Consider the following 72,089-nt stretch of genomic DNA (forward strand, 5'->3'; position numbering starts at 1 on the left):
AAAGATGCTATAGAACCATATCATCCAAACAGAGCTCTTCGCTCTCAGAATGCTGGCCTTCTGGTGGTGCCAAGAGTCTCTAAAAGTACTGTAGGAGGTAGAGCGTTTAGCTACCAAGCTCCTGTGTTATGGAATCAGCTCCCGACCCATGTTAAATATGCTGACACAGTCTCTTCATTTAAGTCCAGGCTTAAAACGTTCCTCTTCGAAATCGCTTATGGTCAGAGTAGTTAGGAACAGAAAGATAAACCCACAGCTTCAGCTACGCTGCCCTAGGAGTAACTATGCTGGGGGAAGTATGGCAGCTTGAGCACTATCCTCTTCTTCTTCTGACTACTTATGCTATCAAACAATATTTATTTTTTGATTCCACTTGCAAACTGTTCACCGCCTTCTTTTCTCTCTCTCACTCCTGAGGACCTGTGGACCCAGATGCCCCTCCCCTGGTGAAGTGGTCCCTGCCCTGTGTGGACGGTCCCTCATCTGCCTGAAGAGTGGCTCCAGTTCGCCTCAGTCGGTCCCTCATCTGCCTGAAGAGTGGGTCCAGCTCGCCTCCGACGGTCCCTCGTCTGCCTGAAGAGTGGGTCCAGCTCGCCTCCGACGGTCCCTCTTCTGCCTGAAGAGTGGGTCCAGCTCGACTCAGACGGTCCCTCTTCTGCCTGAAGAGTGGGTCCAGCTCGACTCAGACGGTCCCTCATCTGCCTGAAGAGTGGGTCCAGTTCGCCTCAGTCGGTCCCTCATCTGCCTGAAGAGTGGGTCCAGTTCGCCTCAGTCGGTCCCTCATCTGCCTGAAGAGTGGGTCCAGCTCCAGTCTCCTTGTGTCCGTCTGTCCGTCTGTGAGAGTCGGATCTCTCCTTCACTGGAACTCCTCCAGGTTTCTACGTTTTTTTCCCAAAGAGGTTTTTTTTTTGTAGTTTTTCCTGGCCGAGAAGGAGAGTCTAAGGACAGAGGACCCTGGGACATCGTCCCTCGCCACCACAGACATTGTTGATTCATTTCTCCCTGTGGCCCTCAGAGGCAACTGTTGTTGTGATTTTGGGCCTTACAAAAATAAATTGATTTGATTTGATTTTGATTTGATGTGAAGGGGGATTCTTGGGATCATATGATTTCCAGTATCAAAACCTGTTGGAACTGGCTGGTCAGGCGATTGAATTTGAGAGTGTTAAACCACTAAGTACAAAGTAGACCTGCTAAATATTTCCCGTTTGTTAGTAAAAAGAACAGTGCAGCTGCAGCACAAATAGTTTATTGTGTCATTCGATCCAAATTGCCTGGTCAGGCTGGGGCCCCTCGGAGCACTTGATGCCCTACGCACCTCTCCAAATTAAATTGACACAGGATAGGCTCATTAGCACTGGGTTGGATTCTCAGAGAGTCTCCCGGCACATATGTGCTATAGGCTAAATACAAAGGGGAGTCTGTGTTGTAAACCACGGGGCACTTCTTGTAGAATTCAAAGTAAGCTCAGAGCAGAATATTAATCTCTGGGTTGCGCATTGTCTAATGGGAGTTTGAATGTGAATCATAATCACAAAAATAATTATTCATGTTTAAAGATGTGGGCATTTTGTGATTGCCTAATTATTTCTAGTAATGGATAAATTAGGCTGGGGCTGGGAGTCAATTCCGAAACATTCTACAACATTTGCGCTGTAAATTATGTAGAATCTCATTCATCTCGTCACAAAGCACACAATAAAAAAACCTCTACTTTCTGGAAAACCACAAGCAGCATAAGCAGCAAGTAGACACAGGCAAATGCTCTTGTGAAGTCAACAAGCCAAGACACAAGCTCACACTGGTTCAAATAGATCAGAATCTATGCTTCTATATGTTGTGTAAAACAAACTGTCTAACATGTATCATATTTTGTAAGAAAGGAAGTTTTAGTTTAGTTTATTTATTTAATAAGACAGGGACAGCGCACAATAAACATTAAGCTTAGCAGGAGAAATGGATTGTACCAGGTTGTAGCTCAAGTGCTAATTTTCACCTGTAGTCCCTGGGCAGACTGTTGTTATAGTTTATTTATTTTTAAAAATCCAGGAAATGGTACTAAAATGACCAGACATCAAAGTGTTCTATCATTCACATCAGTCCTTTGGAGCATTCCCTGTTCAGCAGATCATTCAGTCGTCCTTCAGAGCTCACACATGTCCACAGGAGGGAGCAAGTTTGGTTTGAAATTAGTCATTTTTTTGGCACAAACATGTGTGATAGTTTGTACATGTGATCTGCTCCGGTGGAAACATATTCTATTGATGGATGGCCTCACAAGAAAAAAATGATTTTCCAAATATCTGGCGTTCAGGGATCCTGCACTCACCACACACTGATGACCGAGTGGCTCAAGATATTGTTGAACATTGGATATTTTACATGAATACATTTATTTTTTGCATGTTTTGGCAGTGACACTTTTCCCACATTCTCTATTTAAACCAAAGGAGTTCCCGCTGGACTGGAAGTGTGATTACAATGAAAGTGGCGATATGTGGGAAAAAGAAGAAAACGTGGACGGGGCAGAATAAAAGTAATACATAATCAGGTTTTCAAAACTTACTTAAAATGTCATGTTTTATAATGTACAATTTACTTTTTACAATTCACATGTGACAGTGATGATATAGAGGACGTTTCCTCAAGTACTGTACACCAGTGACACAGTGGCTGAATGGCTAGCACTCTTGCCTCACAGCGAGAAGGTTGCATGTTCAGGATGGAAGGATGGGTCAAAATGATACATTTAATGGGGACGATGAACGCAACTCTAATCTAACCAATTTTCCAAACCATGTTTTCAATTCCAATGAAACAACATGGTAGATTTTATTTTCTCATGAACATTTTGTCTTCTACCTCTGTCCTATTCTTGAATGTTCCTTTCTAGATATGTAGAATGTTGTTCTGTAAAAGCGACCTACTGTAGTTGATCTTGTTTAACTTAGACTTTCCTCAGTGTCAGTTAAATCCCTTGTGAATCTGTTCATTGGAAGGTGGCGATGTAACTGTGTTCTGGCTGCCCGGCATGATACTCCAGGGCCTACCACAGAACCACTGCTCCACTGCTCATTTCCACTTACTTTACCTCTAATGAATTAGAGTGAACACTATATTTTCATCACCTGAGCCACTGCAGGTTCCAGTTCACAACTCATCACCTTATCCTCGCTCTGCCCTTCTCTTATAATCTCCTCTCCCACTGCTCAATCTCCCAGCTAAAGCAATCTAGTCTTCAGATGTGGCAAATGGAATCAGATTGCAGGCTTTTCTGATTGAGATTTTATGGATGGAGTCATGATTTACCACTGGTGCATCTGTTTCATTTATTATAGTGTTCCTTTCGTTCAAGACCCCTAAAATATATTGTAGATCATATAATTTTTAAGACATAAAGGTGAACAGCGAGTGTGTAGCGGTTTGCCTACGTGGCACAGCTTTTGTTCTATAGCTGACTGAGCTTCATTTGCATAATTGTAATTACCTGTGTGGGCAGAAGCCAGGCAGCTGCCCCAGGTAACTGTGGGATGGGATATTTCTTTCTTCTTTGAATCACTTAAAGTCTGCGGTCTAAACAGCTTAGAATCTGGGTTGGTTACGGATTCACTGGCCTGCTTTTTTAATGACACGTTTCACCATAGGCTGTCAGAGGAGAAACTCAAGAATATGGAAAATATGGAGGCCAGAAAGCACTTCACTGCTGACCACACACTTTTCATGCCAAGTGACATACAGTGTAAATTGCATATATTTCATGACAAATGTACACCAAAACTGAAACAGAATGAAAGACATTTATCATCTAATTAAATTCTTCGTCTGAATTGAATTGAATCATCAACCCTTAGATATCAATTGTAGCCACACTGCTGACTAAACAGGTTTTTTTGGATTGATGCAAAATCTCCTAGTTTTAGGCTACGGTCAGGAAAGTTCTTTATTCTCCTAATTTGAATCCCAGGTCAGGCCATGACAGCAAATAAGCCCTATATTCCTAAATGATGCCGTATTAGTAAAAAACAAAAATTCAATACTTTGCTTGAATTATTCTTTTAATCCATACGGCCACATTTGACCCCGCCCACTTTTGGATGACAACGTTCCACTTCATTCAGATTGACGGATATTCTCTCATTTTTGACTTGAGCTATTGAGAATTTGCATCGGAAACACGGACAAACAGCCGCTCATGTTCACAGATTTATAAAATCACTTCCAATGGATGATAAGAGTATTTTGGAACTCATTCGTCCATTTTGTATCTTTTTGAAAATAAATTGTGAATATATTCAACCAGGCTCCACATGTTTGATTAAGGGATCCAAAATGTATTCTGCTATTTATGTATGTTTGCCTGCTAACTGTTGGTTGTGATAAATGAACCCACAGCCATGCAGTTATAGTTCTATACTGAACCAATAAACTGTACAAAGTAGACTGCAAACAAGTCCTTGAACTATAAATCAAACAAAGGATTTCATTGAACACAGTTCGCAAACATAGGAACTTTTTTCGGTGTTAAGGTGCAACATAAAACAATGAATAATAAAATAATAATAGCAACGTCTAAAGAATCAAATATGGCATGTATAAATTAAGAAAATTAAAATAAGGTATTTACACAGAAATGTACAGATGGTCAGAAATAGTGCAGAAAGTGAACAATGCGTCAACAGTATTGGTTGAGTATTGTTAAATTGTCAGGTGTTAAGTGTTCATATGCTCAACGGCAGAGGAAAAGAAACTGTTCTTGTGGCGGGAGGTTCTGGTCTGGATAGATCGTAGCCTCCTGCCTGAGGGGAGCACAATGCGCTGTAGTCTCTGTTTGTCCCTGGCTGTGGCTCCAGCGTACCACACGGTGATGGAGGAGGTGAAGATGGACTCAATGATGGCCGTGTAGAACTGCACCATCATCTGCACTGTCAGCTTTGCTTTCCTCAGCTGCCGCAGGAAGTACATCCTCTGCTGGGCCTTCTTGATGAGGGAGCTGATGGTGGGCTCCAGCTTGAGGTCCTGGGTGATGGTGGTGCAGAAGATGGGGAAAGATTCCACAGTGGTGATGGGGTAGTCTGTCATGGTAAGGGGGGGCTGTGACTTTCCTGAAGTCCACTATCATCTTCCTCAAGTCCACGCTCATCTTTGTAGCGCTCTCAGCAGAAGGAGGCAGCTCTGTGCACTGCCTCCTTCTGCTGCCTTAACTGCCTCAGTTTGTGAACCAGGCTTTGTCATTATTGAGAGTGACTTTGGTGTGTGATGGTGTAATGCTGTCCTCACAGAATCGAATGTATGACGTCACAGTGTCCGTGTACTCATCGAAACTATCTGTTGCAGCTCTGAAATATGTCAATTAATATTTTATTTGGATTTTACTAATTTACATAAAACATGAACATTAACAGGTGTTTTATATGCAGGCATCTGATACACGCATATATGATTAGCTTTGAGTAAGGTCGGTGGTTTAAAAACTTTTACAATTGTTTCTGTGAATTGTCTGAAGCCAAAATGCTGTTAGATAAAATGGCAAAATATAGTTTTTAGATGTTTACTTGAAGTTTACCACTGATCGTATGCTACTCATTTCAATGGATGTGGCATTTGATTTCACCCAAAAGGGTTAGGGGGCGTTCTGCTGGCACAGGAATGTATGGCCGAAGACAGCAATGGGTTTCAGTCAAATGACTTTTTTTTTTCTTTTTTAAATAAAATTGTCTTGATGCGGTTGTTCACGTTACAAAAAATGCTATTTGTGTCTAGTGTGAACAGAATGCAGCTTGATGTGTGCGCTCAAAAGAACACAACGTCACACGTAGCACAGCAGGGGCTCGCTGGGACCCCTAGTTCAGCCCAGGAAATATAGGTTGAGTTCTGGCCCACTTTCAGAAAGTCCATGGCTTGTTTTTATCAATGATCCCTTTACCTCCATTTACTGTACATTTTCACTCATTGTGAATCCAAGTAAAAAGCAGTCCCACCTTTAGCAGACACACATACCTCAGAATGAGCTGCTGTTAGTTCTGTAGCTTTAGTTGTTCTGCTTTAGATCTTAGAGATGAATAAAAACGTTTTTCTGAGCTACTGCTACACTGTCAACCACAAAATACAATATTTAGCTTTTGATTCATGTTAACATTTAGATGGGGCTGTTGGTATTGTAACATCTCTCTTTCAAGTAATGAATGTAGGGCTACAGTTATTAATTATTTCAGTAACCAGGTAATCTATCGATTATTTTCTCGAATTAATCGGTAAATTCTTGTAAACAATTTAAAAGGACATTAAATCATTGTTTTAAATAAATGTTATGGTAATAAACAAATAAGAATTTTCCGCTTAAAATAACACATTTAAATTTTTTGATTTAACTAGCGCACTCTAAATTTCCGATAATGCACTTTGAAAAGTAGTGTCCAGCGATGGTCGCTAGACCGGTCAATATATACTACTCTCTGCATTGTGAGAGTCGGAAAAACGACAGTGACAGGTCTTTATGACTGAACACGATTGAATCAAGCAGAAGAGCTGTTAAAATGCACTATTGATTTTAGACTGGAAATGAAAACACTCATAAATAAACCATTGCTAGCGTTAGTCGTTTACCTTTGCTTTGGTCACCATCACAGGCAAAAAGTTGAATAATCCAGTCGGTTTGTTGTTAATGCCAGACGGATAACACTGTTACTTTTTTTTAGACGCAAGAGTCATGTGACCAGTGTAGTGAGTGGAGTGTCTGAATGTGATTGAGTGCACTATAAATAGTGCAGGACTATGGAGTAAATGAGGGGTTGGGAACAAATGTGGACATTTGGACACAGCAACATTTGAGCTGTAACTCTAGTCATTTTGCAGCATTAGCTCCGTGTGCCATTCCCTTTATTATTACCTCTGTGTCTTTGCCCCATCATTGCGGACTTTCTGTTTCCTAATCGCAGTCCTCTGTGCTCTTTCACACAACAAAACTACGTTTCCAGTCACACTCTTAAGTCTAAAACATGCTGCTCTTTCCTCTGTTGTGCGTTTTAGTTGCCGCAGGTCCATGCGGAACAAGCTCTGTGTGAAACAAAAGTGCCACAAGAGTTTTCGTGCACTCTGCACACAACAGATTCACATGTTTTTAATTAAATAAGTAAATTTAACAAATCATTGAGACAATACAATAATAATTAAATATTTTTTTAAAGTCAAATTACTCAATTTATCAATTCAGCCCTAAATAATTTAGTTTAGTGTTCACAAGTTGTCGCTTTATTTCCAGAATTCCGCTAATTGAACTCACAGAAAAGCAAAAGTCAAGTTCTCCACAGCCCACTCAACCCAAGTCACTCCCATCTCACTCAAGAGCACGGAATTTGTGTGCGGGTAAGTGACCGTCTGATAGGCTAACGTTTATTAGCATTGCCACACAATAAACGAGCATTAGCCGGGTGCTAACTACTTGAAACAAACAGTTCAGCCACAGTCTAGTCTAAGTCAAGTGGTCCTTCCTGACAACACTAATACATTTCTGGTGACAAACAAGTCTTTGAGAATGTTACAGAATAGAAACGTTTTGTTGAAACAGCCCACAGTGCAAGTGCAGCTTTCGTCCCCAAGATGGTACTAGCAACGAGTGCGTGATGTCACTTTGGACCATGAACATTTATAAACAATTAGTTATTAACTAGGATGCCCATTACAACATAATATATGTTAAAAATCAGTGCAGCACCATCTTAGCAATTTAAACCCCATGCCATGAATAAAAAAACAGTGAGAGAGGTTTAAAAAGATTATTGAAAAGGACATCAAGAAGTAAGTGCATATCAATAATATGAGACACTACACTCCAGGGGTTCAATTTCCTTTATACCTGGACTTGACACATTTTTTGGGACACAAATTACCCCAGGCAATAAAAATGCAATAAAACCCAATGGCAAGTCTTTATTTCAATTGATCCAGAACTGCGATTGTCAGCATGCTTGTGTTTGTCTGAAGGGAACATTGCCTTTAGAGCAACCCAAACTAATAAGATATGTGTGAAAAACTACATTTGGCTCAAAAGCCTTTATTTAGGTTGTGTGTGTACAATCTTCTGGCACTCTCCAGCCAAGAGAGCAAACTTGTGTTTGGTGGCACCTTCACGAGGAGATTGTCATCACCATTGTTGCTAAATTTAGCCCGACAAGAACACCCTGTATATCCACACTCCCCACGTCTGCTGCATATGTCGCCTTTCTGTGGGGATAGAGCGCTCCACTCCCAAGCAATCAATATTGGATGCACCAACAGGGACTAACCAAGCAAATGTCTCTAGGCAAGCCCAGTCCCTTCCCACCCATTTTCTATAAATAAAATTGTCCTGGCATATAATGAAAAACATTACCTGCCGTCGGAGGAGTTATGGAGTATGGACAGAAGAATGATCCAATTGCACAAATAGTATTTTTACACCAGAACGCCATTCATCTTTGTACTGTATAAAGATAAATCTTGACTGCACTTTGGTTTGAAATTAAATTCACAGAAATCACTTGATAATGGGAAAGAAAGAGCCCTTCATTGGAGACTTAGTGTACCTCCAACAGGCAGCGTATGTTTAACCTGTGGTGTAACTGATACATCCACACATGTGTAATTCAATTGAGCCCCTCCTGTCAGAGCTGCTGATGTATCAGTGTGTGGAAAGGAGCTGTCCCTCTCCTACGGTGCTGATTTATTTATGATAAACAAACCATATGACAGGTGTCAACATAATGTAACCCAATAAATTATCATACTCATTTATTATTTAACCAAACAACATTATCTCCCACATTCCCAGAACGTAACTACTTTAGGAGTCCAATCTAGCTGCAGACACTTGTGCGGACCTCAATTTAATTGCACAAATCAGAGTGCAACCAAACTCGGCAACAAATGTCTGAATGTTTTTTATCTCCGACCACAAAATATTACAGAGGGGCAATTAAAAATACTCACCAAATAACAAACAGTTTTCAATATTAAAGGTGCACTATGTACATTTTCTGGTTGAGGGTCCATCCACCTTCTTGTCGCAAAAGAACATATAACTTGATGTGAAAATGAGCCAAACATTTATCTTTAAGATATGAGGAAGATGGTAATCTGTGGTTTTAGGAGTTTTAGGAGGTTGGAAGATTGTATTTTGTCCGTATGTACACTTAGGGATTTAAGGATTTCATGCAGTTTTATAAATGAGACCCCGGATGACTACCTCATTTAAGATCAACATACTATTTATTCTAAAGCAGAAGTGCAGATATTTCATGTGCTTCATGATATCACTCTTTTGTTCACACACAAAGGATTTTACAAGTTTTGCTTCATCAAGGGTAATTTGGCATAAAAAAAAAAATCACGTGAATGACATTTTCTCCTGGTGTTGTTTTAGTGACATATGGGCAGTCTTTACAGTCTGGACAGTCCAAATATTGAAGCAAAAATGTGTAAAACCACAAGTCAAGTAATCTGATCAAAATAAAGTATCTACTTTGTGAATCCAGGCGTTGTTTGCGTTCTCTTTTCTTTCCCGTTTGCTGCATTCTGATCCGTGGAGCTTGATCCGGCCGGCTGACTCAGGTGCAGAAGAAAAGAGACTTGATCCGCAATTTGGTTGTACGCCAACAGTGGCAGAGCTGTGGCGCAGACCTGCACAGCGCACACCTGGGATGTGGCACTGTCCTCATTCACTATAATATCTGCCAAATATCATTACGTTCACATGACATCAACATTAATACAGATGGTGGGCAACTATAATTTTTGTTGCAATATCATAAGTTCTTAGGTCTAGTCACTAAGAGAAATCATCAGGTTCAACATTGGATGGGATGACATTGGCAGTATTTATAGTCTGCACGCAGTTCATGCATCTGCAGACAGTAGCTGCAAGGAAATCCCGCTCATTTTCTGTCTATGTATTTCAGATATTTTTCTGACGCAGACGTGGAAAAACCCTTGCGGATGTTTTAAGCATAAATTAAGCTTTAATCAGCCCTCCTGCACTTTTCCTTTGGTGTCTGACATTGTCATCTGTTTGGACACAGCTCCAAATGTCTAAATCACCTCTGTCGACATGTTTATTTGAGAGATTCCTGAGTGAGTTAGCATCACAGCTAGCCTAGCGGCACAACTCTCTGTTTTGGTCGGGGAGAGATCACATAAAAAAAACGGACCCAGCCACAAGTGTTTTCTTTTGTCAACAGTCATACAGGGGCAGACAAGTAGTGACAGGTGAGACTACCTATTTTTGATTCAATCCAATACCATGTAATACTATGGCGATATTTTATTCTAAAATCCATTAAAACTCCTCAACTATGAAATGTTTTTCGGCCATTATTATTTTCTTTCATTCTCTGCTTGAACTAATGCAAATAGTAAATATATGTCAGACAACTTAAAACATAAACAATGTATCACAAAAATACAAACACAATATATTAAAAAACAGCATTTTTGGAAGAATTTTTAAGTATTTATATATTTGTACCGGTATCGATACTTTTCAATCAGTGCGTAAGGTTGAATGAATGCCACTGAAGATTATGATTGGACTGATCCTGCACGGGTCTACACGGGTTATCAGTCCATTCATCTAATTTAACATATTTCCAGTATCCTTCTGTTTTTGTGAGTCATCTGATAGATTTTCCATTTAGAGTCCAGTTGATCACTTGTGACATTTGCAAATGACTGTGGCAGAGTCTTGAAGCTGAGAATGAGGCGACACGGTAGGAGGTGATAATTGCAAGTGCATTAGCCCAGTCTAATGGCATTTGGGTCATGTTCATGGTTCTAATTCACCGGAGGCTAATCCGCCAACCTTAGACCAACAGATGCATACGTAATAAAGCTGTTCTGGAGCACAATCAATACAGGCTGAATACATTGAGAGGTGTACTTCTTCTACTACTTTATACTTTTGATTATAAAACATGTTTATTAGATACTTTTATAGGGTCTTATTCAGATTGTTCTACTTAGTATAGTTTTATTTTGTAATTATGACATGATTTGATAATGATTGTGGCTTATATACATTTTTTACAAATGTATTTAACTTTATGCACTGTATACATATTGTTTTAATTAAAGGTGAAAACTTAATTTAATCTTCTTTAGAGATTAATGAAGCAGGACTAAGCACATCTCTGCCTATTAACAGCCACCGCTCCTGGGTGAAAAATGAGCCATATCGCAGAGGCCGTATAGCAGCCCCTTAAGAGGAAAGTGTGGAATTCCTCTCCTTCACCAAACAGCCTGAATGCCCATCTACTATACACGTCCCTCCATCTCCTGCAGTGATTTCAGCACGAATGATTGATTAAACTGAAAATGGCCCCTCCCTCTACCCCCTTCCAATCCTCTCCACTGCTGCTCTCGCTAATTTTGTTTTACACAGTGTACAGCTTGCAAATTTCACCAACAATCACTTCCATTGGTGCAGCAGTTCTGACACGACCAGCCGAGTTGAAAAAGCAAATGTGTCAAGATGTGAATAAAATATTTTACAGAAAAAAATTAATTTTGAACACTAAACTGCCTATAATTGGTGGCTGTGATGCAGTTGTCCTCAACCACTGGGCCGGGGCCCAAAACCTGGGCCCCAGAGGAAGAAAATTATATATTAAAATTTACGTTTTTTGTTTTATTGTATGTTGCTATGTCCTTTACTAAGATAATATAGAACTAAATACAATATCAGTAATAAGACAATTACTAAATATTTAGAACAAGGGGTTGTCCACATTTTACACTGTTGTAAATGGCCTTCAACTGGTCCCTGGGGAAAACAATCTGAGTCTACTGGTCCTTAGTGTTGTGGAAAAAAGGTTAGGTTACTGATTTTGTAAAGCACATAGGGCCTGATTTATCAATCCAGATGCTTAACTATGAGGGCATTTTGTGGGTGCATTTTTTATTTTGCAAAACTCATATAAATGAGAGTAAAGCGGGTGCAAACATGTGTGTGCCCCTGCATTTTATAACAATCTAATAATAATAATAATAATAATAATAATAACTTTTATTTATATAGCGCTTTTCAGTGACCCAAAGACGCTGAACATAATAAAAAAAAGGGGGGGTATTTACAGACAGGGGGGGACAACACGTACAGAACACATTAATATACAGATAAAATGAACAAGACAGAAGAAGTAGAGAGAAAAAGATGGGGATGTAACAGGGGGTAGAAGTGTAGGCAATGGGGTAGAGGAGGCTAGGGGTAGGGGAGGTCATAGGCTTGGGTGAAGAGGTATGTTTTTAGGCGGGATTTGAATGTTGTGAGTGAGGGAGAGTGGCGGACAGGTTGGGGGAGGGAGTTCCAGAGTCGGGGTGCTGTTCGGGAGAATGCTCTGTCGCCAAAAGTTTTGAGTCGGGATGTTGGTGCAGTCAGGGTGAGAGAGGAGGAGGATCGGAGAGCTCGGGTGGGGCGGTGGGGGATGAGGAGGTCAGACAGGTAGGGGGGGGCAAGGTGGTGAAGAGCTTTGAAGGTGAGGAGGAGTATTTTAAAGTTTATGCGCTGCTTGATGGGGAGCCAGTGGAGAGAGCGGAGAACGGGAGTGATGTGATCACGGGACCGGGTGTGGGTGAGGAGGCGGGCAGCGGAGTTTTGGACCATTTGGAGTCTGTGGAGGGAATGGGAGGAGATGCCAGTGAGGAGGGAGTTGCAGTAGTCAAGGCGGGAGGAGATGAAGGCATGGATGAGGGATTCAGCAGCGGGGAGGGTGAGGCAGTGTCGGATTTTGGCGATGCGGCGGAGGTGGAAGTATGAGGTCTTGACAATGTGGCTGACATGGGGAGTGAAGGAGAGGGTGGGGTCCATGATGACACCGAGATTGCGTACCAGGGTAGAGGGGGTGATGGTCGAGGTGTCGATGCTGAGTGAAAAGGGACCAGTTTTATTGAGAGTGGATTTGGTGCCAGTGAGGAGGAGCTCTGTTTTGTCACTGTTCAGTTTGAGGAAGTTGAGAGTGAGCCATGATTTTATTGTAGAGATGCAGGTTTCGATGTGGCTGAGGGGAGGGTTTTGGGTGGATTTGGTGGTGAGGTATATCTGGGTGTCGTCAGCGTAGCAGTGAAAGTCCAGGTTGAGTTGGCGGAGGATGTGACCAAGGGGGAAGATGTAGCAGATGAAGAGGAGGGGGCCGAGGACTGAGCCCTGGGGGACCCCCTGCGTTACTGGGGAGAGGGTGGATGAGTGACCGGAGAGGGAAATGAACTCTTGCCTGTTGGTGAGGTAGGATGTGAGCCAGTCAAGTGCAGAGCCCTCAACACCCAGTTGGCGCAGCCTTTGTAGGAGGATGGAATGGTTTATAGTGTCAAAGGCTGCGCTGAGGTCTAGTAGTAACAGGATGTTGAGGGCCCCGGAGTCTGCAGAGGTGAGGAGATCGTTGAGATCGTTGAATCTCCACCCCTGGCCAGCCAAAATGAATTTCTCATTGTATTCCATAAAGAAAATATGGAATACATGGATAAAGTCAGTTGCTGTAAGCACATTCAGAGCCAAATCAGCACAGCATTTGGAGCAATCTGATGCTTTTGGGCAGATGGACTTGGAAAAACTTTTAATGGTAACCACTGCTGCTGAGTCTGGGACAGGAGCCAACACCACCTGTTAGATGGTTCATCCACCACTGTGCAAATATATGATGCTAAATAGTTATTAATAGGTTCATTTAAAAAGAACTATGATAAATATTACCATTATATTACCTGTCATTGACCTGATGGATTGATTTATTTTGAACTTTTTTTTCTTGCAAGCAAATCAAAATAAGAGACCATGTCCCAAAGTCAATGAATGCCTCTTTCTTGTCCCTGCATTCTCGCACAATCCACACTTAGGGGAGATACAGTGTCCTTCTTCTATCTAGTGTCAGTCTCCAGCTGCTGTTTTGGGTCGAACACACACTCTCTACGGAAAATACTGCAGTCTACACACAATGCACACATACAAGTCCCTGACCAGTCGAGCTGAAAAAAGTCTTTAACTCCGGTTTAAAGCCTTGTCACCCGCAGTTCAGGTGAGCTCACCTCCAGCCACATTGGTCTCCTGCCTCTGATTGTCGTCATTGGATTGCAATGACATTGAGGTGCGTATGTTGGATGAAACAGTGATAACCCAACTCAAGGTTTGGTTGAATACACAGAACATTGATGACAGAGATTTATAGAGTGCATTTACTCTTGGTTTAGTCCTGGTCTTGTCCAGGTTTAGTTCAGGGTTTAGCCCCAATTTTGATTTGCTGTGTGGGCGGGTATTAATCACACTGTGGGGACTGAAAACTGTACACAATAACTTCCTCAACCCTCTGAAGGTCAGATCAACGACATGGTTTAAAGATGAAATATAGGTTAATTTAGGTTCAGGTTAGGGATGAGAGGGATTAAGATGAGATAAATAGTAAAAGTATTCATAGATAAGGTTAGGCAATGTCCCCATGACGCATGCAGTGTGCGTGCAAGTATTAACGTTCCTTCTATTGTAATATCAAGCAAAAGTGAGTTGCGGTTTTATTAAAAAGTGAAACAACAGCTTATTAATTCATGAAATGATAGTAGCAGATTGCAATGGCTAGAAAAATTGGAAAAGAAGAAAAGTTTGACTGATAAAAATAATCTCAACTGTAACTTATTCCAATTTAAATGCCGAATCCAAAAACAATTATAGCCGCAAGCGGCGATGATAGCCCTTGCCACCTGCGCGACCGCCTTCCCGTGCGTCTGTGTTTTGATTGTGACCATCCTGGTACGCCATTCTCCCATTCTGACCACCATCCAGGCTCCGGGCTCCCCCGCCTTCCCCCTATTTACACAGCACAGCATGCCATTCCAACACATTGCCGGGGACCATGGCTTTGAACAGGTACATAATACAGATACAATCGACTTTATCAATCAATTTCACCTAACTAATGTGTGGCAATTTTAAGTTTATTAATTTCATTTTCTACTGCTTGTTCCCGTTCGCGGGTGACTGGAGCCTAGAAACAGGAAATGAAGGCATATTTTGCTGCGAGTGCTACACAAAAACTATAAAGAATATGAAAAGAAAAATTGGATGATTATTAAATGTTAATGTCTCTTGTTGCGGAAAGTGTTGTTTTGAGCTCAATCAGTGGAAAAATCTCCACAGTCCAACACGGCCGACTTCCTGTGCATCATACAGCAATGTTGCCAGGTGTGTTTTAGTTGTGACAGGATGTATTGCATTGTTCCAAGGTTGACGCGTCTCATTTCCTATCTTTTTTGCTATAGTTTTCTGATTCTGATCTCATAAAGCTGTATAGATAAAACATTGAGACAGCTGTAGAGGACATTTATTTGACTTATTAGAAGAAATCAGAAGTTAAGCCTCAACTTTACAGAGACATTGCTGCTGCTCCTCATCTTCCCCAAGATTACAAAGTGTGTGCTTGATGTGGACATGTGGACAACCACATCTGTTTCTTTGAAGAAGTCAGGTCAGCACTGCTCCAGCGGTCAGCACTGCTCCAGCGGTCAGCACTGCTCCAGCGGTCAGCACTGCACAGCGGAGAGTTAGGTGGGCATTAGGTTATTGTCTTCTTTATTTGTCTCATTTTATGTTCATGTTCCCATCAGTGAACAGTTCCGCGAACTCAGCAGTGACTGTCCTCAGACAATTACCTGCAGATGAATGAAGAAAAATATGAATAATTGTTAATACAAATAATACTATTCATACTGTTTAAAAATACTTATCTAACCAGGCAGTCTATAGGCAAATCAGATACAGGAGGTATCCACAATAATGTCAGCACAAATGTTTTTCGTCATCGTAAACATTCAGTGAATACAAAAGGTGCCAATTATTCCATTTCATCATCCCTGAATTAATTTTTTTAGTTTTAGGCTTGAATTGAATTCTCAGGTCTCTGCACTGGCTCCTGTGGCTCAGAGAATAGACTTCAAAACAGCTCTAATTGTGTATAAGTCTCTCCATGGCCTAACACCAAAATACATCTCTGACTTGTGTGTGCCATATGAACCATCTCGGACTCTGAGGACCTCAGGGACCGGCCTCCTGCTGGTGCCAGAGTCAGGACTAAACATGGACCGGCCTCCTGCTGGTGCCAGAGTCAGGACTAAACATGGACCGGCCTCCTGCTGGTGCCAGAGTCAGGACTAAACATGGACCGGCCTCCTGCTGGTGCCAGAGTCAGGACTAAACATGGACCGGCCTCCTGCTGGTGCCAGAGTCAGGACTAAACATGGACCGGCCTCCTGCTGGTGCCCAGAGTCAGGACTAAACATGGACCGGCCTCCTGCTGGTGCCCAGAGTCAGGACTAAACATGGACCGGCCTCCTGCTGGTGCCAGAGTCAGGACTAAACATGGACCGGCCTCCTGCTGGTGCCAGAGTCAGGACTAAACATGGACCGGCCTCCTGCTGGTGCCAGAGTCAGGACTAAACATGGACCGGCCTCCTGCTGGTGCCAGAGTCAGGACTAAACATGGACCGGCCTCCTGCTGGTGCCAGAGTCAGGACTAAACATGGACCGGCCTCCTGCTGGTGCCCAGAGCCAAGACCAGACACGGAGAATCTGCGTTCCAGTGTTATGGGGCAAAGGTCTGGAATAGCCTCCCCGAAGTTGTGAGACAGGCCCCCACCCCGGCTGTGTTTAAATCCAAACTAAAAACTGTTTTGTTTACCCGTGCCTATGACTGATTTTACCTGCTTTTTAATATTTTAAAATACTACATTATTTTTATTCTTTACTTTACTCTAATGTACATTGTTTTACATTTTTATAAACTGCATTGTGTTTTTACCTCATTACTTGTTTTAAATTGTGTTTTAAACACTGTAAAGCACTTTGAATTGCAGTTGTATGAATTGTGCTTTATAAATAAATTTGATTTGATTTGAATTACTTGATTTGCAAGTAAATATACAATTAAAGATTTTTAAATGTAAAATTTGTGTTCCCTTAACTCCAGCCAAATGTTTACTCCCCATGGCTACTGAAAACGTAATTTCTTGCATCCTCGCAGTTTTATTCATCTATGGACAACTTTTTTCCTAAAAGTAAAAATGATATTAGTGTTTGTTGGCTAGCTGTCAAAATATGAAAGTTTGAATGGACTTTTCATTGCGTTAGCTGCAGTTTTACTAGCAAAACTTCACACTCAAAGCTCAAATCACATTGGCTCACGCAGTTAAAACCAAACTTCTTTTACAGTTTTGGGAGAGTTATGCCCTTATTTTAAGACAACACTCGTGCATTAATAAACTTGTTAAGTTTAAAGCGTGTACTTTCCTCCTGCTGGGACGAGCGGCTTCGCTCCGTCTGTTTCAAAACATCTGACGCAGTGCATCGTAGGATATATGTGGTCAGGCCCCTCCTTCCATGGAGAATATAACCACTACATTTCAGACAATATTGATTTTTTACCTAATAGGTAGGGGGCGCTATAGAGTAATTTGTTCCATTTTTCCATTAATTATTTACAATCAGACCATAAAAACGCATAAGTGAATAAAATTTGAGCTCAGTAGGTCAATACCTTTGGCCGTGACATGTCATCGAAAAAACGAAATGAAAGCGTTTTTGACAGTGTGCCACGCAGAGACCCTGAGGAGTTAAGACAAAAATTGCCTGATTATTAAATTTGAAAAATGTTGTTTTGAGCTCAATTGGACGACAACCTAGGACAAGTATTTTTTGTTGCGGCGCCAGTTTGATGACATGGCCGGCTTCCTGTGCTTCACACAGAGATGCTGCCAAGTGTGTTTTGGTGGTCACAGCTCTATCATTGGTCAAAACTTCATATGCCAAGGCCAAAGTTGGCGCGTCTCATTTTTGCTCTAGGGGGCGCTATTGAGTCAGGTCACCGAGCCGATTGCGTCTATACCCCTATGTGGGACTTTCCTTCAACGTTCAGGGGGTCGAAAATGCGATTACAAAACGACAATAAATAAATTAAAATAGGTCTCATATATTTAGCTTGATGCGTATGGCTCAAGCTAAATATATGAACGATGTCAAATTTAACTGAATGATGTTTTGAAATAATTCTTTGCAGCAATATCATACAAATAAATTATTAAAAAATCATACAATATGATTTCCAGATGTTTCTGTCTCACAGTGGAACTGTACCTACGATATACCAGACCCCCATAATTAAGTGGGAGAACTTTCCAAATCGCAGGGTCTTCACATACTTACTTTCCTCATAGTATATATAATGCATTTGTACATTCAAGGGGACATTCTGGTGGCAAATAATCAATATCTGAATACTGTCTCTATTCTACGTTTCTCCAGACTGTGGATAATGCATTCATATGACAGCCGTGTCGTTCAAGGCACACTCATACAGATTGTGTAAGGTTCCTGAGTTCAGTGTCCATGAGAGGATGCACGCTCTTATCTGTAGCCTGCCAGCCTTTCTCCCCTACACAATCACGGTAAAATACCCCCTGAATTACTTTGAACAAAACAAATGGCATTTACCACTGGAGGAGATAAGCAAAGGGGGCATGTGTGAAATAGACAAACAAACAAAGGCAGAGTTGGAGGCGGCAGTAGAGTTAATATTGGCCTGGATTAACAGCCACAGTTTCTCAAGAATAATGGAAGGCGTCCTTGCCATATGAATAACTTTATCCAAAAAGGAGGCACTTCTGGCAACGAAAGCTGCCGAGAGTCAATGAAGAGAGAAATAAGGGGGAATAAAGAGGATAGGCTTTGACGGCTCACACCACATTTTCATTTCATGGCCTGTGGGGGCAGCTGCGGATGTCGAACTCTTCAGAATATATGCCTACAACACAATGTACACACTGCGACTCATTCGGCTGGGCCTGCCGTTGCTGTTTTTACTGAACTTTTTGTGGATGGAACTTTGAAAAGTAAAAGGAGAATTTGGTGGGTTTTATAATTACAGTGTCTATCTTAAAGAAGGACACTCAAGCTGATTCATGGGGCAGTGGATGATCATTTTTCTTCATGCAGACTGATTTTAGTGCAGACACAGCAGGGCCTCTGATTGAAGACAGGACAGCGGCTTTTAAACCTTAACCTTCTACTTGCAATCTGGATGTCTCCATGGAGATTTATAAAACAGTATGTGGAACAAAAGAGTATGTTGGGACGAAACCCAATCTTAGTAGAAAAATATTCACAATTCCCCTCCACTACTCCATTTCACCATTTAATAAGGGCAATGCAAAGTTTGTTATGAATGAGATTTACCTAGACATGAGCCGATAATGAGTGAGGCACAAGGAAAGCACAAGGAAAGAAGGAAGAGAGAGAGAGAGAGAGACGCTGCAGCAGCAGACACAGGCATGAGGAGTTTTAGGGAAAATGCTAACTCTGCTTCTCTGACAAAAAATATTGCCCCGTCATTAAACATTTGAACAGAGCAGTTTGGTAAAGAGGTACTCAAATGCAATGTTTTACCTGCCCTTAACTATGGCTTAACGCTCTCAAAACCAAAGCTATTTCATTTTGCATGCATGAATTGTGGTCCGAGGGCCAGCTCCAGCTCGAGGGGCCTAGTCTCAAAACACGGGGGGAAAACCACCTCATGTTGTAATCCGACTGCCCTTTCTTTACCACTGTTAAGCACAGGTCGGATCACAGCTTACACTTCTCACCCTGGACACAGACCATTTGAGCCACTCCCCTCAGGCGGGAGGCCACTCCCCTCAAGCAGGAGCCCACTCCCCTCAGGCACGAGGCTAAGGTCAATCCGAACCAGAACCGTTTCTTTCCCTCCGTCGTTGGACGTGTGAACACTTCCTAAACACTGCACTTTAACCATAATGTAATCACTTACTGCACTGTTCACGTAAATCTGTAAATTTAACAGTAAATTGCGTACATAATAAGTCTATTTTTATCTTATTGTAAATTTAAATTGTTGTTCTTTAATGCATGCCTTATTTGATTTATTTTGCTTTATTATTGTTCATCGTTGTATGTTGCACCGAATCACCAAAGCAAGTTCCAAGCCTGTGACTTTTGTTCACCGACAAAGGCAATAAACTTTTTTTTAATTCTCATTCTGAAACAAATGTAGAGTTAATTTCAGGTGAAACAAATGCAGGGGAAACAAATACAGGGTTCGTTTGAGGGGAAACTCCTCCCTAACGCTCAGAGTATCATATTGTAGAGTTTCTCAGACTAGCTCCGCAGATTGAAAATGATCTTCGGATGGAAGTTGAAACATTTAGAATTTAAAACATTGTCCAGATGACTAACTTTGAAACTTTTCCCACAATGCTTGAAAAGATAAAAATAAATAATAGAATGCAGACAATCAAAGACACAGCCACTTAAGTAGGAAATGTTTCTATATCTATTTCGTCTTATAAAGTTGACAACGACTTTGCACAACAGTCTTCTTCATTAGTGAGAACCTGGAGATATCAATCAAGCTATGTACTATTTTCAGCTTTAATTTCTATAAAAATGATGGGGAAATTGCCTGTCTTCTCCAGTGTGAGGTAATTAATACACACTTCTTACTTACTGTGTGGACACTTGACATTTTCAAAATGAAATGACATTTAATAAAACAACTGTCGAACCAATGAAAGGGAACAATGTTTCTCAAGACAGAACTGAAAAATGCCATCATTTTAACAGTGGTTGAATAATACATGCAATTGTTTTATTTATTTATACTATCTTTTTCAGGAAGGGTTAGCCTGAGGAATACAAAACACAATATCTAGATAAAATGTCAATAAAACATTAAACGCACACAACAATTTAATCTAAAAGCAAAGTTCTTGAAAGCCTTTTCGTCTGGCTCCGTATTGATTCGGTGAGATTCTAAAATAAGAATTTTCTGTGATCTTAATCGATGAATACCTGATCTGATGTTCAGCAAACATGTAAACTAATCAAGTAAAATACCCAAAATACCCAAAAATAACCAAAGGCAGTGCAGTTCTCTTCTGGCATCCAATGATTGGCATCCTACTTTAGAGTATAATTGACAGTGCAGAGTTCTGTGTCCTTCTCCTGTAATGATCCTTAGTGCTGAATGAAAAACTGAATTCAGAGGTTTTAAGACTTTTGCTGTTGTAGCATTTACCTCTTAATGTGCAACTAAGGTCATTTCAAACCTTGGCAGAATAGAGTATGAATGAATAAAATTATTGACAGCTAGAATCAGAAGTTATCGAGGTTAGACCAGCAAAATAAACAAAGGAAACAATTACAGGTGGCTCTGTATTTTGTATAAGTGAGTATTTACATATTTACAGTTTTAGTTGCCTTAGATATCAATAACTATGTATAAATAGCACTTTCAGATATTAGTGAGTGACAATCGAACAACAAACAGTTTGGAATAACAAGTTCATATATCAAACTACTGGATACTCAAAACCCCAAACCCCATCCCTCCCCAAAGTCAATCAGTTCTTCACTGGTTAAGAGAGATGTTTGAGTGGAGTGGATACGGTCTTTTTAAACGATGAACAGAAGTGCAAGAGTCCAATGGTCCAGCAGATGGAGTAGTATAGACCCCATGAGCCAAACAGGCAAGGCAAGTTTAATTGTAGAGCACAATTTGAACACAGGGCAATTCAAAGTGCTTCACACAACAGGGAAAAAATGCATTCAAATCCCAAAGACATGACAGAAATCACAAAACAGTTTAAGACATAAAAGAGAAAAGTGCAAAGAAAATCATTTCAGTCATATGCACAGCTAAGCAGGAGACAATGGGCATGTGTAACTCCTACTGGCGGAGCAGTTGATTGTTGATAAGTTGTTCAGAGTCCTGGTTGGGTAAGCTCGCCATCAAGAGTTCATAATGGTTTCAATCAAGACCAAAAAAGAAAGCCCGGCCTGTATGGGCAACAGGACCAGTGTGGGCAACAGAACCAGTGTGGGCGACAGGACCAGTGTGGGCGACAGGACCAGTGTGGGCGACAGGACCAGTGTGGGCGACAGGACCAGTGTGGGCGACAGGACCAGTGTGGGCAACAGGACCAGTGTGGGCGACAGGACCAGTGTGGGTGACAGGACCAGTGTGGGTGACAGGACCAGTGTGGGTGACAGGACCAGTGTGGGCGACAGGACCAGTGTGGGCAACAGGACCAGTGAATTAGCTGCACTGCTCCTCCCGCCGCGCGCCATAAGAACAGTTTCTTTCCTTCTGCCGTTGGACTCATGAACACTTCCTAAACACTGTAACTTTAATCATAATTGAATCACTCACTGCAATGTTCACTTTCTACACTACACATGTATACCTGTACAACTGTAAATTTGTGTACATATTAAGCCTATTTTTACACTTTATTTTTACTTTATTTTTTTTATGTCTGATATCTTATTGTTATGACTTATTCATTGTTCATTGTTTTATTGTTTTGTGTAGCACCGAATCACCAGGACAAGTTCCTATGTTTGGGAATTTTGTTCATTGACAATGGCAATAAAACAATTCTGATTTTGATTCTGATTCTTAAATACTGTCACTTTAACCATAATTTAATCCCTCACTGCACTGTTCACTTTCAGCACTATACATATAAATCATCTGTACATTTGTGTACATGTCTTGGTCTGCACCTTGCTGTGGTGAGTGGGCTTTCAAACAAGGCCATTAATTTGTATGCAGACTCATCTAAGTTATTATATAAGTATAACTCTATTTATGTTTCATTAATTACATGTTTTTCTGTGGACCCCAGAGCGAGGGTTGCGAGATGACTTTGAAGATATAATTTGGAAGTTCTGATTTAATATTATACTGGTTGATAATAGTATAATAAAGGGATATCTTATCTTATCTTATCCAGTGGTCCTGACATCATCTACACAAAACACAATAAACAATCTGCAAAATTCCAATAACTCTGCAACATGTCAAATGTATTCAGTTTATCTATCTACATTCAAAACATGTTGAAAGTCATCAAAAGTATTTAGGCTACTTGGATGGGTAATACAGGTAACAACACTGATGGATTAATCGTAAACATCAGTTTTTTTTATCCCTGGCAATCCATTCCAATTCCTCGCTTTTCTTCAGTAGCATTTATTACATTATGTTTTTCAGGCATAAACATTTCAAGAAAACACTTCTGAGTCGTAGATCCATGGCCCTCAGGTCCATGGTGGTCATTAGTTTCATGATTTGTAGTTATTAAACCTATAAATCCATAGGTTTACGCCTGCGGCTTGTTCACATCACCTACACGCTGGGCTAGAGTGGCGCGCTAGAGCATAGCCAAAGCTAAAGGCTTGAAATGTGTTTTAAAGACAATTGAAGAATTTAAACTGAGAAAAAGTGAATGACCTGAAAATAGATTAAAAAAATGCTGCTATTTACACTATTTCTGCCGGTCCATCTCAGCCGAACATGAACAGTTTTTCATTACATTGTGCTCTATGGAAAAAAAGCTTTCTGGGTCACTTGATTCTTTTTTGCTGCAGTACCAATGGACTGGCCACTAGGGCCGTTAGCAATATGTTTAGTCTAGCAATACCCTATCCAGATAATAAAATAGATCCATGCCCAAGACTGAATGAACCGCCATGTTTAAATTTACTAGTTCACGTGACTCAAGTGCATCACATCCCTAATGAAATATTGCGAGAACCCGGAGCAGTCCATATACAACAGTGCAGAGTAAAAGTAACAATAGATCAGATAAGTTTAAAATATTATTCTGCTATTTACAGGAGTTACACTGTTCAAACAAACACAAAAGCTTTGCCACTGGCAAAGGTATGTATGATGCAAAGTTACCCTAACTGCGCATGTGCAAGGAGAAGCGAAGCAACAGCAGCGCCAAATTTCAACAAACAGACTTAAAAACTATATTGGATCTATTATATTATCTGGATAAGACACTCCCCCTCTGTCCGCATGTGTGATTAAGTAGTGGCCGTTCTGCGGTACTGCAGCACCCGGGCCCATAAAGAATGATCCCATAGAGAGAGTCATTGCATTTTTGAGTAAACAAACTGCTCGTGTTCAGCGAACAGAACACCTATAGCCTTCACGGTGAAGGTGCTAGCCCACATGTAATGAGTACAGGCCAAGGAGACCAATGCACCGCCATCTTGGATTCATCTTCCAGATCATATCAGATCATATTATAGTTCCATGGTTTATGTGTACGTTCAGACGTGAATGGGCCCTGGGGCAGCCTAAAGGTATGTTTGGATACAAAGTGTCACAATACCCCAGACAACAGGTGTTGAATTGCGTGAATTTTCAGGCATTGGACGCGTCTTTGGCGTGACTGCATGTACTACCTGCACACAGGTCTGTGGCACACTCTCTGGTCGCTACATTATTCATGCTCCTGAAGCTGATTCCGTTTTTTCTGCAAGAAAGGTATCAGCAATGTCGACAAAATGTCCCAATGGTATTCAGTAATTTTATATGTGCTGTAATGTATATACATATCTCATGATAATATATAATACATGATTTACTAATAGTTGAACCAGCATTTCTACAGCCATTCCCTCATTTATCAGGATTTGTGTGAAACATCTGTGCTCGCCATCAACATGCCATGTAATAATCGCCTTATTGCTTCTAATTATGAATACTGTCAGCTAATGGGTAGATGAAATGAGAAAATTACAGTTTTTAACTAATGAGCTCATCTAATTAGGCCATTAATTAAGTCCAAAAAATAGAATATCTGGAGAACATTGCTGCATTTGCACTTAGACAATTAGATAAAAGGTGACAGGACAGGATTGAAAATTAGTTGTACTGTGTGGTTTCCACACAGTGCAAATGGAGCTGTAGAAGTGTTCTGTCATCTGCCACCGCTCTTTATTAACCAGATTTATTCCTGTAGATTAGGGTAATATCAACCTTGTTCAAAAAGGTTGATCATCTGTTGTGTTAATTCAACCAACTCAGTAAATTGAATTAAGTGCATTTGAAAATGTTGATTTTATATACCTTCGTATATTTGGGTTGCAACACCTTTTTTCTGTCCTGCGATGTGACACATAGTAAAATATACATTTTGATAGTTTACCTGTTACATCACAGCACAATCACAAATACATGCCATGTTAAAAATATATAATAAATGACCTATACAGTGATCCCTCGTTTATCGCGGGGGTTACGTTCCAAGAAGAACCCGCGGGAGTCGAAATCCGCGAAGTAGAAACCTTTATTTTTTTTACAGTTATTATACAATGAAATACTCCATAAAACCTTGAAAGCAAGGAACAAAACCTTTTTACAGGCCCTAGCATTTGTTTAACAAATAAAAGTAGTGTATAAACGTTTGTACTGTACTCTCACCGCTCTCTCCCGCAGCTCACATGCGCGCTCTCACCGGCCTCTCACACGCGCGCTCTCACCGGCCTCTCACATGCGCGCTCTCACCGGCCTCTCACACGCGCGCTCTCACCGGCCTCTCACATGCGCGCTCTCACCGGCCTCTCACACGCGCGCTCTCACCGGCCTCTCACATGCGCGCTCTCACCGGCCTCTCACATGCGCGCTCTCACCGGCCTCTCACACGCGCGCTCTCACCGGCCTCTCACATGCGCGCTCTCACCGGCCTCTCACATGCGCGCTCTCACCGGCCTCTCACACGCGCGCTCTCACCGGCCTCTCACATGCGCGCTCTCACCGGCCTTGCAAACTTCAATTTGGCAAGCGGTTTTACGTACGTGTACATATTAATCCATAACGTTATTGACACACAGGTAGAGAAGACGCGGAGAGACTGTGTAGCCAATCAGAATGCAGAACACAATGCATGATGCAAATCCGTGAAGCAGCGAGACCGCGAAAAGTGAACTGCGTTATAGCGAGGGATCACTGGAAACATGGATTTTTTATGTGATTTCTGATATGAAATGTTCATATCACAGACATGTTTCTGCTCAAACTCAATATGAGCTCACTATTTTCATAGTTTAAGCTGACCTTAGTGACAAATGATTCATGTTGTGACTCAAATGAGGTAATTGTGCTTGAGTTCAGTCACATTAATGGTTTAATTTTAGTAAATAATGTAGTAGAAAAAGATACATTTACAATCATCTAGACACTGTTTTTAGAAAAAAACTGATATTTTGACTCTAATCCAAGAGTCATTCTCAATCTGCAGATCTACACAAATTATTATGCAAATTGTGTGTCATAAAGGTCATTTTTGTTTGTTTTCCAGTGAAACGCATGAAAGGATTTGTGTCTCAGCGCTCTTTGGGTCAGTGAAATAAATCTCATACACTTGTGCCAATTAGCTTGTCGGGTAGGTCAAATTACAGGAAAATCACCATTTTAAAGCAATATGGGAAAGAAAGTGCCAAAAAGCGTGAAATATTTGAATGCCTTGGACAAGGTTTGAAAATCTTAAATATTTCATGTAAACTTTAAATGCCATTAGAAAAAAGCAAACCGGTATTTGAATCTGCTGGTGCCTCTAGATTCCCACAAACATCGAGGTGTAGGATCCTCCACAGCTTGCAGTTCTGCTTAAACCTTCTCTTCGGCCACTTTTGACCAATATTCACAAGCAGAAATGGCTGCACGGTGGGCAGGGCCTACTCAGAGTAGGATAAATATCTGAGTTCCCAGAATCGATTCACAGATTGAGAATGACTCTTGGATGAGAGTCGAAACGTTTTGTTTTTATAAAAACAACTCAATATTTTTCTACAGTCACACATTTTTCATCAAAGCATATCAAAGTGCTCTTTATGTATTTTTACAAAGCGAAAATCATTATTATGACCTCTATTTATAGAGTGAGGGCCCTTGAGAGCGCCCTGTTAACAGGACATTAAAAAGTTAAACTAACAGATAAATACATTCAATGAAACAATTAATACAATTTTACAAATACAGAAAAACACACACATACAAAAGTAGGCATGGCGGGTAATTTCAAACCAGTGATATGAATTCATAAAATGACAGAAAATGATTTAATTTAAAATTTAAAAAGTGGGTTGTATTCTGGGTGGTGTTGACCCTTTGTGATTGTAGTTTAAAAATGTCTGAGATCTCAATTGATGAATACTTGATCTGGTACTCAGCAAACTTGCTAAATAATTAGGCAAAATGCCAATGAGAGCCTTATAAACAGACAGCAGTGTTGACATCCAGTCAACATATGTAGCAGGCTACTTTTGATACATACTGTTACACACTGTTTAATTACACTCGCCTCCCAATAAGGAGATTCTCAGGCCAGACCAACATCACATGATCTCTCTGGTTGGAGTCTAAATGTCCTTCCTGTTTCCTGGTTCTTTCTGAGTTCTCTGGCTTCCTCCCATCATCCAAAGACATGCATGTGTTAGGTAAATTGACAACTCTTGTGAATTAATGAGAGAGTGAATGGTTGTTAACCCTGCAATGAGCTGGCCCCTGTCCTGTCCTGTCTTAGGCCCAAAGTCACTGGGAGAGGCTCCAGTCACCCACGACCCCTAATGGGAACAAGCGTGAGAAGAAGATTATTTACCAAGCAAGTGCTCAACTGTGTAGGGTATTCTTAGGGATCATCTCAAAATAGGTTGAAGCTTAAAAGACAAAAAAAATTCCGTCTCTCTCTGGACCCCCTCCCTCCCTCAAAAGACCCCAAAAAAAATGTCTGGCATCACATAAAATTTGACGCGTTGATAAAACGATAGTAGCTTGATAGACCCTGTTCACCTCTAGTGAACATCCCTGAACATCCTTTGGTAAGTTTATATTTAGAAGTTATGAACTCTACAAATGTCACCTGTTGCGCAGGTTTGTTTACTCAATCCACATGGTCCATGGGCCCTACAACCATCCCATTCAACCAAAATTGTGAGATGACCACATTGAGATAGTCTCAAGAGGATGCTCTAGTGCAGTGGTTCTTAACCTGGGTTCGACCGAACCCTGGGGTTCGGTGAGTCAACCCCAGGGGTTCAAGACACACATCCGAATCATATTATTTGTGACACGCCCGTTTGGCTGCAGGGAATTTGGTGCGCTCAGTAGTCGACTTGTGACTGTCGTGATGTACGTCCTGTGATTTCTTTCTTAATATTTAAAACTGAATCAAAGACCACCTTTCAGGGCAAAATATTTGTGTGTGCTGAGGTCTTGTTTTTGCCAATGGTATTACTCGTGTACTTTAATTGATGAGAAATAACCCCACGGGACTCCGATGTAAAAAATAGTTAACACAGTTGAATCCACAGTTTTTGACACTTCTTACAGAAGTAATCAAATACAGCTACTCTCAAAAAATAGAATACTATGGTAATAAAACCATTTGGCTCTTGAATTCTGCGCTGTCTCCTGCGCCCCTTCTTTGCGTGTTCCTTGTACGGCCCCTGAGCGCTATCTCTCTTAAAGTGACAGTAACATAACAGTAGGCAAAAGACTACAAATAAATTCTACAAATAAAACAAATGTAATCAAATTAATTTAGCTTATTTAAACAACCAAATTATTTATCAGTGAAACATAAAATTACACATTTATAACAAAATATCAACACTAGATTTCCATACGAACGTATACATAAACTAAACTTGGCTCTCACAGTCTTGGTACCAGCTTGCACCTAAAAGGGTCAAAAGGACAAAGCCAGAGTACCAAGAGACTAACCTATATCAAAGCCCTCCTTTCTGGGCTAAGTCTTGGCACCAGCCTGGCCCCAAAAGGGCCAAAAGATCAGCCTCTGGGCCATTTCCCTTGTCCTTTTCTATAACTACTACAGTATACTATAATATAATATATTTGCGAGCAATCCTTTTCGAGGATGCTGGACATAAAAATTAAGAAAAGGAACAGACTTTGTTGTGAAAATGACATGAGAGTGGCACTTGCCAAGGTGAAGGTGTATTTCTGAACTGGTCTCTGAAAGGCAACTGCAGAAGTCACACTGATTTGCAGTAAATATTCATGATTATGTTTTTGTCTTTGTGTGAAAATGTTGTTCTTTGAACACAGTGATGTTGATGCACGGTTCATTTTGTGCACCAGTAAAATATATACCTAAGTTTTGAATTTGAAAAAATCATATTTTATCTTTCCAATTAAGAAGGGTTCGGTGAATGCGCTTATGAAACTGGTGGGGTTCAGTACCTCCAAAAAGGTTAAGAACCACTGCTCTAGTGAGAAACTAATGTTTCTTGTCAAAACATGTAATTGTCAATTGCCTGCGTTTTGACCTTAGACGTGCTGTTAGAATGACAGAAGCAGAACACGTGCTTTTGTCTCAGTGAGAATCTCACGTCTTCTGTGATTGGGCGAAATCTCATGTGGGGTTTGTTGGTCCTTCTTCCGGGTAATGCGTAGGCACGTTACTAGAGTGAAATCTCTTGATCATTTTCTGCGCTGCGTCTTGCCGCAAAAAAGCTTTTCCAACTTTTCTGCACCAGCCGAGTTGGCGACGGCGTGCCGTGCTCCCTGTACGCACCCACGCCCGCTGTGCTCCGCCCGCACCCGCCGCCTAATGTTGGCCTAATGGCCGTTGCTGATAGTTTTTTAGCATTTCAAAACAATTACTGCCACAACGATGTATTGAAGCTTCAAAGCAACAAAAATACGAAATGTGGGTTCAACCCCCCCCAAGACGAAAAATATTAGGTCTTTTCAGCTTCAACCCATTTTGAGATCATGCCTTACTAGTACAAGTACGACAAGGCTATGAATGTCCTCCCACTTGTGAAAGAGAGGGGACATTCAAGGTTGATATCGATTAAATAATTGTTCAAAAATTCAAACATGACACACTGCATAAGTGTGTGTATGTTTGTTATAATATTTTAAGAGTAAATTGGGGCACCAGCCGTATATTCGGCATTTATCAACTCAAATCAAATATCTAAATGTATTAATTTTTCAAAAAATGATTTGCTCGTTGATCCGAAGGTTTGTGAGAACGTAACCACTTTTCTGGAAATGAATAAATGTGGGTTATGAAGATTTATTGACCAAATAACTAAACAGATATATGAATATGGAATATGCAAATTAGTTGATAACAGATGGAAACGCTAGACATGATAGTAGAAAAAGCTTCAGTTGTAGTCATCTGGACTCAGTTTGAAAAAATAGACGTTTCGACTCTCATCCAAGAGTCATTGTCAATAAAAGAATTTAGATCGAGAACTCCGATATTAATACTGTTCTGTGGTAAGACCCGCCCATTGGGAGGAACCTTCCTGAAGTAGAAAGAGTTGTTTGTTTCAACAGAAACTCCCCCCTTGTATCTACCGAGCTAGCCTATTCAGAATTTTAATGGGCTATTAGAATCCTCTTTGTCTTTGTGAGACCCTGGCTCAACCACCCTGAGTACCTGATTAGCATCTACATGTCCTGGTCCTGGTCCTCTACCTTTCCAGGGGTTCAGTATCCCATTATAAATAACAGGAAGATTAAATCTTAGCCCTCCATTTCTGTTTAAAGAAGGTCTTTCTTTTTTAACAAAAATAGCTTCCTTGACTCCTCTTTCAAACCATCTTTTCTCCCTGCTTAAAACCTTCACATCACCGTCTTCAAACGAGTGATTAGAGGCTTCAAGATGGAGATGCACGGCGCTCTGAGGTCCTGAACTAGTATTTCTTCTGTGCTGATAAAGCCTCTTGTGTAGAGGCTGTTTTGTCTCACCTATGTACCGTTCTTTACAGCTTTCTTCACTGCATTGGATCGAATAAACTACATTGCTCTGTTTTTGAGTCGGCAACTTGTCCTTAGGGTGAACCAATTTTTGTCTTAAAGTGTTTCCTGGTTTAAAATAAACAGGGACTTCGTGTTGTCCTCTGCAGTTTTTCCGACAGGCCAGACACATGCTAGACATGATTGTTTTAGATCTAGGTAGTTGTGTGTTGGAGTTAATTCTAGGATGATATTATCAGCCAGCCTATGAAGTGCATTATACGAACGGATCCAGAAGCTGTGAGGAGATGGGCCTGCGTGGAGTCGTCTCCAGGCTTCACTTAGGGTCACACTGCAGTTCAGTCCACACGCTGGCCAGAGTACAGCTGCTCTGGAGCTCTGCGTTCTCCTTGGCTCTGAGGCGTTCCTCAGGAAAAGGGCTGTTGCACTAATTTACCAATGAGGCTGGTCAGAAATGCTGTCCTGGACTTGAAAAGTTGCAAAAAGGTCCTAAGCTTGAGTTTGCATGGTGCTGTCTCAGTCACATTTAAAAACGGGCACAGAATTCTTAGTTCTGGGAGAGAAAGTTAGCTTCTGGCTCTGGAATGTCTTTGTCCCGTAGCTTAGCTTAGCATCGCTAGGCCAGAGATGAGCCCTCTCCCAAGGTCCGGCCTCATGGACCTCCTCAGATGGAGCTCCGATGGAAACTGCAAAGAACTGCCAAACTCCTCTTTCCTTTGTTTTTCTGACTTACCCTCGTGGGGGATGAGTTTTTGCGTCATGGTTCTGGTTCAGCCAGATCAGAACGCCCGCTCTGTCTGAGTCTGAGCTTGATAAGACGAGTAATGCAGCCCTTGTTCATCGTTCATTGGTACAAAGGTAAACATAGTTTGCAAACATAGTATCAAAGGTAAAATTATCCACAAGACCAGTTATAAAACAGTTAAATGAACATGCAGAACACAATAACGTTATGTACAGTAAATTCACTTGTGGACAAGGTCTGTAACCAGATTATTTTTACTAAAACCGCATAGTCTTTTTAGCGTTTTAGCTTTTGTCTTGGAGAGAAAATGACTCTCTGAGTTAATTTTAATCCAAAAGAAGTAATTCGATGGAAAAGGTTATTTCCAACGTTCAAAGCGTTCTCTGTTCGTTCGCTCACGTTCTCTGCTCCTGCAGAGAACCATAAATCTTGTTACTGATAACAACTTTTTTGCATTCCGCATTCCTGTCACCATGGCAACATGAAGTGGTCATCTGTATATCCTACAACTGTACATATTGTGAATATATTGTCATTGTGTAAATAACACCACACCACAACTAAGCACTACAAATGTTGTGTGTGTTTCATAAAGTGCTAGGGACTTTGGACAATGTCTGAATGCAAGGAGTGTGACGTGGGCATATTTAGGGGCGTAAAATTAAAGAGAACACCCATCGCTCACGGAGCACAGAATTAATTAACTATTGGATGTGTAAAGCTTGGATTATACTTCCCGCATGTTCCGCGCAGAAATTAAACGTGTGGAGGGCAGCGCATAAGACGTTGGCAGTATTTATAGTCTCTGCAGGTTTCATGCAGTGGAAAGGAAATGCCGCTCCTTTCCGTGCGGAACCATCTGCATAGTTACCCATTTTTCCCGGATGCCGATGCGGAAAATCAGGTCGGCGCACGAGGGGGGTTGTCGTAAAAAATGATGACATTTTGCAGCATGACCCCTTGCGTAACTTGCAGACATGTCAAGCATAACCCTATGTTGAGACTGTGTGTGATGCACGCTGTAATACGTTCTATCTGATAACTAAGCTAAGCCTAATGAGAGAATAACGTGATATGCTCATCCTTACCATTGACTCACCATGTGCACTCATGTAGTTGTATTGATCAGCATAACACTTTGTTATGTTTGCGGCGTGTCCTGCCTGCAGCGCACCTCCGCAGGTGAATGCAGGAGCAGAGAAATTCTATGGTCGTTTTGGTATCTGTATTGATAGGTGTATTTGTAAATAATAACGTCTGAAGGCCTAGGGTTCATGTGCACTGAATATATATAATATAATTGTAATGTCCCCCAAAATACTTGGTATCATATCAATACTAAAATTTGTGGTATCGCCTATCCCTATTAAGCACTCCATTTTCCTCTTTGCCAAACAAAGTACTTCTGGTGCTAGCCTATTACTGTTACTAATATTTCTGTTGTTGCTACTGCTTCTAATCCATATTGCCACATTGTCCTTGCTTCACAAGTCCCCAGGTTCTGACTCCCTTTGGTGCTGGTTAAAGGCAAGTGTAAGGGTGTTCCAATGTGAGTCTTAACAGGGAATGTGTGAGATTATGACCATCCGTTGGGTGTCACGCTGGTCACACAGTGGTTCTGCTCTGATGTCTGTCATCATAATAGTCGGTGGAGTTGAGACCCAGATACGATCAAGTAATTTCCAAGTGATTTAATTTGGTACCACTGCTTGAGCACTTACAAGTGATACAGTGCAACACTAGTTTACTTAAATAAAGACAATGCAAAAAGAGAATTAGGTTTGCTTTTTAAAAATGTAATAGTTTTCTGGTTTCTGTATTCTATACATTAAAGTAGAAAAAGCTTCAGTTGTAGTCATCTGGACTCAGTTAGAAAAAAATAGACGTTTCGACTCTCATCCAAGAGTCATTGTCAATAACAGAATTTAGGTCGGGAACTCCGATATTTATACTCTTCTGTGGTAAGACCAGCCCATTGGGCGGAGCCTTCCTGAAGTAGAAAGAGTTGTTTGTTTCAACAGAAACTCCCCCCTGGAACCTGAACCCCTGGAAAGGTAGAGGACCAGGACCAGGACATTTAGATGCTAATCAGGTACTCAGGGTGGTTGAGCCAGGGTCTCACAAAGACAAAGAGGATTCTAATAGCCCATTAAAATTCTGAATAGGCTAGTGCGGTAGATACAAGGGGAGTGTTTCTGTTGAAACAAACAACTCTTTCTACTTCAGGAAGGCTCCGCCCAATGGGCTGGTCTTACCACAGAAGAGTATAAATATCGGAGTTCCCGACCTAAATTCTTTTATTGACAATGACTCTTGGATGAGAGTCGAAACGTCTATTTTTTTCTAACTGAGTCCAGATGACTACAACTGAAGCTTTTTCTACTATGGAACACCCTGGACGAATGAGGGATTACACCGACATATTTCTATACATTAAATGCTTTTTTTTCTCATTTCCCTTTTCTATCTGTAAAAATCTAATTACAGTAAAATGAAACATATAATTTTAATTGCACACAATATTTAACACCATCGCCAGTTTAAGCTTTAGCGGCTAGCTACATCCTGTAGTTCACAGTCCACTGAAAATGCGTAGTAGTGTTTTTCTCCCACACAAGCGTGTGCGAGGAGCACAGTCTAGAGCAGCGCAAAGCTTAAGATAAAAAGAAAATACACAAGGATTTTCAACAGTTAAAAAGTTTATGATCTAAAATCCGACTTTGTGAGAAGTTTGTTTTTACATTGTGCTCTTTAGGAAAAAATATTTCTGGACTGTGGAGGATTTTTTTGCTGCAGTTCCCAAGGACTGGCCCCTAGTCCAACTCACAACAGGTTTAAGCTAGCAATACCTTATCTCAAGGGGTCACCCCAGCACTTTTCCCTCTAAGCTGCGCACCTGCACAATTGCGCACTGCAAGAAAATCTATGGAGCGCAGAAAATAAAATTCACCATAAACGTATGAATTAATATCTAATATTAGACCTAATCTAATCTAATTACTCAACGGCTACCGGGGGCAATCTAGCAGAAAGCGCCAACGTTTGACACACTGTAGAAGAATACTCCAGTGGACAGTAGAAGCATTGTCTAGGGGACACGTCGTGTTCTCTATACTTTTAGATTCAAAACGCTGTGTGTTTTATTACAATCAGGCTCATATCCACAGAGAAAATAGTATAATTAGTCCCGAGGCGCAGCAGCGGACCGCGGGCTCGTTCCAAAGACAACTGGCGTGTCACTGGTGTGTAAATGAAACTTTCTTGGCCAGACCTGACTCACGAGTCAAAAGACAACATGTGCATCATTACTCTGGACCATATTTTAAATATCTCATATTACAAAGTAACACTTACTCAATAAGTACGAGCTCATGAGCAGAAGATCCAGATGTGAAGAACACAGGTAAATCAGCTCATACAGAGTCAAGGACAGAGGGGACAGTAGAGACAGCTGTGATTTGATGATGGTGCAGTTCTACACGGCCTTCATTGAGTCCATCCTCACCTCCTCCATCACCGTGTGGTACGCTGGAGCCACAGCCAGGGACAAGCAGAGACTGCAGCGCATTGTGAGCTCTGCTGAGAAGGTGATCGGCCGCGAACTTCCATCCCTGCAAGACCTGTGCGTCTGCAGGACTCTGAGACGTGCAGGTCGGATCACAGCTGACCCTTCTCACCCGGCACACAGACTATTTGAACCACTCCCATCAGGCAGGAGGCTACGGTCCATCCGGACCAGAACCTCCCGTCATAAGAACAGTTTCTTTCTCTCTGCCGTTGTACTCATGAACACTTCCTAAGCACTTTGCACTCACTGTTCACTTTTTATTGCACTACATACTTTATTTTATGTACATATCATGTATATTTTTAACTCTACTTACCTATTTTTAATACCCGGTAGTTATTTATTGTCCATTGTTTTTGTATTAATTCTTCAGTGTTTGATGTTTGTGTTGCACCAAACTGCCAAGTCTCAATGTCCGTGAATCCTGTTCATTGACAAATGGCAATAAACTTTACTCTGATTCTGATTGTTCTTTGTTTGTTAAACTTCAAAATGCTGTGTGTTTTATTACAATCCAGTTCATATTCACTTAGTCTAATAAGTCCCGCAGTGCAGCGGACCACGGGTGTGCCACGAGACCCCCGTTTCAAAAGACGCATCACTACCGCGTTTATTTATGTGTAAATATCTCATGTTACAACATGGGCACTTGTGGTTTATTGTCAGGTGCGGCTTGAATATGGACAAGATCTATTTTCTTCGCAAATTTGTGTGCGCAGCTTTTATTTACTGTCGTGATTCATGTGCAATTACTGTGAAATTCATGTGCAATCCATGTGCCGTCGTGACACATATTCATGTGCAATTACTGTCGTGATCACATGCAATGGTATTTATGTATTTATTTATTTTTATCTTTATTATTTTTCCCCTCCATCCCTTGTTGGGAAATGGGAGGTTTTGTCTATGGGCGTTTTTGTTTATAGGAGATCTTCTACTGAGAGTGTTTTTCAAACTTCCTATAAGTTATGTTCTTTTCTTCTGTATCTACCTCTTTATCTACCTGCGTTGCATCAATGGAATTTCCCCATGTGGGACAATAAAGGAATATCTTATCTTATCTTATTCAGGAGCGCTGTATAGCCCGAAAAGTACGGTAATTAGACCAATAATGTGTTTTTTGTACCATTTTGACAGGTGTCCAGCCAATGATACGATACGGTTTACTTACGCTATGCAGCCAATCATAGCATTGATAGTGCTTGCATATGCAGAGACATTTTGAGTTATGCCCATACGCACCATGCTAGTTAACATTAATACGGTGGAGTTAAGAGAAGTCCCTCAGCCAGGCCACAATTGGACCACAGCCAGGCCAAAGCAGGGTTATGTCTAGTTCAGACACCAGTTGGCTCACGGAAGTCAATATTCCAATATGGCGGCGACCGAAACGGAAGTTACTGGCCCCAACATGGCGGCGACCGAGAGTTGATACAGCTCAGGCAATAAATCTCTCTGTGGCCATATCGCATTTTGGGCCGCCCTTAGATCTGAGCCCGCGTTCTCATTGGCCATTCATGCCGGTCGCCATTCATAAAAATGCCCCCCCTGATTTTTACGCTCCCTCTGGCCTCTCGCATTGTGCCCGCCCACCGGCGTCACACTTCCGCGTTCCTCCAGCGCCTCACGGCAGGTAAGCGGAGCGCTGTCTCCCTCCTAAATGTTGTGGACTGTCTTCTAATCTTAGACTCCTTTTTGTTAGCACGGACAGTCACCTGTAACCACAGATGCGGGTCACTCACTACCGCAAGCTTAGGTAAGCGCCCCTCATTTTAAGATCCGCGATCGTCTGACGCGCTTAGGCTCTCCTGTTTTATAGGCTTTGACGTAGCTGTTCGCTCTCGCCTCTCCCTCATCGGAGCTCTAAGTCGCGCTCCAAAGAGAGCTGCCGCTTTGCTGTCGCTTTGCTGTCGCTTTGCTGTCGCTTTGCTGTCGCTTTGCTGACGCTTTGCCGCTGCCGCTGTGCTCGGAGTAACCCGCTTTGCGCGGACTAACATCCTCCTGGTCGGACTGACGGCGCAGGCCGGCGCTTGATTGTGCCCCCACGCTGCCCGATTGTGCTCTCCCGTGGTCTGTACCAGCTCTGCGCTGGGTGTGTCGCGCATGGGCGCGATATAGACATTTTTCTGCTGCTCTACCTGCATATCCCTTTGCCGTGCCTACACTGGACTCAAATTATGTACCGCTTTTAATACATGTTTCTGTGTTATAGGGGCTGATGGTCTGACACCGTGGTGGATTCCCCTGGTGGTGGTTCCCGCGTTTTGGTTTGTGGTGCACTGTTTTGTTGTTTTGGCGTTTTCTTATTAGGTTACTGCCCCATTTGTTTACCTCCACGGCTAAGCCTCAGCGCCCCCTCCAACGGTCTTATTGAGTTTGTTCATGTGTATGTGTATGTGTGTGTGAGTGGGTGTGCGTGGTGTTGAGTGGTAGCATTTCAGCTTTTAGATTAGATTGTCTAAAAATATTATTGTCTTGTTTAAAATGTGTTTTAGATTGTTAGCATTATCTAGTTAAATAATAAACATGTTGTAATTTATGGAACTGTCTCTGTCTCATCAGTAATCCTTATCTGCGTGCCTTACTAATTTTCCCCAGTTTAAATTGGGGTGGCGTTGTTGGACAACTTACCATTTAAACAATATCAAAACACTCGTACTGCCACATTTTTGGCGTATGGTTGGCAGGATTTGCTGTTTTGGAGGCAGAGGCTAGTTCCACCAAAGTTATTTGTGTATTTGATTTTTGTGATTGTTGTGGCAAGCGGCAAAAGTAACTTGTGTGTTTTTTCAAAGAGGCAAAGCGGCAGTCTCTCTTTTGAGCAACAGACTTGCAGCCATGGAGGAAGAGCTGCAGGAATTAAGGAACCAAATTACTCAACTCAAAGCAGATAATGTACAGCTGCGCCAGGGACGCGCTGCAGCTGGTTCTGGTGCTGGTGGCTCTGCAGTGCCTGTGCCCCCCGCCACCCCTGCCATAGACCGGTTGGTATTTATTCCGAGGGACCGAAAATGTCCCATGTTTAGGGGCAGTACAGGGATTAGTGTGGGTGAGTGGGCCGAGGAAGCACAGGCCTGTATGAGGGCTCGGCACCTGTCACTGGCGGACCAGGCATACTTCCTTCTTGATCACCTGGAGGGGGAGGCGAAGGAAGAACTAAAATATCGATCTGCCGCAGAGCGCCAGGACCCGACTAGGATAGTCTCTATTCTTAAGGAATTATACGGGTGCACAGAGTCCTATGTTGCTCTGCAGGAGGCCCTCTTCTCCAGGAGACAGCAGGAAGGTGAGACATTGCAGGAGTTCTCCCTGGCCCTGCTGAGCTTGATGGAAAGGGTTAAAATGCAAGCCCCGGGAGACATGCCAAATGCTGAGGATTTAATGCGCGACCAGTTTATTGCGCACGTGAGTGATGGTTCCTTGCGTCGTGAGTTAAAACAGTATGTGCGCCGGTGCCCTAGGGCGACTCTGCTTGAGGTCAGGGGAGAGGCAATCAGGTGGGAGCTTGAAGGTCTGCCGGCCGGCATGAGAGGTCGAAGCAATTCAGTGCCCTCGGCCTTTGGTATACAATATGCCATGCGTGGAAACCCGGGGCCTGAGGCCACCCCTACACGGACTGAGGTTAGCGAAATGAAGGAGATGTTGAAAAAGCAACAGGAACAACTTGAGCTGTTGACGCAAAGCATTGCATTATTGCAGAACACGCAAACTGCACACCAGCGTAGTCGCTCCCCTCGTTATGGCCCGATTGTGTGTAATCGTTGCCAGCAACCTGGCCATATTGCCAGAGACTGTGATGGCCCTCGTGTTCCCAGTCGCCACGAACCCTCTTTGCCGACCCGCCGTTGCTTTAATCAAACGTCGGAAAACTAGCGCCCACCGTGTCGCGGAGCCAACGCACGGGTGGGGCATCCACTAGCTCAACCACTAACGGAGGGGGGAACGCTCCAAAGTTGATAGCATCCTGTCCACATCTTGATGTAGACATGGATGGCGTAATTGTGCCATGTCTTGTGGACACTGGGTCGATGGTGTCTACCATTACAGAAAGCTTTTTCCGCAGGCATTTTGAGCCATGGGGGGAAGAACGCTTGCAGGCTTGCCATTGGCTACAGCTTAAAGCTGCCAATGGTCTGTCCATCCCTTACATTGGATATTTAGAATTACCTCTTGAGCTCTGTGGTAAAGTGATGCCCCACTGTGGAGTGTTAGTAGTGGGGGACCCGTCTGGTCAATGCTCTCCCCAAGTCCCTGGAGTTTTGGGAATGAATGTGCTCCGCAGGTGTTATAAGGAACTGTTTGGACAGTATGGGCCTGCACTTTTTGATACAGCCCCTGTGGTCACATGCCCAACTCCATTGGTGGAAGCGTTTCAGAGGTGCCACGCTGCAGACCTGCGGCCCACCCCCAAACAACCAGGTAGGGTCAAGTTGCAGGGAAAACGAGCTGTTCGCATCCCGGGGGGTGTTACGAAAATCGTCCCTGCTACCTGTTCGACACATTATTCGGGTGCCACGGTCTTGTTTGAGCCTTTGGAGCAGGGATTGCCTGCAGGCCTGCTGGCATCCCCTGCTCTGGTCCAGGTAGTCCGTGGCACGGCGTACATTCCCATTGTCAATGTCGGTGACAACGATGTGCTGCTTTACCCGCGTACCCTAGTAGGGACTCTGGACAATGTCAATGTGGTGAGTCTTCCTGCAGGAGTGACGGAATTTCCCGCAGTGGCTGCGAGTGTCTCCTCTCAAAGTGTCGCTTCCTCCGCCACGGACCCCATAGCAGCCATTGACCTATCTCCCCTGCCCCCTGAGGAGCAGGTGGAGGTGCGGGCATTACTTTGGAAATATTCCTCTGTGTTTGCTGCGAATGATCAGGATCTGGGTTGTACCAACCTGATCACCCATGACATTCCACTACTGGATGATGTCCCAGTCCGTCAGCGCTACCGCCGTATCCCGCCATCTGAGTACGAGCTGGTCAAAGAGCATATCCATCAGCTCTTGAAAGCGCAGATAATCAGAGAGAGCTCCAGCCCCTATGCATCACCCATTGTCTTGGTCCGGAAGAAGGACGGCAGCCTTCGTCTATGTGTTGACTATCGCCAACTGAACATAAAGACCCGAAAGGATGCCTTTCCACTCCCACGTATCGAAGAGTCGCTCGACGCTTTGACGGGGGCCCGCTGGTTTTCCACTTTGGATCTGGCCAGCGGGTACAATCAGGTCCCTGTCGCAGAGGGCGATCGGCACAAGACGGCGTTCTGTACACCTTTTGGTCTGTTTGAGTGGAATCGCATGCCTTTTGGGCTCTGCAACGCTCCCAGCACCTTCCAACGACTTATGCAACGCATTTTTGGTGACCAGCAGTGCCAGTCTCTCCTCCTCTACCTGGATGATATTGTGGTTTTTTCATCTACGGTAAGGCAACACCTGGAGAGGCTGGAGGTGGTGCTTGGGAGGTTGCAGAAGGAAGGGCTCAAGGCAAAGCAGAGCAAGTGCCGGTTCTTCCAGCGGGAGGTGCACTATTTGGGGCACGTGATTTCTGACCAGGGAGTGGCCACTGATCCCGGCAAAATTGACGTAGTAGCAAACTGGCCTGTCCCATCTACGGTTTCTGACCTGCGCTCCTTCTTGGGGTTTGCAAGCTACTACCGACGTTTTGTCGACGGCTTTGCTAAACTGGCCGCTCCCTTACATCGCAGAGTGGCCGAGCTGACCGGGAGTCGGTTGGGGAAGAGAACCTCTCGGCGTGCTGCAGTCCCTTGGACTGAGGAGTGCCAGCAGAGCTTCGAGACCTTGAAGGCCAAACTCACGTCTGCCCCAGTGCTGGCATATGCAGATTTTTCTCTTCCCTTTATCCTGGAAGTAGACGCCAGCCATGTGGGCTTAGGCGCAGTTCTCTCCCAGGAGCAGGAGGGGAAAGTCAGACCCATCGCATATGCTAGCAGAGGACTCCGACTTACAGAGCGGAATATGTCCAATTATAGCTCCATGAAACTGGAGCTATTGGCTCTTAAATGGGCATTGACGGAGAAGTTCAGAGAGTATCTGTTGGGCCACAAGTGCGTGGTCTATACAGACAATAACCCCCTGAGCTATCTCGCGTCTGCTAAACTGGGTGCTGTGGAGCAGCGTTGGGCAGCCCAGTTGGCGTTGTTTGATTTTGAACTGAAGTATCGATCGGGTAAGTCGAACCGGAATACAGATGCCTTGTCCCGTCAGCCATGGCCCTCACCCAGGGACGAGTCCGGGGTAGCAGCAAGTACCTCTCTACCGCAGCCATTACAGCAAGCCTTGCAGGGGGTACAGGCGGTGGCAACTCAGTCTGTAGTAACAGTCTTCCCCCACCATTCCCCTGCTGCTCTTTATACACTCCAGCAGGCTGACCCAGTCATTCAGGAGATCCTGACTTTCTGGGTAGAACAGCGCCGGCCCACTCGTGAAGAGCGGCGTGTCCTCTCGCAGCCGGCCTCGGTTCTGGTGAGTCAGTGGGACCATCTGGTGGAGCTGGGCGGTTTGTTGTACAGGCAGGTGTTCCGCTCCGACGGTGGTGGGGCAGTTTGCCAACTCGTCCTGCCTAGGGCTTTGGTTCGGGAGGTCCTCAATCAGGTCCATCAAGACCATGGGCATCAAGGCGTGGAGAGGACATTGGCTCTGCTTCGCCCCCGCTGTTATTGGCCAGGTATGTCCCAGGAGGTCACCCAGTGGTGCCAGGCTTGTGAGAGGTGTCAGTTCGCAAAGAACAATGATCATGCGACACATGCCTTCATGGGCCACCTACTCTCTTCAAGACCAAATGAAATTGTGGCTATTGATTTTACGCTGTTGGAGCCAACCGCAGCTGGCCTAGAAAATGTTCTTGTGATGACTGATGTCTTCAGCAAGTACACAATGGCGGTGCCAACCCGCGACCAACGTGCCAGTACGGTTGCACAGGTTCTGGTAACGGAGTGGTTTGGCAAGTTTGGGGTTCCGGCCCGCATCCACTCTGACCAGGGCCGTAATTTTGAGAGCCAACTGATCCAGCAGTTGTGCAGTCTGTATGGGATTGTGAAGTCGCGCACTACTCCTTACCACCCTGCTGGGAATGGGCAGTGTGAGCGCTTCAATCGGACGCTGCACAACTTGCTGCGTGCTCTGCCTGTGTCCCGTAAGAGGGACTGGAGCGCTTGCTTGCCACAGGTGCTCTTTGCCTATAACACTACCCCACATCAGTCGACTGGGGAGTCTCCATTCTTTTTGATGTTTGGGCAGGAACCGCGGCTCCCTATCGACTTCTTGCTGGGACAGGTACAGGACCCACTTGGCGGGACTGTACACGAGTGGGTTAAGGAGCACCAGGCCCGTCTGCAAATGGCTTTCGATGGAGCAAGAGAGAAACTGCGTTTAGCTGCTGCCCGTAGAAAGGCAACCCACGACCGACATGTCCAGGAGTTACCCCTTAATGAGGGCCAGCTCGTGTTGCTCCGGGACTACGGTGTGAGAGGCCGCCAGAAAATTCAAGACCAGTGGTGCCCCACTAAACATGTGGTTGTGCAAGTTCCACATGAGGGTGGAACTGTGTACACAGTTGCCCCAGTTGGACAACCGACTAAAATCAAGAGGGTGCACCGCTCCCTGTTGAAGTGCCTGATCCAGAGTGAGGTTCCAGATCTCGCTCCAGCATCAGTCCCTCCAGTGGAGCCCACGGTGCGAAACCCTGAAGAGGGGTCGTCCCACGAGGGCGATTTGTTCCTGCTTCCGCAGGCTTTACCGCCCGTTACAGAGGTAACACCAGCTCGGCTGGCTGCAGCACTTGAACCACCCTCTGGGGCAATATGGTGCTCTTCCCCAGATGCTGCTGGACCCATTTTGGTTCCACCTGATTCCTTTGCCGACCAGCCCCAGTTTGTGACAGTCACTACCTCCATGACTGGTCCAACTGAGCGGTCCGTGCGTAGGTCCACAAGGCCAACAGCGGGCAAACATCAGAACCTCCATCATCTCCCAAGACCGGTGAGTCGGCAGCCTCAAGGGGAGTCAGAGTCCCCGGCTCCTTCCACAAGTGCCAGCTTTTAGGCTGTTTTAGGCCATCGGCGGGGCGCCGATGCAGATTGGGGGAGTGGATGTGGCCATATCGCATTTTGGGCCGCCCTTAGATCTGAGCCCGCGTTCTCATTGGCCATTCATGCCGGTCGCCATTCATAAAAATGCCCCCCCTGATTTTTACGCTCCCTCTGGCCTCTCGCATTGTGCCCGCCCACCGGCGTCACACTTCCGCGTTCCTCCAGCGCCTCACGGCAGGTAAGCGGAGCGCTGTCTCCCTCCTAAATGTTGTGGACTGTCTTCTAATCTTAGACTCCTTTTTGTTAGCACGGACAGTCACCTGTAACCACAGATGCGGGTCACTCACTACCGCAAGCTTAGGTAAGCGCCCCTCATTTTAAGATCCGCGATCGTCTGACGCGCTTAGGCTCTCCTGTTTTATAGGCTTTGACGTAGCTGTTCGCTCTCGCCTCTCCCTCATCGGAGCTCTAAGTCGCGCTCCAAAGAGTAAGTATGCCTGGGTCAGTGGCAAACTAGTGTTAACAACCAAATTCAGTGTTTGATTCCTCCGCTGTATGTAGGAGCTGCCGCTTTGCTGTCGCTTTGCTGTCGCTTTGCTGTCGCTTTGCTGTCGCTTTGCTGCCGCTTTGCCGCTGCCGCTGTGCTCGGAGTAACCCGCTTTGCGCGGACTAACATCCTCCTGGTCGGACTGACGGCGCAGGCCGGCGCTTGATTGTGCCCCCACGCTGCCCGATTGTGCTCTCCCGTGGTCTGTACCAGCTCTGCGCTGGGTGTGTCGCGCATGGGCGCGATATAGACATTTTTCTGCTGCTCTACCTGCATATCCCTTTGCCGTGCCTACACTGGACTCAAATTATGTACCGCTTTTAATACATGTTTCTGTGTTATAGGGGCTGATGGTCTGACACCGTGGTGGATTCCCCTGGTGGTGGTTCCCGCGTTTTGGTTTGTGGTGCACTGTTTTGTTGTTTTGGCGTTTTCTTATTAGGTTACTGCCCCATTTGTTTACCTCCACGGCTAAGCCTCAGCGCCCCCTCCAACGGTCTTATTGAGTTTGTTCATGTGTATGTGTATGTGTGTGTGAGTGGGTGTGCGTGGTGTTGAGTGGTAGCATTTCAGCTTTTAGATTAGATTGTCTAAAAATATTATTGTCTTGTTTAAAATGTGTTTTAGATTGTTAGCATTATCTAGTTAAATAATAAACATGTTGTAATTTATGGAACTGTCTCTGTCTCATCAGTAATCCTTATCTGCGTGCCTTACTAATTTTCCCCAGTTTAAATTGGGGTGGCGTTGTTGGACAACTTACCATTTAAACAATATCAAAACACTCGTACTGCCACATCTCTCTTGGGTCCAAATCCGCTCTCTTGTCCCTAACCCTAACTCTAACCCAGTGTCTGAAGCGTCTTTTTGGGCCGCCACGAGGGCCGTCATATTGGAGCCAATTCTGACTTCCGTGAGCCAGCTGGTGTCTGATCTAGTTCTGACCGCCAAAGCAGGACTCTCACATAATAACATTTTTATAAGAATAACATGATTTTTGTATTTTTCATTTTAAGTGGGCCAAATTGCTTATAATAAAAGTAAACGAATGAAAATTGCTGCTGCTATTTGATTCTTTGCCATGTAACTCGCTATGATCCAAGGTTTTGAACAGGCGTGATACTGGTGTGTGACCACAGCGTGCACAAGTGAATCAGTAACAGTACATATAACAGTTTTGAAAGATATCACAAAATCTGATAACTTTGCATTAAATCTAGCTCCAACAATGAATGTAATTGTAAAGATACATGCAAAGGAGCAAAGCAAATGTAGTATATATAATAGATAATATATATAAGAAAAATATAGACTTCATTGAAATTTGAAGATTTAACCTTTACAACCCTTTCTCCCACTGTGGCTCTGTTCAGTCCTGTGTGAGTCCTGGTTCGAGTTAGACCTGGTTCAGTCCTGTGTGATTCCGGGTTTGGGTTAGACCTGGTTCAGTCCTGGGTTTGTCCTGGTCTGATAGTGGGCCTGTCCAGCGCTGACAGCGCCTCTTCTGTGCTCTGTAACAGCCTACTCCTGACATTTTCAAAGATATTGCGCATTATTTGTCTCCTTTTTGCTTGTCTTTAAATTCAAACATTGATGACCAACGTCTTCCATTTACGTGGCGCTCTCCGTGCGCATATGTACGGTTTTGCATATTTAGCAGCTCATAACTGAGTCATAACTGAATACTGAAAAAACTAACTGATTACTACAAAAAAAGTTTTAAGCTTAGGTACATTAAATAAATACATTGATGAATAGATAGGTATATAATTCAATTAAGGGTCATCATACTTTCAGGTCCAAAGCTGTGTCAAGATTACTCAAGGAAAAAAAATACATCCGTCTTTTTTATTAAGAAATAGGTGAATTTCAGTACTTTTGTTCCCTGCTGACATGTAGGGACCAAATGTGAAATTTCATCTGGTCAGCAGATTAGGGCATTAACCTCTAACCCACTGTCACGCCTTTAGACTGGCTTAATGGGGCGGCGTTTGGCACTGCACTATACAGGCCTGAATGGGGGATCCTCTGGGATTCAGTGTGTCTGAGGCTGAAAGAGCTTCTTAGACAGTTTTCTTCTTTAGCTCCGCATCAACATTTCAGACAGTGTTTTACTTGAGCCAAAGGCAGCTTAGGGTAAGATGTTAAAGTGGGGAGAAAATGCCTCATCATTGAGAGGCTGTTGTTATACTGAAGATAAGCACCGTTTGACAAAAGCCGGCAGATTTTTTACAAAGCAGAAAAGATTAATAGTACACACTCCGCTGACAAGATAATACTCAACAGTAAAGTCAGAAGAAATATCTTCATGATTTTCACAACATGGTGTTTGCTGGGGAACATATTGTACACAGAGGATGAGTCAGAGTTGAAGAGGGGGCTGAGGATGAGTCAGAGTTGAAGAGGGGGCTACAGATGCACAACAGGAGTCAAAGGTCAGCACCTAGAGCAGAATGTACTCCACCACAAACTCAGGTGCTTTTTTCAAAATGCAGAGTAAACTTAGTGTGTTACCTGCGGCAGCAAAAATAACTAGATATACTGCGAGGTATATCGCAGTATATCCAGTTTGTCTGTGCAAAGAGGAACACAACTTCATTAAACTTATTTAAAGCTGTATTTGTGGTAAAAAACACATCACTGATCCAGATCTGATCAAACTTCTGATCTGAGATGTATATACCGGTATTTAAACAATGATGTGAAATTATATTGTGATGCCCACTCATTATTATTTAACAGATACCATTTCCCTGCTCTAACAAATCCCATTCAAATCGATCATTTCCACACTAGCTTAATTGTTGTGTAACTCCAACTTTGCATATACAGTTTTTTTCACGTTGAATTAGAGGAGAGGAAACGTTCCATGCTCATGAAACCCGTGCACATGTAAGCAGAGGCCATCTTGAAAGTGTCCAGATTTAGATCACAGACGCTTGCCTTTGTTCTCTATGGCAAATGCCAGTCAGATAAATGCCTGCCGCGCGCTGCTGTTTTAACCCAAATTACCCCAGAGCCTCAGATCTCTCAATGGGCTCATTAAAACACACCTTTCAAGTTGTGCACTTCAATGTGTGCAGGTTTCTATGTGTTTACCTAAAGGAGAAGAGGAAGTGGAGGACTCCATAATGCTGCATTATCAGATATTCAAGAACCGCACCATTGCATACCCCTGATTGTGTAACAAAGATTTAAGTAATTTAAATAATTTCATTGTAAAATAAATGCCCAACAAGGATCTCCACAGAAAGGACTCCCACACACAAATATCTGCCTTACTTTGGAAAATATTATATTTTAAAGTTTTTATATATTTTTTTCAATGTTGTATTAGAATGTATCATTTTATGTGTTAAATACATAGTATAGTCCTCTACAGAACACATCCCATCACAAAGCAGTAACAGTGTAAAAGTGTCAGGTTTGTCTCCCTTAATTGGGAGGCTTATTTTTCCCTTTCGGAGCTGCTCGCAGGACTATGTTCCTTCACTTAGCTCTTTTTGGGTGTTGTATTTCCTCGGTCTGCGGCTCGGCTCAGCTAGTTAAATCAAATAGAGAGCCTAACTCAAATCGTTCCAACAACACTGGTCATAATTTTGGATCAGTGACCTTCACTTAGCTCTTTTGGGCATTGTATCTCCACCTCGGCATGTCGCAGCCCACACCTGCTCATAGACGTCTCCCTCCTGTCGGCTCCTGGTTATGCCAAGCACTGGGTCAGACAGAGCAAAAAAAAGGGTCTCACACACGGATCCGCTCTGATGGAAACGCCCAATGTAGATTGTAGCGTGAAGTTCCTGTAATTATATGGAGCCTTGCCTTATATAGTTGCATTCTGCAACACTCCTCTCGCTTTGCCACTTTCCCTTCTCCCCGCTTCGACAAGTTCCAGCCAAGCGGAGCAACATGGCGGTCCATTCAAGTGAATGGCGCGTGCTCACTAGCGCATGTCGCACATTTAGACTATAGTGGCTAGCTACATCCCTAAAGCCCTTAAAAACATAGAAAAACAAGCGTCTTTATTATGAGAGGGCTTGCAACGCCACAAAATGGACTCTTGAGGCTAACGCACACGGGTATCTTTGAGACGCTGCAAAAGAGGCACTTCTATTCTGCCCTCGCTAAACGCCTGTCTAGTTCGGCAGATAGAGAACAGTCTTGACTTGAAATGAACACACTTTGTAATGTCTTTGGGCCATGTTTATTGCTCCATTACTCCAAGTTCAATAATAGTTTTTGTAAAACTGTAACATAAAAGAGACAAAAACAATCAGTCTCTTAATACAGAAAATAAAAGACAGCAAGTCACATAAACACATGAGTACTAAAGTATAGCACAGGTTAGCAGTGCTTATGTGCTCAAAATTCACAACAGAGGTCCAAAGAATGACAATAGGAAATCGTTAGCATAGCTAGCTGCGATTAGCATAAGTTAGCGATCTAATTAGCATATGAATACATTTGAATTTATTCGAACTGTGACCAGAGAAACGTAGAACAAGTCATAATGACATGACAATGACAAACTTACAAGCATATGCTCCCTTAAACTCCGAGGAAGATACTTTGTGCATTAAAACAACACGAGCTGTAACTTCTGCTTACTGGTGACACAGAAAAACATGGCCGCTGCTTAACTTCCTCTACAAAAGCAATGTGCGGAAAAACATGCGCCCTCTAGTGGACGGAGTTACACACAGTCTTACTGGGACAGCACAACTTCCATTATTTGAGTAAGCACACACAGGCCCGAGCTGATCCCGCCCCAAGTTTTGATAAAAAAGAGAATCCCTTTTCAAACAGAAATGGATGCTTAAGGTTAATTTTACCGGTGGTATTCACCTTTAGTTTTACTTAAGTTTATTTACCAAGACAAGGACAGTGGACAAATGCATTTACCACAGAGATATATTGTACCAGGTTGTAGCTCAAATGCTAATTTCCACCTGTAGTCTCTGCGCAGGCTGATGTTATTAAGTCGCACTATGATGTAGCATCTCTTCTTCAGGGGAGGAGCTTAGTGTACATGTTTTTAGTCGTAGGGAATCTTGTGCACCCGGAGGAAAATTGCGGGGAGAACATGCACACTATACACAGAATGGCCCCTGCCACTTGGGAATCAATCCCAGGACCATCTTCCTGCGCTACTGTGCTGCTCCTTTATTCCAGTAGTTGGCCACCGCCCTACATAAACCTCTTTCTGGTTGTCTTCATTAACATAGGGCTGACCTTGAGAGAAAATAAGCTATTCACTACATTTTTTGCAAACAAACAAAACAAAATAATAACACAAGTAAACACCTGCAAGACATAAATACAAACAAAATGGTGACACAATTGAATTAAAAAAGTCCCATTTAGTCCAAAGTCTGTTGAATTTGTCTATTTCCAAATTAAGTCAGAATGTAATTTTTTCCCCATTTGTCTGATGTCTGTAACGATGTCAGTCCAGTCCTTGATCGTTGGTGATGTTTGTGCCATCACTTCTTTGTGATGGCCTTTTTTCCTGGCGCTAAGAGTACATTACAAATGTATGTGTGGGTTGTTTCAATGGCGAGGCTTTTGAGGCCCAAATACATAGTTCTAATGAGATGGACGGCAATGTCAAAAACAGTCCAATTTCAGTCCAATATTTTTTTTGTGCCAAAACACCTGATAGTGGTTTGCCTCTAGGCAATCACTTTTTTTTTTTTCCTTGTGACTAATGCACTTAGACAAAAAAACGTGATACATTTTTCCAACAAAATTCCCTCAAAAAATGAGATTTTGGGGTTCTCCACAGAGAAGTACATATATTTTCCCATTCTCTGTCAGTCAAATTAAAATGACCCTCTCTTTCCCATTTATTTTTGATGTAATTAGTAGAGTAGCTGCCTGGATCATCAATATAGGGCTGCAACGATTACGCAAGTAAATAGAATAATTTGATTACGAAAAAGCTTTGATGATTATTTTATTGCATTGATGATTTGTTTAATTTATGTATTAAATATGTAAATGTAATTTAATTAACAACATGTGAATCTGTGGCATGCAGAGCACATGGAACAACTTGTGGTGCTTTCGTTTCACAATGTGCTTGTTCTGCAAGGATCTGCAGCAACTGAAGCACAACAGAGGAGAGATCGGCATGTTTTAAACTCACAACTGTGACTGAGAAGAGTTTTGTTGTGTGAAAGAGCACGGTGGTTTGAGCTGTAACTCTTCACTTTAGCTTCCGTGTGCCGGTGTAATCCCTCATTCGTCCAGGCGTGTTCCATTGCAGAAAAAGCTTCAGTTGTAGTCATCTGGACTCAGTTAGAAAAAATAGACGTTTCGACTCTCATCCAAGAGTCATTGTATTGACAATGATTCTTGAAACTCATTGTTTCATTTGCACCAAACAACTGACCAAGGAGTTCAACTTCTGGATCTTGGAAGGTTTAAAAGAGCAATATAGCTGAACATCGTCAGCGAACAGGTGGTAAGACACATGACTAAACTCTTTAATGATCATTCCCAGGGGGATTATATAAAGCAAAAATAAGACGGGACCCAAAACGGAGCCTTGAGGAACTCCACACAACAGATCAGCTCAATCAGACATTATTTGGTTTGCAGCAACACTAAAGCTCCGACCGGATAAATATGAGGAAAACCAATGAAGAACTGACACCGATAGTCCAATCAGGATATGATGGTCGACGGTGTCAAAGGCTGCAGACAGATCCAGCAGAACGAGAACAGTGCATTTTCCAGAATCAGCAGACATCATAATGTCACTGGACTGACAGTTACAGCTCAAAACACCAGGGATCACTGCTCCCACTCAACATTACGTTGAGTGTTTAAGGCTACTCTAACTGTTTATAGTCTTTGTATACAAACAGAACAATTTGGACTGGTGAAGTGAAATGTTGCTGGTTTGGGGAAATACTTATGTGAAATTAAGAATACAAGGCAAGGCAAGTTTATTTGTAGAGCACATTTCATACACAAGGCAATTCAAAGTGCTTCCCACAGCAGGAAAAATGCATTAAAATCACAAAGAAATTACAGAAACAGAAATACGATAAAATTATCTAAATAAAAAATGATAATAAAAAAAACACCTAGCCACAAAGGGTAACGTGTTTTCGGAGTCCAAATCCTTTTTAAATCAGTCCAACTGATGGTACGTACCATTACACGTCCAACGTGTTTCGGAGTCCAACTCCCTTTTAAATCAGTCCAACTGATTGTCTAAACTAATGAAATCACATAAAAGAGAAGAGTGCAAATAAAAATCCTTTCAGTCATATGCGCAGCTAAACAAAACTGTTTTTAGCTTAGATTTGAACATTGTCAGAGTAGAAGCCTGTCTCACATCTTCAGGAAGACTGTTCAAGATTTTAGCTGCATAAAACTGAAACGCAGATTCCCCATGTTTAGTCCTGACTCTGGACACCAGCAGGAGGCCGGTCCATGTTTAGTCCTGACTCTGGCTCCAGCAGGAGGCCGGTCCATGTTTAGTCCTGACTCTGGGCACCAGCAGGAGGCCGGTCCATGTTTAGTCCTGACTCTGGGCACCAGCAGGAGGCCGGTCCATGTTTAGTCCTGACTCTGGGCACCAGCAGGAGGCCGGTCCATGTTTAGTCCTGACTCTGGCACCAGCAGGAGGACGGTCCCTGAGGTCCTCAGAGTCCGAGATGGTTCATATGGCACTAACATGTCCAATATGTACTTTGGTGCTAGGCCATGGAGAGACTTGTACACAAGCAGAGCTGCTTTAAAGTCTATTCTCTGAGCCACAGGGAGCCAGTGCAGAGACCTGAGAACAGGACTAATGTGATGGTACTTCCTGGTTCTTGTCAGGACCCGAGCAGCAGCGTTCTGGATGAACTGCAGCTGTTTTACAGCTCGTTTGGAGAGGCCAGTGAGCAGGCCGTTACAGTAGTCTAATATACTGGAGACAAACGCATGGATAAGTCTCTCTAAATCTGGTTTTGACACTATATTTTTGATTTTGGCAATGTTTTTTAGATGGTAAAACGCTGCTGATGTTATTGATTTGACGTGGCTATTAAAGTTCAAGTCTGAGTCCATTATTACCCCCAGATTTCCTTGGTTTGTAGGTTTTAGAGCGAGACTCTGGAGGTGACCGCTGTAGGGTAACATACTAGTACAAGTACTGTAAGGTTATGAATGTCCACCCACTTGTGAAGGAGGGGGGGGGGGGGGGGGGGGGGGCATTCAGGTTTGATATTGATTAAAGAATTGTTCAAGAATTCAAACATGACACACTGCCTAAGTGTGGGTAAGGCTGAATCGTATTTTTAAGAGAAGAATGGGGCACCAGCCGGATAATCGGCAATTTAACAACTCTATAATCAGATATCTAGATTAATTAATTAATTAGAAATTAATTTGCTCGTTGATCTAAAGGTTTGAGAATGTAACCGTGACATTGAACCCTTTTCTGGAAATGAAGGAACACTTAACCAAATGTGGGTTATGAAGATTTAATGACCAAAGAATTAAACAGATAAATATGAATCAGGAATATGCAAATGAGTCGATAACAGATGGAATACACTAGACATTATGGTTCTAGATCTATCTAGGTGTGTGTTAGAGTTAATTCTAAGATGAAATTCAGCCAGCTTGTGAAGTGCATTCATACGAACGGAACCAGAAGCTGTGATCCTGAGGAGGCGGGTCTGCGTGGGGTCCAAGGGCCTGCGCCGGGTCCAAGGACCTGCTTGGGGTCCAAGGGCCTGTTTGGGGTCCAAGGGCCTGCGTGGAGTCCAAGGGCCTGCGTGGGGTCCAAGTACCTGCTTGGGGTCCAAGGGCCTGCGTGGGGTCCAAGGGCCTACTCTGGAGCTCGGCTCTGACGTTGTCTGGCCAAAGAAGGACTGGATTGGTTCTGCGATCTGCGTTCTCCTTGGCTCTGAGGCGTTCCAGAATGAAAAGGCCGTCGTGCTGCTCCACCGATGTGGCTGGTAAAAGGCTGTGGACTTTGACTGGGGTCAGAGCTGATAAGGAGACGAGATCTGGCTTTAGGCCACAAGAGTTACACAAAAGGTAAAATTGTCCACAAAACAAGTTATGAAACAATTAAAATGACATGTTAAACACAATATCACAATATGTACATGTAAAGTCATCTGGTGGACACATTTTTGCAATCTGATGATTGTCTATTAAAACCACTAAAACCGCATAGTCTTTCAGCGTTTTAGCGTTTGTCTTGGAGAGATCGTTACTCTCTGTAATCCAAAAGGAGTCATTTGATGAAAAGTTATTTTCAAAGTTCAGAGCATCTCTGTTGTCACTATTACATCCTCTTTCTTCTGAGGGCCGTAAAACTCCACACGGTTAGGTGATAACACTTTAACTTGCATTACTGTCACCATGGCAACAGGGGGAGGACATCTGCATATCCTACACCGCTAACACTTTCTCTTTGTTTCTGTGGGCCAAAAACGATTATTTCAGTCTTGTCTGAGTTCAGCTGGAGAAAGTTGTTTTTCATCCACAAACTGATCTGTTGGATGCAGTGACAGAGTGAATCTACTGGTCCATAGTCACCTGCCGATAGTGAAACATAGATCTGAGTGTCGTCTGCATAATTGTGATAGGACACATTTTCACTGCGTATCAACTGACCTAACGGCAGCATGTAGAGGTTGAATAGAAGGGGACCCAGGACTGACCCTTGGGGCACTCCACAGGTCAGGGTCATGTGGTCTGAGACACAGTTACCAATTTCAACAAAGTACTTCCTGTCTTCCAGATAGGACCTTAGCCAGTTTAGGGCAGTGCCAGTGATGCCCACCAAGTCCTCTAGTCTCTGTAAGAGGATCCCATGATCGACAGTGTCAAACGCAGGACTCAGATCTAACAGAATTAAGACTGAGGCTTTGCCCATGTCAGTGTTCAGGCGGATGTCATTTGTCACCTTGGCAAGAGCAGTCTCAGTGCTGTGATGAGGTCTAAAACCTGACTGAAAAACATCAAATGAGTTGTTTATTAAGAGGAAATCTGTGAGCTGTTGGTAAACAACCTTTTCAAGGACTTTGCCCCAAAATGGCAGATTAGAGATGGGCCGGTAATGACTCAGTACTGCGGCATCAAGACTGCTCTTCTTTAGGAGAGGCTTTATGACCGCAGTTTTCAAAGACATTGGGAATGTTCCAGATTGAAGCGACATGTTAACTATGTGAGTGAATGGTGCTAACAAACTGTTCAGCACAGACTTTAGAAATCTGGTTGGTAACACATCGAGGCAGCATGTAGATGAACTCAGACTGGTGATGATCTCATGGACAGTTTTGTCAGTTACAGGTGCAAAGTGAGTTAGCTCTAAGTGTCTTGGTGGTTTTAGGGTATTTTTTTTGCATTGTGGGATTTACAGCATTTTTAATGCCCTGAACTTTGTCATTAAAAAATAATGCAAACTCATTACACTTGGATGTGGAAATGAGTTCTAACGGTCATCCCGTGTCATCATTTATGTGTCTCCTCCGAACAACTGCATGACTAGCTGGTGGTTTGGGAGAAAGGTCAAAGAAGACACAGAAATGATCAGACAGAGCAACATCGATCACATTAACATTTGAAATATTTACCCCCTTTGTAATTATGAGATCTAGAGTGTGCCCTCTGCTGTGGGTGGGGCATCTCACATGCTGAGTAAGACTGAAGGTTTCAAGGACAGCATCAAGCTCTTTAGCGTTTCTGACACAAATATTATCAACATGCACATTAAAATCACCTGTAATGACCAAACCATCAAAGTCTGTGCATACAACTGAAAGCATCTCAGTAAAATCATCAATAAAACATTTGCAGTGCTGGGGAGGCTTGTATAAAACAATGAAGAGAATGGATGGAGACTGTTTTAGCTCCATTTTAAAGGATACATACTCAAATGATGAAAACACCCCAAAAGACAACCTGCGGGTAATTATTTCATCTTTAAAGACAGCACAGACTCCACCCCCTTTTTTGTTTTCTCGTGTTTCAGATTCAAACTTAAAGTTGGGTGGAGCAGATTCTATCAGAACTACATTTCCTGTGTTTTTGTCAAGCCATGTTTCAGTTAAAAACATAAAATCAAGATTATAAGAAGAAATAAAATTATTAATTAGGAGTGATTTGTTACATAAGGATCTGACATTTAGCACAGCAAGTTTCAGACTAGTTTCAGTGGGACTGGGCTTTATCTTTTCACAGGGAACATAAATCTCTCAGATCGGGCCGCCTGACTCGCATTTTGTTTTTCCATCTGTGTGATGTGACTACAGAAATAGCACTAGGGGGGGCTCTTTTTACATAGGGCCCCGGGTTGGTTTGTGTTCTAAAATGACAATAAGTCCCGGCAACGCTGAGACCCAGTGCATCCTATTTATGGGAGATACCAGGTGAAAGACAAGGGGGGATGGGTGGTGGGGCTTTTGTAGCCGAGGAGAGTTTGGGACCAGGTGAGAGGCGAGGGGGGATGGGTGGTGGGGCTTTTGTTGGTGTAGTCGGCTTGTGCAGGGAAGAGTTGATAAGTATTGACATAACCCTTGATCTTGCTATATTGGGCGTGAGTGGAGCCATCTTAATGCCTGTATTGATCAGACTTTCAAAATGGCTGGGAAGGCCCATGGGTGAGAGTGGAGATGAGAAGGAGAATGATGAATCTTTAGTGGGAGTAGATGTTGAAGGAGGAACCCAGGGATGGTCTGAAGGCAGGGGCAATGACAGGGATGTTGTTGGGCCTGTCACAGATGGGTCCAAGGCCTTTGAAGATTGTTGTGGTGCTTTTGCTGATGAATCCTTCACTGGAGGCGGTGAAGGTGAATGTGGAACAGCTGGAGCTGAATCCTTTGCTGGAGGTGGTGGAGCGGCTGCTGATGAATCCTTTGGTGGAGGCTGAGGTTGTGGTGCTGTTGAAACATTGGCTCGGTCTCTGGCTGAGGGAGCAGGAATTCTTCTCTCATTCCTCTCTTCTCTAACTATCTGCTCAGGACCCTGTCCAGGCCCAGTCCAATGCCTCAGAGCGTGGAGCAGGTTCTCTGTCAGCACCCTCACTCCACCTCTGCATAGGTGGGGGCCATTTCTCTTAAACAGGTCCTCTCGTTTCCAGAATAGTTAGAAGTTCTCAATGTAATGTAGTCCTCTAGGAGCACACTATTTGGACAGCCATGTGTTCAGCTGAAGCAGCCGGCTAAACTTGTTTATCCTCCTGTCGATGTTTGGAAGAGGTCCACTTATGAATGTTTTGATTTCGACTTTATCAAGCACGTCAAATAACTTCAAGAAGTCTTTTTTCAAAACTTCAGTCTGTTCCCGCCGCATGTCCACTGCACCCACGTGCACAACCAGCTGTTTAGCTCCTCCATGCTTAGACATAATATTTGGAAGGAGTGACGTTATCTCAGAAACAGTGGCGCTTGGAAAAGAATGTGTGTTTATCCTTTCATGCGTCACGTGACTTATTGCCCCGTCTCCAACCAAAACAATCTGCGTGACCTTGGCTCTTGGCACAGATCCTCCTCGCTGTATTTTCGCCACGTCATTTTTCGTTTTTTCATATAATTCCATCTCTGAAAGTGGTAAAAATCTGTTTGTGAGCTGTATTTTAGGTGACTTTACGCTATCTTTGTATCGTTTAGGCTTTGCACCAAGTTTGTTCCAAGAAACAGCCTAGTCTTTCTGGTTTTTAGACAGTTTTGGAAGAGTCACTGCGGTTTAGGTTGAAAGTAGCAGTTTTTCTTGTAAAAAGTGTGCTCTTCTTACCATTGGTTGAAACAGGGGTGGTATCGTGAAGAACCTTTTCAGATTCAAAAACAAATATATGTGTTTTCAGCTCATTAATTTCTTGTTGGTATTTCCGACAGCGTTCACAGTCTTTTTCCCTTCTTCTCCCGGACATATCTGTCGCTGGCGTCAGATATGTCGTTAAAACTGGAAAAAAATCTTAAAATCCTTGATTTACTTGAAAAAGTCTAAAGCAAAAATGTTTGGAAGACAAAAACTGATGATAAAAAAGCAAAATAAATAAGGAAAGCAGCGGAGCGAGCAGGAAAGCGTGTGCACTCTTCGGAAGCAGGAAGCAAAATACAATGTTATTTTAAGCAGAAACTCCTTATTTGTTATTTGTTTATTACTTTAAACAATTTGCTTATTAAACAACATATTTAATTATATTTAATTAATTATAATCCATCCATCCATCCATCCATCTGCTGCCGCTTTATCCGGGGCCGGGTCGCGGGGGCAGCAGTCTGAACAGGGACTCCCAGACTTCCCTCTCCCCAGACACTTCCTCTAACTCCTCCGGGGGGATCCCGAGGCGTTCCCAGGCCAGCCGAGAGACATAGTCTCTCCAGCGTGTCCTGGGTCTTCCCCGGGGCCTCTTCCCGGTGGGACATGCCTGAAACACCTCCCGAGGGAGGCGTCCAGGAGGCATCCGGAACAGATGCCCGAGCCACCTCAGCTGGCTCCTCTCGACGTGGAGGAGCAGCGGCTCTACTCCGAGCTCCCCCCGTGTGGCCGAGCTCCTCACCTTATCTCTAAGGGAGCGCCCAGCCACACGGCGGAGGAAACTCATTTCGACCGCTTGTATCCGCGATCTTGTTCTTTCGGTCACTACCCAAAGCTCATGACCATAGGTGAGGGTAGGAACGTAGACCGACCGGTAAATAGAGAGCTTTGCCTTTCGGCTCAGCTCCCTCTTCACCACAACAGTCCGATGCAGCGACTGCATCACTGCAGCCGCTGCACCGATCCGCCTGTCGATCTCACGCTCCATCCTTCCCTCACTCGTGAACAAGACCCTGAGATACTTGAACTCCTCCACTTGGGGCAAGGACACCCCACCCACCTGGAGAGGGCAAGTCACCTTTTTCCGGTCGAGAACCATGGCCTCGGATTTGGAGGTGCTGATTCTCATCCCAGCCGCTTCACACTCGGCTGCAAACCGTCCCAGTGCATGTTGCAGGTCCGGGTTTGATGGAGCCATCAGGACAACATCGTCTGCAAACAGCAGAGATGAGATCCTGTGGTCCCCAAACCGGACACCCTCCGACCCCTGACTGCGCCTAGAAATTCTGTCCATAAAAATTATGAACAGAACCGGTGACAAAGGGCAGCCCTGGCGGAGCCCAACATCCACTGGAAACAGGTCTGACTTACTGCCGGCAATGCGAACACAGCTCCTGCTCCGGTCATACAGGGACCGGACAGCCCTGAGCAAAGGGCCCCGGACCCCGTACTCCCGGAGCACCCCCCAAAGGACACCCCGAGGGACACGGTCGAAAGCCTTCTCCAGATCCACAAAGCACATGTGGACTGGTTGGGCAAACTCCCATGAACCCTCGAGCACCTGATGGAGGGTATTGAGCTGGTCCAGTGTTCCACGACCGGGACGAAAACCACTCTGCTCCTCCTGAATCCGAGGTTCGACTATCGGTCGGATTCTCCTCTCCAGTACCTTGGAATAGACCTTACCTGGGAGGCTGAGGAGTGTGATCCCTCTGTAGTTGGAATACACCCTCCGGTCCCCCTTCTTGAACAGAGGGACCACCACCCCGGTCTGTCAGTCCAGAGGCACGGTCCCCGACCGCCACGCGATGTTGCAGAGACGTGTCAACCAAGACAGTCCTACAACATCCAGATACTTTAGGTACTCAGGGCGGATCTCATCCACCCCCGGAGCCCTGCCACCGAGGAGTTTGCGAACAACCTCAGTGACTTCAGCTTGGGTGATGGATGAGCCAGCCTCCGAGTCCCCGGTCTCTACTTCCTCTTCGGAAGACGTGACTGAGGGATTAAGGAGATCCTCAAAGTATTCCTTCCACCGTCCGACGACATCCCCAGTCGAGGTCAGCAGGCCTTCACCCGCACCGTAAACGGTGTTGTTGAGACACTGCTTCCCCCTCCTGAGGCGCCGGACGGTTTGCCAGAATTTCTTTGGTGCCGACCGATAGTCCTCCTCCATGGCCTCCCCGAACTCCTCCCAGGCCCGGGTTTTTGCCTCTGCGACAGCACGAGCCACAGCTCGCTTGGCCTGCCGATACCCGTCGATGACCTCCGGAGACCTACAAGCCAGAGTGGCCTGATAGGCCTCCTTCTTCAGTCTGACGGCATCCCTTACTTCCGGTGTCCACCACCGGGTTCGGGGGTTGCCGCCACGACAGGCACCGGAGACCTTGTGACCACAGCTCCGAGCAGCCGCATCAACAATGGAGGCGGAGAACATGGTCCACTCGGACTCAATGTCCCCAGCCTCCCCCGGGACATGGGAGAAGCTCTCCCGGAGGTGCGAGTTGAATACCCTACTGACAGAGGCCTCCACTAGACGTTCCCAACAGACCCTCACAATGCGCTTGGGTCTGCCAAGTCTGTCCGGCTTCCTCCTCCGCCAGCGGATCCAACTCACCACCAGGTGGTGATCGGTTGACAACTCTGCCCCTCTCTTCACCCGAGTGTCCAAGACACGCGGCCGGAGGTCTGATGACACGACAACAAAGTTGATCATTGACCTCCGGCCTAGGGTGTCCTGGTGCCATGTGCACTGATGAACACCCTTGTGCTTGAACATGGTGTTCGTTATGGACAATCCGTGGCTAGCACAGAAGTCCAATAACTGAACACCGCTCGGGTTCAGATCGGGGAAGCCGTTCTTCCCGATCACCCCTCTCCAGGTGTCACTGTCATTGCCCACGTGGGCGTTGAAGTCCCCCAGTAGAACAACGGAGTCCCCGGTAGGTGCACTGTCCAGTACCCCTCCCAAGGACTCCAAGAAGGCCGGGTACTCTGCACTGCTGTTCGGCCCGTAGGCCGCCACAACAGTGAGAGACCTGTCCCCCACCCGAAGGCGGAGGGACGCGACCCTCTCGTTCACCGGGGTAAACTCCAACACGTGGCGGCTGAGCTGAGGGGCATCAGCAAGCCCACACCAGCCCGCCGCCTCTCCCCGCGGGCAACACCAGAGAAGTGGAGCGTCCAGCCCCTCTCGAGGAGATGGGTTCCAGAGCCCAAACTGTGCGTGGAGGTGAGGCCGACTATATCTAGTCGGTATCGCTCAACCTCCCGCACAAGCTCAGGCTCTTTCCCCCCCAGCGAGGTGACATTCCATGTCCCCAGAGTTAGTCTCTGTGTCTGGAGATCTGGTCGCCGAGGCCCCTGCCGTCGACTGCCGCCCAGATCTCTCTGCACCGGCCCCTTATGGATCCTCCTGCGGGTGGTGGGCCCACGGGAGGGCGGCCCCACGTCGCTCTAAGCAGGAAAGCGTGTGCACTCTTCGGAAGCAGGAAGCAAAATACAATGTTATTTTAAGCAGAAACTCCTTATTTGTTATTTGTTTATTACTTTAAACAATTTGCTTATTAAACAACATATTTAATTATATTTAATTAATTATAATAAATTTTTAAATAGTTTACGAATGTAGAAGAAAATTAACCGATTACTCGATTAATCGAAGAAAAGAATAGCTAGATAGCTCTATCTTTATATAATGTTTATATAATTCCCCTTGAAAGCTCTGATTTATACGCTTTAAGAAATAATTAAATCCAAGGATATGGTGATCGTTGCTTTGTTTAATTTATTGGTTGTAATAACTGAAAAAACCTATAAACGTCCTGTTTCTTCAAGCCAAAAGATTCCTTCAACATTATTCAAACATTTCATGTGATTTTCTTTAACAATCTGGTGAAAAACCTTTATACCTTTTGTTATCCAGACTTTAAATCTCAAATCTGTGCTGTTAGGTGGAAAACCTTGGTCATAAGCAAACCAGTTTAACATGTTAACAGGTTATATGTTTTTATTAGTTCTTTCCATTTTGTAAGCACAGATTTTACCCAAGGGTTCTCCAGCCTCTCAAAATTACTCAATCGTTTGTCATCTGCCAGGAAGGAACCCCCAGCACAACATTACTCTCCATTGCGCTGGGTCACACCAGTACAGCAATGCTCTGATTTGAGCTGAAATAAAGTATTTTTTCAGACAAGGTAAACCCCTGCCTCCTTTTCCTTTTGATAGTTGTAGGGTTTGAAACGGATACATGTTTTCTTGCCTGGCCAACAGTTTGTTACTAGAGCGGGTTTCCTGTGTCGGCTCCCGTGTTCCGATATGTGGCTTTACTTATCTGTCGCCTATTGCCACTTTTAATACCCGCCTCTCAGCGTCTTGCACACAATGTTGTCCTGATGGCTCCATCAAACCCGGACCTGCAACATGTCCTTGCCCCAAGTGGAGGAGTTCAAGCATCTCGGGGTCTTGTTCACGAGTGAGGGAAGGATGGAACGTGGGATTGACAGGGGGATCGGTGCAGCGGCTGCAGTCGCTGCATTGGACTGTTGTGGTGAAGAAGGAGCTGAGTCGAAAGACAAAGCGATTTACTGGTCAATCTACGTTCCTACCCTCACCTATGGTCATGAACTTTGGGTAATGACCGAAAGTCTAAATGAGATTCCTCCGCAGGGTGGCTGGGCGCTCCCTTAGAGATAGGGTAGGAGTTTAGTCACACGGGAGGAGCCAGACCTCGGGCAAGCTGGAGGGACTATGTCTCTCGGCTGGCCTGGGAAAACCTCGGGAGTTGGAGGAAGTGTCTGGGTAGCTGGAAGTCTGGGAGTCCCTGTTTAGGCTGCTGCTCCTGCAACCCGGCTTCTAAGCAGAAGAAGATGGGTGGATGGACGTCTCAGTGACAACCTCCAATCATAGTCAGGGGTGTGGTTCATGGCTCTAGGTGCCGCTCCGTATCAGGGGCGACCAGGCCCGGTGTAATGGGGGTCTTCCTCTCGTCCGGCTGCTCTTTCCTGCTCCTATGACATTCCTCTCAGCTCCCCCTCCCTCCCCCCGGGTAAACGCCACCACTCTCAACTGTAACCGCACAGAAAGGCCGATATGAAGGCTACGATATGACCCTTGGGCAATAAGCCTCACTACATTATTTTACGAGGTACTCACACACCAGGCGGATGATGGTGTTCTGCGTTGGGAAGCTCTTCCCAGGTCATGCTGCCGCGGTGCCCCTCCTCTCTCTAATGGTCGGCCCCCACACTGGCTTCGTCCGCCCGGCTCTCAAACATTCTACCGTTGTCCTCCCATGTGGCCCTTTCCACCACGGCGTGCCCTGCCACACCGCCACCTGCGGCTCCCCCCAAGCCCAGTCTGCTCCTGCTCATGCTGGCTCCTGTGCTCGTGTCTCTCAGCCCTCCTCTCCCTATGCCGTTTCTGCTTTTCTAGTAACATTGCACACCCCTCCACAGGTGCAGAGATTAGGGGCAACACTCTGACAGTAATTAACTAAACGCAAGCAGTTCAAATCAGTAAAACACACGATAAAACACACTAAAAGCAAACTTGTCAAAAAACTACTATTTGTGACCATCAATAGTAAGTCATGTAGCACGACTAACATGCCACATATGATTTTAAACTTCTAGTTCTGTGAATCATGCAGGTGACTTACCGGCTCCAAAAAGTTAGTTTACTTAAAATACTAATTACGTTAATCAGACCAAAGGTAACCTGTTACGAATGGCCCTTGCAGAACCTGGGTACAGTGGATGAGGGAGGAGCAGCAGGAGTATTCACATCGATGTAATTGAAGGAGAGGAGCTCAGAATGTGAATCGGGTATGAAAGAGTTCCTGGAGGTGACACATACAGATTAGTTAGTAGTTAGTATTAGTTAGTATGGTCTATAACTTTTCTATGACTGTGCATTTTGGCGACCCAGTTGACATGTTCAGTTGACAGTTCCAGCATGTATCCAGCATATGCAAATAGGCCCCTAATGGCACACTGAGAATCGACACAGTACTGATAACCTTTGCATGCGTTACTGTAATGCGGCCTCTGCAGGAGGCGACAGGTCAGCTAACATTGTGACAGATGTCATCTGAGCCGCAGTTTGAATCAGTATGTCATTACCGAAGGCAGGTCTGAATGATAAACAACAGCCCAGAGTGATGACAAAGTACTAACAAAACGTGACACCATCTCTCTGTGTGCACTGTCTCCGTGGGCACTGTGCGGGAGCAGGTTGCCATTTTCTGCTGTCACCATCATTTTATTCTGCCGTTAATTTTGCTACCTCTGCCTATAACTCTCTCTGAATATGTTTTTTCTACTTGAAAAATATTCACATGTCACTAAACACAGTACGAGAAAATAAACCAACCAAATAATTAACCCTTTATATATGTACAGTATATGAATTTAATCATATCAACTGTACAAAAAATATACCATGTTTTGTGGAATTTGTTTTCTAGATGGTGCAAGTTTTCTACCCTGATAAGCCAACAGTGACATTTTGGGCCAGAATGGTGAACCAGATGAAAATAAGGAGTCAAAAGACCAGGGAGATGAGGACACCAGTTAGATTATTCTTTTCTGCAAACTTAAAAGAATAATAGAGGATTCTTGCTGATTTGAGAACTCAAGCGACTGACTCACCACACTCACTCCCCTCCCTCCTGTTCATTCCAAGACGCCGCCTACCATTAAAAACCTCATGCGGAAGCACGCAACAGCCCCGCTGCTACACGTGCGTTTGTTTATTAGCACAACGGATCCATGGCATCTCTCGTCTCCGCAGATTTCCGTCTCTTCTGAGCTCGAACAGAGTCATTCTCTGTCGTCATTTTTGTCCTGTACACTGAAGGAACCACGCATGCGCAGCCAGGAAAACGTGCTGTTATCCTGGGAACAAGGCTGCAGGTGTGCAGTTGCATGCCGGAATGACTGACATGGGAGAACTACTCGGCTGTCCATGCCACGAGGAAATGAGACTCAGATTGCGCGCCAAAAATTATTCCTTTAAGTTTATACGCAGCCAGCATGGTAAACTATGGGCAGGTGGAGTTCTGGTGAAGTTCTGAGTCCTGCATGCACCTGCAGCTGAACACATAAACTCAAGCAGACCATAGTTCTTATTTGTTAGAGATGGCAGTGCTGCCACTGCAAGGAAAAAAATATATAAACATTTGCTTATTGTATTTTTTATTATTTTTGGATTTTGTTATTAATTATGCAAAAAAACGAGCCAAATCTAAAAATATCAAATTGAAATTCTATGCTGCAACAATAGCTTTTTGTTGGTACTGGTAAGGTGTCTCTCATGATGTGCACACTTCGGACAGAAACCAGCACTATTGTGAAGTCAAATCTGTGACCAAAGATAAGGAATAAATTATGGTCTTCACAAAAGCGAAAAATGATATGAATGATATGAAATGATATTGCAGCACAGCATGGACACATACATGTGGACACATACATGTGGCTCATACATTGAAGATGCCCCGGAATTAGAGGAACAGGTGAACCGCGGGACAGACATCAGTGTCATCAATAGACTATCCTATAAGACCAAGGTCTTTTAGACCGTGGGACAGTCTCTTGAGGTCCGTTTGATGGACAGCGTCCGTGAATTGCTCCAGTAGCTTAAACACATGAGAATCAAGGCCATAGTGTCTCTGGTAAAGTGGGCTTTTTAAATCTCAATCTACAGTTTACACCTTCTTCTCAAACTCAAATCTTGACATAGTTTTACCCCTTGCAGTTGGGAGGAATTAGACAGCACCGCTTAACAATATAATTTGCATTTTCTTTGCTTCCAATTTTACGCAAAGTGGCAAAATGTCTGTGTTTTGCATATTCATTATGTTCAATGAGCTAAATTTGCACTACGGCCTTTTAGCGTTTACGATGAGAGACGCATGACTGCAGACAACACACACCTGCTTTTTGCTCATGTGCAAAAGGATTATTGACGGACTGCACAACATAGCTACACAGTCTTGGAGGCGTTTCATTTCATGCCCCATGTGTTTGCCTAGTTACTTGCAGTTACTAGTGTGGCATGGGGAGGGTTAAATAGTTATATTTGTGATGATGCTTTGTTGCAACAATGCAACTCTATTAAAATAGAGCATACAGTATTTCCCAAATGCAAGGCGCAGAGGTAAGTTCATGATAGTAAAATGACAGGTAATGTTCCATTTTCATACTGTATATTGTTACTGCAATAATTTGCAATAATTGAGTAAGTTGTTAGCAGTTCTATAACTGAATAGATTATAGTCCATAATGACAGATCCTTGGTTAACAGTATATTTAAACTTTTGTTCAGAGCTGGTAAAGGAAGCTGTCCCAAAAAGGCATGGCAGCAGCTGTCTTTACCTCAACAGCAGTAACACTTATGACACAAATTATTTTTAGAGGTTGATCTGCTAACCCCCTTAAAAAACAGTGTTAACTGTCTCATGGTCCTTGCTGATCACATGGCAAACCACCATCCCTCACTACAATGTCACTGCAACAACAGAAACGATCTGTATAGCAGTGGATAAAATACGGTCTATGTTACACTGACCAGTGTATCTGAACAGCTGATCAGCGACAGCTCTTACTTCCAAGTCAAAGAATCAGAGACACAGAGGAAGAAACCAGCTCGGTGCATTGGAAGGCACAGGAGTCCCGCAGCTGAAGGCCTAGCAGCTGAGAACAATGTATTTGTAAGGATTTTGACTGAACAAATCACGCAAGTGACTGGAGCTTGTGCTTACCTGCCATGACATGTGCGCCCTCAACCCGGAAGGAGCTGATACAGGGAGGCAGAGAGGGCAAAGTCAGAGGGCGAATGGCAGGTTAAGCGCACCTTTTAGACCTCACAGATATTTTGTACAAGCTGCCCACAATTCATCATGCCACAGTGTATTCAGTGTATGCAGTGTGGTGTAACTTTAACACTTTAGGGTAATAATACAGGTAAACTTTCAGACCTTTCAGACCTTTTCGGTCTACTCTATTGGGTCCAAAATTTGTCTTTTTGAGTAAAGGCTCTATTTTGGCATGTTTAAATGAACCAGGAAACACACCGGTTGAAAGAGAGACATTTACCATTTTTGTAACCCAATTACATCAAACACTTTAAAGAAGAGCTTGCAGAGAAGGGCATCAGATGTACAAGAGGAGGGTTTCAACTTGGTGTGTGAGTGACAGGCTTAAAAAGTCTGTCTACAGGAAGGACTTGGACCGGCTGGTGTCCTGGTGCAGTGGTAACAACCTGGAGCTCAATGCCCAGAAGACAGTGGAGATGATCGTTGACTTGTTTGCGAAAGTTTGCATGTTTATGACTGCTCAAAACAGCATCTCTAGTCTGTCTGCGAAATGTGTCTTCTTCCTTTTATTACGAGACAATAATGACAGCCACGCAGAAGCACTTGTTGCTAATTTAAGATTTCAGGTGTGTGAAACTCTTTACTTGGTCGGCTGGGAGCTCGAGAGCGGCTATATCGGGACACAAATTGCGATGTTATCTGTGTTTGTGCATGTTTTTTGTAGAGGCTCATGGCAGTGTCTGCTTGTGTGAATGGCAGTGCCTCACTTTGCTATAAACCGAGGCAAACAGGAAAAGGAGGTGGAGAGAAAAGAAAGACATCACCTCCTACACTCGGATCAAGCTGAAACACAGCATGTGCATCATCACTGCAAGGGGGAGGCACAGTCAAATATGTAGAGAAATGAGAAATCCCCTTTGTTCTATGTCTGTCTGCCGAACAAGGGCTGGTAATGGACATTAAATATAGTTTTGTCTATAGTAGGTCACTGAATCACATGATGTTGCTTTAAATAATACATAAGTACAAGCTAAAAGGGGTTTACTATTATAGGACAGTGTGTGACAAAGCAGTGGCCTTGATAATTGTCACATCAGCTTCGGCTTCTCTCCCCAGACACTGGATTACGCCTTTGAGGGGATTTTCTGGACCCTCATTACAGTACATATGAATGGGAACAAGCAGTAGAAAATGAATGAATGAATGAGTGAATTTATGGACTTTTTCAACCAATCCTCCTAAATGATGTCCATTGGCAAGTGGAAATATCTGAGGCAATGAACAGATTAGAGTCATGCTGAACAACACAGATGACTGGCTGCATATTGCTTTCAGTTCAGAGAACAAAAAATGCCTTTTATTCCAATCTAACCACAACACTGTCCATCCGTCTCCTGCCGCCCAGTGGTCTCTGGAGAAGCCTGTCGCAGACGTGTGGAAGCATGAACGCTCCTTCGTCTCTGCTCATTGTTGTTGTGCCTCGTTTCCGGACCTCTGTTGCTTTCCATATCCAGCTTTTGTATTTATGTCCTTCTATTCTAATTATTATTGAGTTGTCCCAGTCCATGACATGATTTTACCATTTGCAGTGGTCTGATATAGCTGACTTTCGGTTCTCCTGGTGTGCGTTCTCGTTTTCTGCCCCTGTTAGTCTTGTGGTAGTCTGTTTTTCACATTCCTGTTTTGCATAGTATTTCATATATTGCATTGCATCGTTGATCAGGGTGTATTTTATCATTGGGGTGTACGAGCAGCTGTCTTAAATGTTGTATGTGGTTTCATTGTTGTGGTTGTACTGTATATTTGAACAATTAAAACATCTGTAATTCAATAAATGCAGATTTAGGGCCATACTGTGGAACATTCCAGGTAAAACAACAACATCCCCATGGATTTGGACCCACCACCAGCGAATGTACTGGTACCTTCACTGATTAGCTTGTACAACGCCTGGAGAAACCTAGGTCTGATTGCTTAGAGGGAGATGATTTAATAAAGGTAAAGATTTTACTATAGGTATCTTTCATTTGAGGGCTGTCAAAAGAGACACAAAAAACGTCAAGTCTGGAACACTTAAATTGAAAAGTCAAGTCAAATTAATTTCCCCTTGGATAAATGAAGTGTGATTAAATCATGGTTATAGTTCATTTTCAAGCTCTCTGTAATAGAAGAATATTGTCTTGTATAAATTGTACCATGGGGACATTTATTAAAATTCAGCTTTTCACCTTTGGAACTAATATGTACCACAGGGTGAAAGGTCGAAACAGAAAACGATTTTCAATTGTAGTTGTTTGTCAATTTGGAAAACAGCCGTGCGAAATGGAGGGTCACGACTTCAAAACAATAAAAATGACCAGTCACAAATGGCCTTGCAGGTGCAAGGTCGAGCCGCAGTGCATTATCAGGCGCATAAGCAGCAGTAATACCGGGGCTATACCTGGGATGAAGGTCAGGGGAACGCAGATGCAGTGAAAGGCAAGAGCAAATTATGAGCGCTCATGGCCCCAGTGCTACCCTGAAAATAACAAGTCATTACTGTGGTGCAAATAATGCTGAGAGAGGCATTTACAAACTGTACATTACACCACAAGAATCAATCAGAGACATTTCATAAATAATTGCTTTTGTTTTATCCAATGTTTTTTTCTCTGAGAAGTCTCCACCACTGAACATAAGATAAATCCTTGCAAAAAATGTCAGGGGCAAAGTCATATATATTTTTATCAACAATTTAATCAATGCAACACCAAGGTAAGATATTAAGAAAATATGTTTTCTAAAGGGTTTTTGGATTGGTCTAGCTGCAGCTTCATTGAACGACACAGATTGATTTATCTTAGCAAAAAACACTCTTCTGCTGATGTTGTTCCTCACACACATGTTTACAATGGGTAATGCCTTATCTGTAACCCTCCTTTAGGCACAGGTAAGAGAAAACCGCCTGTGCCCTGTTTCAAATGTCATTCCTCTCTTTGGAAGTGCCTACATTCAATCTCTGATTTCCATTTGTGCTGTGTTCAGGTCTCAACACCAAATCTGCAGCTCTTCCCTGCTCTTGTTTTATTTAGGCACATGAACAAGTCCGATTTTTGAATTGCTCTTTACATGTTTAACTGTCCTCTAACATGAGACTGGGCCTGTGTCACAGGAAAAGCATGCGGTTTTTGGTTGTTTTTTTGTTTTCGAGTGAATAAAAGATGGAATTTACATACTGCACCATTAAAAAGATGACTTTGTGTGCTGGCACTTTGCTTTGTCCACCTCAATGTTCTTTCTCAAGTGTGCACTTAAAAATTGGACTGATTAGAGAGTACATATAGACAGTATATTACTCATGACAGCTTGTAAAAGATAAAGGTGTATAAATACAGGAGTAACATGCCCCCGATACAATCAACCAAACCACAGAATCTGGAGCATACTGTTTAACACTGAGAACAGACACAGCTGCAGCCAATACAGAGCAAAACACATATGCCGTACATATGGATGGATACAAAGGCAACAGATATTTATTATTAACAAAATAAAGCTGTCTAACACTAAAAGTACATTGAGACAATAGATAGACTTCAGATACAGTAAATATATTTCATAATACAAATATTTTAAGGCTTGAAAATGAATAACTAGTTTAATAATATTTGAATATTGAACAGAATTGTCCACAATTATCCAAAATCATCCCAATTTTGCATGCCTGTTGCTTATATGCCTATGTGGCATTATGTGGACCCTATTCTTCTTCCACAATGTGTATCACAAGGTGTGTATTCAGTCTTAGGATTGATGTACACTGAAAAGTAACATATGTCTAAACACAAAATAATGTAATGGATTCACAAAAATAGAGTAGATTTACTTGGACAAATAGGACGAACCTGGACAAACCAAAACAAGCTAAAACAACCATACACACAACATAAGTTCAAAGGAGGATGTTACAAATGTACCAATAAGAAGTATGTGCAGCTTTATATATATATATATATATATATATATATATATATATATATATATATATATATGATGTATACATTATTTTCTGTCCACAGAGCAAAGTCTGCTGAAAAAGTTTCACCAGTCACTTCCGTGGATACGTGCCCATATGGCGAGGCATTTGCTGCTTGTTTTCCTCGCTTATACCCTAGGATAGGTAAGCATGAGCTGAACGTCTTGAAAATATCGAAACCTCCCGGTGGTGAGCTTCCAGATGCACCACAGAGAGACGCCAGCTGGACGGTCAAGGGACATGAAGCTTCCTGGAGACAAGAAGACAGCTTTTTGCAGCATTATGACTGGAATAGAACAAATTCCATTTATTTTTTTTCATTTTAGATAAGCTATCAGATATGTTGGCCATATTTTGCCCCCAATCTTAGCGGTAATGTTGACGAGTTGATTTGCTGACATCTAGAGTCAGCGCATTTGCTGAGAGTGCAGAGCGTGGAAATCTAAACAAGAGGTGTGATCATGCCAAAATATGAGGTGGAGTGAAGCAAATGCATGGGGCATTCTATGAATGACCAGAATCTTAACTAAGAAGCTTCACAACCACTGCACTGAAGAACATACAGGGTTAGCATGCCTAAGACATTTCCTGGAGTCGTATTACTATCCCCACGACGAGGTAATCATAATAAATAACCTTCATGGGCATAAATTATACAAATAATTATACATTATAGAATAATTCATACAGTCCAATTAGGACAGTCCTTTGCCTTAAATAGCACACATAGGAGGGCCTGTCTGTAAATAATGGATATGTATATAGTAAATCCATGTAAAAACAAAAAAAGGAAATGTTTCTTTTTTTGTTTTGATTTAAAAAAAACAATTACAATTGAACAGTTTGATTTTTCGTTTTTCCATTAGATCTCAACATTTAAATACAACTTCCAGTTTGGTTTCTTTTTTCACCTGAATGTTTTTTGCACTGGAGAAGTTGGTTCTGGACTGTACCAACAGTGGGGCCCGAAATGACCGGACCAAGTGACAACCATCGACAATGACAACCAAAAGCACAGACAATTTTTATATAATTTGTATATGGCCCGGGGGCCAAATACGGCTGTCAGATGATTTATTTTTGTCCGCCCTCAGGCTTCCTGCTGAATCGGCCCAAACAACCAGAAGTAGTACTTTTTACTGTACAGTTGGAAAAAATAACAAACATTTTGTTGGTGGTGCGGAGGCTCATCAAAACTATGTCAAATGCAAAATTTAAATTGATTTACTTCATTGTCATGTTGTCTGATGCCCTCCACTCCATATGTTTCAAAGAGACATCCCTGAGCTGTATAATTGTCTTGTTAAACTTCATTCACCCTTGAACAAAACAAAATACTTTTGTTAGAAACTTTTCTACTAGTCACATTTAACCTGTTAACATCCACCTATTTTGCTCCCTGCACAATGGTTGGACTTACCCAAATGGCATTGCTTATTAAAAGAGGATCTTACAGCCCACATCCAAGTGTGATGCATCATTAGAAAGCTCTCACAGAACTCACACTACAGAAGCCCAAACATAAACAAAACCAATTTATTTTAGTCTCGCCTGAATATTGTCAATTTTTAATGGTCCTAAGGAAAGACATACTTCATTGTGTGCTTATGCTGTTCACTGTACATGCTGTTTAACTTGTTGACAACAACTGTGTAAAGTTTCAGATCTCTAGGAACAGGCATTTTGGTGATGTTGACCTTTTTGTATCAAAAAGTATATTCGGAGTGATCCAAATATGTGCCAACTGTGCCAAACTGTTTTATTACAATTTTATTTCCTCTATGATCATAAAACATAAATTTTGATGTTTTGTAGGCCACTAATACCCATTATAACTGCTAAAAACAATGTATGTGAAAATGTGATTTTAGCCATGAATTTCCCATATCGAGGTGAAAAAAAATTAATATATATATAATATTTTAATTTTATTTTTGTATTGATATAATAATACATATATCTAACAAAATGCGCGTCCAAAAGGCTAATAAAATCAGAAAACGTGATGCGTAAAATCTAGTCGCCTCCTGACGAAAAATCTAGGGTCTGACAGCGTTTACGCACGAGAATACAGACGATTCTGTGTGAATAAGGCCTTAGTCCCACCCACCATTCGAAAGCTTGGGTCATTGGCTAGAATAATATGTCAATCAAAGTCTCCTACGGTCACCCCCCCACGAGTCCGAAGGTTCACAAGTCTGAATGTTTTAAAGGTTCACTAGTCTGAAGGGTCACCGGTCCGAAAGTTCGCTAGTCCGAAGGTTCACTAGTCCGAAGGTTCGCTAGTCCGAAAGTTCCTCATTGGGCTAAAGTGAAGGTGCATAGACGGCATCGGGAAATAGTCAGTCTGTAAAATGTGCACAAAGCACGAAGACACGCACTGGGGCTCGTCACGTTTAATGTACCAGCTGCTCACAGGAGGCACCCCAAGTTGTACTGTGTATATAAAAATTAGAAGGGAACATCTCGAATCCTCCGCTTTATGCCCTCATTTTATCCTAAGAAATATGCGTGATCAGAATCCATCCATCCATTTTCTGCCGCTTTATCCAGGGGCCGGGTCGCGAGGGCAGCAGTCTGAGCAGGGACTCCCAGACTTCCCTCTCCCCAGACACTTCCTCTAACTCCTCCGGGGGGATCCCGAGGCGTTCCCAGGCCAGCCGAGAGACATAGTCTCTCCAGCGTGTCCTGGGTCTTCCCCGGGGCCTCTTCTTGGTGGGACATGCCTGAAACACCTCCCGAGGGAGGCGCCCAGGAGGCATCCGGAACAGATGCCCGAGCCACCTCAGCTGGCTCCTCTCGACGTGGAGGAGCAGCAGCTCTACTCCGAGCTCCCCCCGTGTGGCCGAGCTCCTCACCCTATCTCTAAGGGAGCGCCCAGCCACACGGCGGAGGAAACTCATTTCAACCGCTTGTATCCGCGATCTTGTTCTTTCGGTCACTACCCAAAGCTCATGACCATAGGTG

General features: G+C 43.5%; 1 long non-coding RNA gene across 1 annotated transcript; it reads right to left on the reverse strand.

Annotated features, from left to right (window-relative positions):
* Nucleotides 1–15,276: 15,276 nt before the first annotated feature.
* Nucleotides 15,277–48,137, reverse strand: LOC140367092 (uncharacterized). Its single transcript, XR_011928102.1, has 3 exons — nucleotides 48,047–48,137; nucleotides 47,125–47,227; nucleotides 15,277–15,660 (listed from the first exon to the last, which is right to left on the reverse strand). It is a non-coding gene; the product is annotated as an uncharacterized lncRNA (long non-coding RNA).
* Between the last annotated feature and the right edge of the window lie 23,952 nt (nucleotides 48,138–72,089).

This window comes from Eucyclogobius newberryi, unplaced genomic scaffold (genome assembly GCF_026437365.1).
Source record: "Eucyclogobius newberryi isolate DKJ021-1_F unplaced genomic scaffold, fEucNew1.0.hap1 SCAF_2, whole genome shotgun sequence".
Classification (NCBI taxonomy): Eukaryota; Metazoa; Chordata; class Actinopteri; order Gobiiformes; family Gobiidae; genus Eucyclogobius; species Eucyclogobius newberryi.